Raw genomic sequence first — 72089 nt, forward strand, 5'->3', positions numbered from 1 at the left:
ATCCAGAAGTTTCCACATGCTTATCATGGGGCAACATAAGATTTGGATTCAATTCTTAAAGAGTGAAATGCACAACAGAATTGCAGGTTTGCTAGTTGTTTGCCACTTTTACTTGTACTATCATGATAATGACTTTGAAGCCTTTAATAAACAAAACAAATTCATGCTCTGTCCCAAAAAGTGGCAAAGATATTTTCCAAATGTTAAGTTCTTCAAAAGCGGATGGCAACACTAGCTGCTTCACATTACAGCACACCGTCCTTCAGCAAACTTGCTAGTACAAGTAACAAAACAAAAGCAAGATCATATGTAGGACAGGTCAATAAAAGGCCAACTAGAAAAATTCACAAATCAACTGTCACATTTGGGCACATATGTGATCTGAAATCCTTTATTTGCAGAGGTATACATTTATGAGTTATCCACAGAAGTTCAATTCAGATCCTTCAGAGAAGAATCTAAAGTTTCATATATAAATTGGATGATACTGTTTGTAACCAAGTTTCTTCCTACAAGTTGGGCAAGAATTAGCATTTCTTAGAGAATCACGGAGGCACTGACTACAGAAGACATGACCACACTTTGTTGATACAATGAGCCTTCCACTCTGTACAATCTCAGAGTAGCCATCCATGCAAATTGGACAACTCACAGTACCTGAACGTCGTGAACTTGAAATTCCATCTTCCAGTAATTCCAATTCTCTGGGCAACGTACCAGTCAACACAACATCGTTATCTCTTGCTTCATCATCATCACTACTTAATACACAGCTGTCAGGCTGTTGTTGGCTTCGTAATTCTCTATTTCTTCGCCGACAAACATTTTCTTCAACAATCACAACAGAATCATTGTGTGTCAAATCAACAACTATTGGTTCTGAAGACTCACAAGTAAGGTCTACTACTTCTTCATAAGCACTTTCTTCAAGGTCGATTGGCTCTACCTGTGAAGCTGCTTCAGCTGCTGAAGCAGCAGTTCTAGTTTGCTTGCGAGTTTGTCTAGAATTAATTGTTCCTCCACAATGCTTTTTGGGCATCTCTGTCTTGTCCATTCTTTCACTGGAAATCAAGGGTGTGGCTGTGGCAGTTGCTGCCAGATCGTTTCCAGTGCTAGAAATGGGTGCAATGGCAGCCATTTGCAAGGAGGCCACAGCAGAAGTGGATGGGGATGAAGAGGAGGAAGCAGTGGTTGAAGAAGCAGGCTCTGAAGGCTTGATCTCGAGGGCACCTGCTAGACTTGCTAAGCCAAGGCCACCATTCCTCTTGTTCTTCCTGCGCTTGGCCCCACAACGCTTGGTATCAGTTGGGCTCATGGTATGTAGAGGCAGAAGAGGCCAAACTCTCAAACTAGTATCCTAGGAATAAAAGAAATGTGTGTGAAATCCTGACACATGAACCCCAACTCCCCTGCACTTATACAAATTTCCAAGTGACAAGCCACAAAACACAGAATTTTACCAACACTATAATATGTGAATGTATCTTTAAGAAGTAAACTTTCCATTCCTCCTGACTCTCTGGATATGTCTCTCTCGTATTGTTCACCCCTGCCTTAGCTAAGCTGTGTTGTAGCTGGAACAGAGGTTGCTGTTCTGTTAAGACCTTTGTGCCATCTGCCCAATTCCTGACTCTGAGAACAGACTCAGAGCTGAACTACATGAGTAGGCATCCCCCTTCAAGGGACAAATAAAACAAGATTATATAGTGTCAGAAACAGGCACTTAGAGAGGTGTGGAATAGGGAATTAGAACATATACAGCCTAAACAATGGGAAATTGCTTTAGAATCTATACAGAATGATTCTTTAGATTTGATTTTGAGATTGATCCAGCACAAATTAATATTTTGGATATACTGGACTCCACAAGGTCTGTATAGCAAGGCACTGTCCAATACACAGAGATGTTGGAGATGTAACACTGAAAATGCCTAGTTGAGGCTTATGATGTGGGCTTGCCCAGAGACATATTCTTTTTGGTCTATAGTTGTGATCCATATCAATCTTGTATTCGTGAAATCCTTGATATTTTCAGATATATGTTAAAATTATATTCCTGTAGTATGGGGATTAACAGGACAACAAAAGTGGACTTTGCAAGTTCTTATGGTTGCTTATATTTCAAACCTGGAAGGATAAACACCCACCATCTATCAGTGAGGATATCACCATCCTGGCTACATTTGAATATATTTCTTATAGACATCAATTTTGTGTGGATACCTATTTGGACATCTGGAAGGCTTATATTAAATTATATGTTTAACGTAATGTATTGTTTAATAATGAATGTATTACTGGTTATTGTACTCTTCATGTGGGCTGATGGTGGTTTATTATTATTTTTTTAATAATCCTTTCATTTTTCTTCTCCTCTTGTTACATTTCCTGATAAAAAATAACAAAATATAAGCATCGTATTTCTGGCTGAGCTAGCGGCAACCAAAGGAGAAAGCCTGCATGCAGTACTGACTATATTATTTATTTATTTATTTATTTCGTTTCATTTTTAGACCGCCCATAGCTAATAGCTCTCTGGGCGGTGTACAAACAGGATTAAAATACAATAGTATAATAAAATCAATAACACATAACAGCAAGTTAACTAACAACGTTAAACATGAAAACATTAAACATTAAACTGCCTGGGAGTATAGCCAGGTCTTAACCTGGCGCCTAAAAGAAAGTACCGTAGGCGCCAGGCATATCTCCTCAGGTAAGCTGTTCCAGAGTTTGGGGGCCAACACAGAAAAGGCCCTAGATCTAACAACAATCCTCCGGCCTTCCTGATGAGTTGGTACCCAGAGGAGGGCTTTAGATACTGAACAAAGTGGACGGGTAGGTTCATATAGTAAGATATGGAGAAATTTAAGCCACTAACAGAATTATGGTTAACAGACAACCTGGAGAAAGCGAGGAGAAGCTTCAGATTTACCCAACAGCCATCAAAGCCTCAGCCTGAAGAATTTAAAATTGCTCACATTCCATTATTAGAGATAGGGCATTGGAAACACAAAAAGATCCTAAACATATCCTGCAAATAAACCCTTGAAGGAGCCAAAAGAGCATTCAGATATTGAACCAAGAAAATATTCCGATTCTGAGAAGTATCAGTTTTGGCAGTACAAGCTTGATGGGTGAAAAAGAGTATTAGTAGGAGCCCACACACAAGCAAGCAATGGCTATTGGTCTGTATCAAGTAGAAATATATGCCATGTTTGAACAGAAAATGCACATAGAGCTTACACCTAAGGAGGACCCGGCTAAAGCAAAAAAAAGGCAGTGCAGTACAGAAAATAACTGCAGATGTTGTTGATGTGCTCTCAAGCCGAGAGCATGCCCAGCATAAGGCGTTACATATTATAACTGTATTGGAACCAATGGTTTTGCCAAGATGTGTAGATCAAGCACATTTTGGAAGTGCCATTAAACAAAAGCATGCATTAATAGTTCCCTACACAATTGGACTTAATGAACTACATCTCAAATTCTACATCACATAATTTGGCAATCTGTATCACCCTGAACTTCATCAAGTGAGTTCTTGTGGTTGTAATACAAGCACCCTCCAGTAAACATGTCTTCCTCAAGCTATATTCAGATTAAAAATCCTGGGAGAATTTCTAGCATGCATCTATTTGGACCTATTTGTATCCCCAGTGATCAGTGCATACAGAAAAATGCCATGTGCACTCCTAGAAAAACTAAAAGCTACTCTACAAAAGCTTGAGGCTACACAAGTCATTGTGATCAAGCTCACCGAGTCAACAGCATGGAAACTGAAGAAAGAGAAAATACATCTCCCTTAGATTTTGCTTGACCAAGGAGATCTAAACAGAGCCATTAAAAGACAGCACTACTCCATCACCACACTGATGAAGTGCAAAGAAACCTGGTGAGAAATAAACTATTTGCAGTTCTAGAGGAGATACTGGCAGGTGACACTGGACAAAGAATGAACAAAACTCTGCTGAAATGGCTTCTCCTGTATGAGAAATTAACATATAGATGCCAGTTTATCATCAAGTCTGCAAGTTACACGTTTCAGCAAAAAAAAAAAAAAAAAAAAAAATCATAAGCAATGCTGTGGGAGTACATATCAAAGCAGATGACATGATCACTGCAGCAGCTACAAAAGAGGCCAGATGCTATTGAAAAGTAAATGCTGGCTAGAGCTCATCATGAAGGTGAGAAGTTCAATAAGTAACAGAAACAGTACCTAATTTGATACTGTCAATCAAATATATGGGCCATGTCATCTCCAAGAATTGTGTAAAACTAGATAAAATGGAAATGGAAGTTATCAGCAAGATGCCACCACCTGAGGAACTAGGTACCATTAAGTACCTAGCACAATGTATACCTCCTGAGTAAAGGCTGTTGTGTGCTGCCTTGGGTGGGCTGTGCTCAGAAGGCTGGCATACAAATGATTTCATTTATAAATCAATACACAAATGCCACCTCGCAATAGGGACCAGACCAGCAGGAGCCCATTGCCATAGTCCCAGGTTCAACATTGGAAGAAAAGCTAGGGATTGCTTGGCACCTGAAGCATGGGGAGGGGAAACGTTAAACACTCAATAGAACACACTTCTTTGTTTAGAATGGTCGAGTGGAGATTCGAACCCTGGACTCCCAGACCTTAATCCAACACTGTAACCACTAAACCACAATGGTTCCTACCTATAACGTTGTGACTTTCAAGCCACATCGCTCTCCGCTTGCACAGGTCCTTTACGCGCACCAAAGCACACCCTTCACCTTTTCCATGTCAACCGTGCCTTACCTTTTAAAGATACGTTCTCCTTTCCGTCCCCGCTTTAGTCGCTAACTTTTAAAGCAGCTCCACGGAAGGGAACGGGCCTATTGAGGAAAGAGCCCTCTGAAGGCTACAGCCAAGGCCTACCTGTCACGAACACCCACCCATGTAATGGCAGCCTCTCAGGAAGCAGTTCGCTCTCCCCTCCTCCGTGACACTCACCGTACTTTCTATAGGGCTCAACCACCCTAGAGCAGCCTCAAGCCCTTTTTTACCACGCAAAGCCCCCAACGGACCCCGCAAAAGGACACATTCTCTTATACCCACCACAGGAACACCGTACGACGAAGTTGAAATCTACAGACATTTCCTCGTACAGCGTTTCCTCGAACAGCTTACCGCAGAAAATCACACATACCTTTCTCTTTCAGGTTCCTATAGCTCTAAAGCCAACCTCTGAAAATGCTGACATCACTTCCTCTTTCTCCACCCTAATCAACCGAAATTGCACGCGCGCCCTCTCGCTATTTGCGGTGCCTATTACATACGGGACATTTAAGGCGGCTCTGGCTAGTACGCGCGCGCACGGGTGCGGATAGCCGTTTTTTTAAAAAAATATATCCACGTGATATGAGACGGAAAGGGAAAGGTCGGCTGCGATGTCGTCAGCGGAGGAGGGGGGAAGAGCGGAAGGTCAGAGTGCCGTGGAGCGGAAGTAGGATCCGGAGCGCGTCCGCCATTGTGGGAAAGCGGAGCCCGGAGCAGAGAAGGAAAGCCGTGCTGTGTCCAGCTGGTTCCTTTCAGAGGTATCGACCAGGCTAGGAGCGCCCGGGCTGCGGAGACAATCAGGCGACGGCGGCGGGGAGAGCGGCGAAAAAGGCGGTGGTGGGGACTTGAGGAAGAGGCGGAGGAGGCGACCCAAGCGGAGCGGGGTGAGGGGATTGCGGCTCCCCGTGAAGAATGTCAGCCACCAGCGTCGACCAGGTAAGATCTCCACCTGGTCTTGGCTTGCCTTGGTGGGAGGATGGTTCGGACTTCTCTTTCTCCTCGTCCCGCCGTCCTTTCGCTGGGCATAGCGGGGATCCGCGCCCGCTACATCCGAGGCCGTGGGACTCCTCCCCTGTCCCCAGGCCCGCCCCCTCTGCAGGCCTGGAGGCCGCTCGGCCTGGGGCCTCCCCACCGAGTCCGTGAGACGATCCTATTGCTTCTCTTCACAAGTAGGCCCTTTTTTCTCTGGGGGCTCCAGCACTTTTCGCCCTAGCATCGCGCTGTGTTCTCTTCCAGCTCTCTCGGCTTTCCCTCGCAAGTGGACTCGGAGGGTTTCTTACTGACAGTGTTCAATCCTTTTCTCCGTGCAGCCGCCTCTTGTTTCTTGTACGGGAAATTATATCTTTTTACGACATTTTATTTATTGATGGTCTGTCTTTATACGTGTTTCGTGATCTCTACCTTTTATTTCTACGCAGATACTCCTTGTCTGCTTATATCTTCTCTCACCCTTTTCTGGTCTTCCCTTTTAAATTTTTTCAGCATTGTTCTTGTCTCTCTGAGGGTGTTTTTCCAGTCGTGATCCTCTTAGCCTCACCCTACTGAGCTTATCCCTCCCTCTGCGTGCACATTATTTGTGCAGTAGAGACCTGATAATGGAGGTGTCTAGTGAACATAAAATTGAGGTGTGTGTGTGGGGGGGATCATTGGTTTACATCTTGCAAGTCGGAGTCCACGTTTCTGCACAAGTTCCTTATTCAAACCTGGAAACTCACTTTTGAAATTACTTGTTTTAACATTAGCCCAAAGATACTAATACTGGGTTTTCTTCATTCTTTCAGTATTGAGTAATGTGGGGAAGTCATTAAAGAGTCACAGTTGCAAACTCTAGTGTGATAATAGGGGGAAACAGAAATGGGTGAAGACCATTTGGGGGCAGAGAAATGTAGTTTAGTCCTTAGTATGGCTAATGGACTTCACTTGCTTCAGTTATTATCATCTTCAACAATGAAGTGTGGTGTCCTTTTTTAAGTTGCAGGACAAGGAAACATTTAATAGAGTATCACACTGGAGCAGTCCTTTTATGTATAATTGTTGCATCTTACAAGCACCTTGTTATAACTGATTTGATGTTATCAATAAAACATTGCTGAAAAAAGAGAGAACGTAGTAGCATGAAGCCTTCAGCTTCTAAAAAAACCCACCTGATTCTGCCTGTTAAGACTACCAAACTTAAAATATATGACTTTCTTCTTCTGTTCTGTGCTTCTTAATGATAGACTATAGCTAGGTATCTTAACATGTGCAGTAATATTGGAGTCTGGCAATAATCCCGATACACATAATTGTTAGAATGTATCAGGCTTGCACCACTCCAGTCATTTTTATTTCTCATCATCTTTATTGTGTCTCTTAAATCAACATATTTGAGCTTTGTGATAGGCTTTAATGTTTGATTCCTCTAATTTTTTTTTTGTTTTTGCTTTATCATTAACAGAGACCTAAAGGACAGGGAAATAAAGGTAAGTTGTTTCTTCTGTGTTAAGGTTCATTGTCATCAGTAATGGAATTCCATGTTTTCTCTGGAGTAAACAGTTTCATTGACAATTTGTACGGGTGCAGAAGTCAATTTCATGAGACCACACCAACGTAAGAACACAGTGTATAATTTATTGCACTTATAAAGTAGAATTTCCCAAGCATGTTAGCATGTTACATTACCCATAATACCTTGGTCCTGCTAACCAAGCATCATGAGTGATCAGGTGATCAAATGACACAGCTCTTTTGCTTTGTTCCTTTTCAGTGGAAATGTTGGTTGAGCATCTAGAGTACCTTTAATATTAAAAGTAGATTTGTCACAACTATCACCTTGGAATCTAAACAGATTTCCACAAATGTCCTTAAGTTAGTTTATCTAGGGATCGAAGCCATTGGGGGGTGTCAAATTGGTATTCCTCTGCAGATGGAAGATATTCGTTAGCAGAATGGGGTAGGAGAAAGTGTGGTGTATCCGCTCCCTCCTAGATCTGCTTGGGAGGGTTGGGAAACCCTAAGGAGCAGGCATGGGGGGGGTACGAGGTGCAGGTTGGAGGGAGAATTCCTTAAAATTGCCCCCCTCCCCATTCTGCTAACTCAGGTTTTGGAATCCTTAGGACTTCCAAATATGTCTGAACTAGAACGCCCATCATACCTGGCCATTGGCCATGCTTACAGGAGCTGAATGGAGTTGTCACTCTAACAACGTCTGGAGGGCCAAAGGTTTCCACTCCTGCACTAATTGTTAGCAGCCAAACGATACAATCTATCAGCAAAAGGATGCTATTTGGATGCCACTCTTTCTCATTTCCGTTTACTTCGATGCTTTTCTGTCAGATAATTCAGCAATGGATTTGTTTTCTGATAACTTTCAAAGTACTCAACTATTCATTCTCTGCATTTTTGTGACTGCCCCATGTTTTTCACCCAAGTCCAGTGCCTGTGTTCTGTATATGGATTATTTTTCAGTCTGGGCCCTATATGTGGAAAAAGGATGGTTTTTTAGGGTGGAAAACCCTTGCACCTAATACTTGGGAATGTATATGTAGTACACCTTGTTGGTGCAATGAATGTGCATGTAAACACACATTGGTCAACACTGTCAGTACTAGATAATCTGTTTAGAGATGAGAAGAATTTATTCCCCTTCCTCTAACAAATGCTAGCATACGTCACAATGAGATAGTTTGCATACTGGAAGGACAAGGTGAGGGAGATCTTCGGGATATTATATTGTTGCTGAACTAATTTAATCGCATAGAGTAATTCAGCCTGCAATCCCATTCCTGTTTTCCCCTACAATAAGCCCTGTTGAACTCATAGTCATGTATGGTATTATGATGTTAAAGTGCTTTAACCTCAGACAAGTATATAGTGTTGTATCAGAGTCATACTCTGAGTAGGCCTATTGCAATCAGTGAAATTGAATCAGACAACAAAACATAAAACCTTTAAAATGCCAATAAAAGCAAATAGCACATAAGAAAAACAATATATGTTATGAACATATAAAAGATCACCAAGACAGAAGGTTAAATACCTCCCAGAATAATATGGTGAAAAATCATCAAGGAAGTTTCTGTATGTGAAGAGTTAATAAGTATGCTTCTGCTGACAGTATTAAAGGAATGGTTGTTCAGTTGGCCTTGTAGCCAGTGTGCTAAACTGATCATGGGTAATGTCATCAAAATGTGAGTGCTTCTCAAGCAATGAGAAACAGTGACATATGAATGATAAAAAGCGAGTATAGAGTTAAATGAGGATATCATTTATCTCTACATACAAGATACGTATCTTGACATGTTTTAGTCTTTAGCCTGTGCTTTATGCCACATTCTTGTCAGTTTTATTGCAAAATATCAATGTGTCCATAGCTATGCTGCTAAAATATAATAAGCTATACATGGGTTAAGGACCTAGTTTTGTTTGAAGTGAGAGGTAAAGCTTGTTAAACATTATCTAGTCATAATCAGCTCTTAACAAATAATGAAATTATATTGTATTCTTAGGATCAGTATCGCCAAAATGTTTTATTACTGCTCAGTTATTAAACTCCTAAGATCATTGATCTTGCACATGTGCGCTTTACATCACATCCCAATTAGAACATTTTCATGTGCCTAATTTTCTATAGAGCAAGTGTTAATAAGACAAACGAAGAAGTTAATTTCTTGTCAGGGGATAACATCCAACATTGTACAAATGGATTTTGGCTGCCCAAGGGAATTCCCCTTCCTCTCCCCCCCCCCCAGCCAACAGCCTGCAACCAAAATCTGTCTTAAAGCATTGGGGAATCAGATTTTGGAGCAGAGTTTTGGAAGCGTGCAGGGGGTGGGAAAGGAAGAAGGGGAAACTCAGTTGTGTAATCGGGTGGGCATAACTAGATGTCCCCCACTGCAAAATGTATTTGTTTCCATTATTGCAAATTAATATTAATAAGAGAGCCTTGATTGAATTTTGTTTTGCCAGAAAAGAACTCTAACTAGCAGGTCGACATCTCTTTTTGTCTCCCTCCTTAAACTCGAAGGCTTGTATCTCAGGTATGCATGTTTACTTAGAATCAAGGCCTATGGAATTTAGTGATCTTACTTATTTATGACCCGTAACAAAGTTATTGGGACTGTTTCTAATAAAGAAATATAAATAAAGCTTAAATACAAAATAAGAAATAGCATCAAAAGGAGCATAACTAAAACAAGAACAAACCTCACCACAACCCCAAGTTTAAAGCACAGATATAAAAACTGAGAGGCCCCAATTATAGGAGTCATCCTGTTCACCTGGCAGTAAGGAGCCTTTTGAGAAAGCTATTCCATCATGAATGTCACTTACTGGAAAGACTGCTCCTGGTTGTTACCCACATTATTTCCTTTGCCGGCAGTTCTTGCAGTAGGGCCTCCAAAGAAGATCCCATGGGTTAGGGGCAGATATATATGAGAGAAGGTGATCCCTTGGGTAAACCAGTCCTTAGCTGCCTTGTTATTTGAAAGTTAAAGCTAGCACTTTAAATTGGGCCCTGCCACAAAACAAATCGTGCTATTCTAAGGCATCTCTAGTAGGTGTTTTTATTTCCTTTTTTAAACTTATCCATGGAAAGAGATTATATAATCTTAAGGAATGTGTTGAAAGCCTGTGTAGTACAGCAGCTAGAGATACCATCTTATCAGGAGGTTCGTTGTGTACAATATAGGAAACGGACCTTTAGTGTGGCAGCACCTACCCTGTGGAACTCCCTCCCTTTGAATATTGGGCAGGCACCGTCTCTGCTATCTTTTCAGTGCCTTTGAAATACTTTTCTTTTTCAACAAGCTTTTTAAGTTGAGAGCTATCCCAGTCTGTCTCTGTGTCAGATTTGCTTAATATGTTTTTAATAATGCTTTTAACCTTTTTTAAAAAAGTTTTTAAAATGTTTTTAACACTGTTTTGCCTTAATGTATTTTAAGATTTGTTTTTATGATGTTTTAAAGTGTTTTTAGTGCCTTGTTTGCCGCCCTGGGCTCCTGCTGGGAGGAAGGGCGGGATACAAATTAATTAAATAAATAAATAGAGCACTGGGCTTAGATGTGGGAAATGGGTTGGAATCCCTGCTGACCAATGAAGCTCACTGGCCCTGTGTTGCACCCTAATTTACCTCAAAAGGTTGTTGTGAGGGCAAAATATCACTAAGCTCCATAGAGGAAAATAGGGTGCAATTACCTTTTTTATAAATTTTGAAATTTTGTTATTCCTTTGTAAGTGTGGATGGAATTGCAGTTTTAATTGTACATACTTCTCTGAATATGATCTTGAATTACTGGCAGTGATGTCTTGAGTTTAATGGTATATTCTCTTGGTTCCAAAGAAATGTGTGAAACATAAAACAGTACTCGAAATACATTGTTAGGAATGGTGGATATGTCATGTGTTTTCCTGCAGATCAAATAATGAGATTATTAAAACTAAACTCTGCAATTCAGGAGTAGATCTCTTCACTTAGGGAAGAACATAAATTTTATTGCAGATTGTTTGTACATTTAGAAGTTCACTCTGCTGGCAGATAACTGTTGCTGAGTTAATAATTCTTTTTAAAGTGTGCTTTAATTACTTGAGGAGAATCACTGGTATGTGACTCTGTTTCTTTTCCAATACAGGGTTGGTCTCCTTTCAAACATGCTATCAGTTAAGCGACAAGAGAAAAGGCTGTGTTGTTTTAGTGAGGCATTATGGAAGGGAATTTTCCCCATCAGTTTTATTTTATTTATTTAAATATTTATATACCACCTGCTATGCAGGAAACTCAAGGCAATGTACAACAGTATCATGAAGTATAATACAAATACAATAGAAATAAAATCAGACAGACGGTAAAAATATCCTTTAAATCACATAACTTCTGCTATCAGTTTCCAGCAAAAGCCATGGAAAAAGGTTTCATCATGCACTAGAATTGTATCACTTTTGACACATTTCTTATTTCTGTGGGCAGCCCATTCCAGAGAGTGGCTGCTACCACAGAAAAAGCACTTGTCCTGGTTAATGTAATCTGTAGGTATAGGACAACCAAAAGAGCCTTTATAGGTTATCTCTGTAATGGGATAGGTCTGGTAGAAGACAGCATTTGCTAGGATAATCTGGTTCCAAGTTGCATGTTAAGACCAAACCCATAAACCTGTCCCAGTTGCAAATTTGCAGCCACTGTTTAACAGTGGAGTTACAAGTCCATGACCAGTAACTTAGCAAATGCATTCTGTGTTAGCTGCAGCTTCCAGACTAATATTGACGGTAGACCCAAAGAGTGTGTTACATTAGTTAAGTCTTTATACAAATGCTTGGGTCACTGTAGCAAGATTCTCCTTGGCCAGGAATAGCTGCAGCTGGCATACCAGCTGAAGCTGTTAAAAGGTGGTCCCCACCACTGTGGCCACATGGGCCTCTAGTGACAATTATAGATCCAGGAGCATCCCCAGACTTGGTACCTGCTCTTTCAGAGGGAGTGCAACCCCATCCAGAACAAGCAACATACCTAATTTCCAGACTTGGGAAACAGCCCACCTACAGGTCCTCTGTCTTGCCAGAGTTCAGCTTCAGTTTGTTGACCCTCATCCAAACTGCCACTGTGCCTAGGCACTGATACAGAAGCTGCACAGCCACAGCTGAACACAAGGTCTGTTTCCTCCTTCACCACTGTCCTCTTACTTCTGCAGCCAGATTCACTATCTGAATGTATTGTACGGATGAAATAAAATCTTGTATTTTCTTATTTTGCATTATCTGGTTATCTTGTTAGCTTTTAAAAATATGTAGATGTTTGCAGCAGGTGTTGGGAGGAAAACAGCGTGAATATGGATTTTTGGGTTGTGGTCTTTCCTGTCCACTGCCTTCCTGTGGTCTTTACAGCTGATACTAGGAAAAGCTTTCTATCTGCTCCATGTGAGAGTGCCCCCCCAACTCTCTCTCTCTTTGAGAATCTAGTAGCTTTAAGGGAATGTTTTGGTTAGGGACAAAACTTTTAGCCAGTGCTCTAAAGACTACAGAAGAGAGTGAGGAAAGGATGTAGACTTGAGATTAGGTAGAAAGCAGAATGATGGGGTTAGTAGCTGCAAACTGGGATTACTGACCTGCATGTGGGAATGTGAGGCTTATTGCCCAGTTCTGCGTATAGGCTGAAGTCTGTTGTTTTCGTAATATGGAATACTGTTTCAGAAGTGGTAGACTCCCTTACTGAAAAACACTCTTGTACCTTCAGAAATTAGGGTGAGTAAGGAAATTAAAATAGCAGGAAGCAGAATTTGGATATGGAATAACTATGATTTTTAGATGTGGAAATCAGACCCACTGGTAGCTGTACTTTGCGAGTGGCTAATTTGAGCCTTTTCCAGATGGTTCTCCAAATTTTTCTAAGTAACTGAGTGAAGTAATCTAAAAATGAAAACGGGAGACCTTGTACAAAGAAGACTGCTAACAGTGCAGCTATGCTAGAAGTATGGCTGAACATATCAGTCTTCTGGGTGTGATGCTGCATAATTGGGATGCAGTTCTTTAGCTGAAAGTTGAGTAAGTGACCTAGTGGTATGGATGCAGTTTGCAGGTGCAACTTGGAAGTTTCCTGAGTTCTTTCTATGTATGATACTCGCATACAAACAGCATAACAAATCAAATTTTATTAGGTACTTTGACTCCCTGAAAATCCATGTGAAATGCATGAGGCAGATGGTTGTTTTTCTCTAGCAAAATTAAAACCACCACAAAGCTCTGTGAACACACAGTGAATATAGATTACAGTTCACAAGCTTTGCATATGGTATGAAGGAACTGAAGATAACCCTTCCCCCCCAATGCTGGGAGAATCCATGTCCCCTTCCGCAATTCTTCCAATATTTCCCACCCCGTGTGTGTGCATGACATAATTTTCCCGAGAAAGAAACTTTAAGCTGCTGTATTTTTACTAACATATGTGGTTGTTTTGACCTCAGTGATTGGTTGGAGTTGCATAGTACAGCTGGGTTTTGTGTCTGCAGAGTGAAATTGGAAACCTGAAATCTCTTGTATCCATTTTAGTTACTTATAGGGCAAAGTGTATGTTTTAAATGCTCAGAACATCTCTGGGTCTTGTTTAACATTAAGAAGGACGAAGCCTGCATTTATTATGGCTCTGTTTAAGTGGTAGGCTGACTGCAGTATGGAGATTTGAGGCTGTCTGCTCACATATAAAAAAGTGTTATTGCTTTTTGCAGATAAAACTGCAAATACATTATTGCCACTTAGAATTGTTCTGTAGGGTGTGGTGAGAACCCTATTGTAAACAAAACCAGATTCCAATGTTACATTATTGGAAAAGTAGGTCATGTCAGGCAAAGTTCTAGCTTGTGTGTGCATGTCTGCCTGGAAAGCTGTGCCCATGCACTGATTCTGTTGCAGAGAACAGTAGGAACACACAAGTAGGAAATAGATGTATTTAAAAATCCCCACACCCTATTAATCTATGGAACTAATCTGCGTTACTTTGCTGTTTTGATTGATTGAATTTAGCTAGACTGGGCTCACAGAAATGATTATTTGTAAAATGTTGCTGCTTGCAAGTAGAGAACTGTGTTGTATAGTAGATGGTACAGAATATTCAGCATAGAGATCTGTTAATAAGGGTGTCCGCAGATTTCATTTTTTAAGCGAGCCATTGTGGCAAACTTAGTATCTTATAATATAGCTGTGTTATAAGTGAGTGACACTTCAACAGCCAAGCACTTTATATCCATTAGACTGTTCCAATATTTACTATGGAGAATTGTTTTGGCTGCTTTCTGTAATTTTCCATCTGTTGAGGTGCTAAACTTACTCCATCCCCTTAGGGTTGCAAAGAAAATAGTTGGCTATCCCAGTCTTTTACATTGGAAAATTGTGTCAGCTAAGTATACCTGCAGAGGATTTGTGTGAGAGAGTGTTTAGTTGAAGTTATTTGAACAGAGCAATTAATCTAACATTTTTGCTTTCATGTGAATCCATAGAGCTTCAACAGTTCTAATACATACAACTAGACAAAAAGTGTACTCTTCTCACTTTTCTTGTTTCTCTTGGGAGGCTTCTTATAGATAGTAGTAGTCTAATCTGACCACTTCCTCTCACTACGCTCAAGTGCCTACCCAGCAGGTACATTTTGTTTTATGCCATATTTTCAAATCTACCTTTTTAATGGTTTTGAAATCCATAGGGTAATACCTGACTAAGGCTTACTAAGAATAAGATCCATTGAATTCAAAGAAATTAGGTTAGATTAAGTCCATTGATTTCCATCAGTCTATTTTGAAGATAATTTTAATAATAATATTCCATTGATTTAGTTGTGCGACACATAAAATATCATTTTTTATAATAATGATAAAACAAACCTAATAAAACAGCAACAAAAACGTCAGCGAAGATATACCATGACTGTACAGCAAGTTAGATACCACCCATAGATTACCAACAGTTTGGTTGCTATTTGTTTTCTGTATTCTAGGATGTTCTGGTATTGCTGCCTGGCAAAGAAATGTTACGATTGTAAAACATTTTTATTTCCATCAGGCATTTTAAGAACTATAAAGTTAAACATAGTACTTCTAAAAGGTGTCTAATTTTAGTTGTGTTTCAGTTTCAGTGCAAAACGGTTCGATTCATCAAAAGGATGCAGTAAATGATGATGATTTTGAGCCATATCTAAGTAGCCAGACAAATCAGGTGCGTATTTGCAAGAATATTTCTTTTTTTTTAAGCTACAGGGTCCACTTTTTACTTGATTAGTCCTTTGTTTTAAGCAATTAACATAAAACTGTTTTAATAATTTTGAATCAGAACAGTGTAAGTTTTCAAAGTATTCGTATGTCATCTACTTGTTAAACAGTACTACATGGGTATATATGAGTTAGATTCAGTTAACATTAAAGAGATTCCTTTGCTTAGGTTCTTCACTTAGAGAGAACTTACATCATCGTTGTTGTTGTTGTTATTTGATTTATATCCCGCCCTTCCTCCCAGCAGGAGCCCAGGGTGGCAAACAAAACCACCAAAAACATTAAAACATCATAAAAACAAACTTCAAAACACATTAAAACAGATCATCTTCAAAAACGTTACTTTAAATAGCTATCAAAACCTCTTCTAAGATTAAAAATATTTTAAAAAAGAAAGTTTAAGAACATATTAAAAAGCAATTCCAGCACAGATGCAGACTGGGATAGTAATAATATTAAAAGGCTTGTTGAAAGAGGAAAGTCTTCAATAGGCGCTGGAAAGATAACAGAGATGGCGCCTGTCTTAATATTTAAGGAGAGGGAATTCCACAGGGTAGGTGCCGCCACACTAAACGTCTGTTTCCTATGTTGTGCAGAACAGACCTCCTGATAAGATGGTATCTGCACGAGGCCCTCACCTGCAGAGCACAGTGATCGACTGGGTATATAAGGGGTAAGACGGTGTCGGGTATCCTGGTCCCAAGCTGTATAGGGCTTTGTACACCAAAACCAGAACCTTGAACTTGGCCTATATCTTGCACTAAATATATCTGCTGTGTGTGCACAGAATTGGATGCAAAATCATGGCTCGGCTGATGGTACAATTTTGGCTCCACAAGTTTTAAATGTCTCAAGCAAGAGATGCAACATATTTTAGAGCTGTAAATTGCATATTTTGCATTTAAACCCAAATTAAAGAATAAGAGCCATACTGGATCAGACCAAAGACTCATCTTCTGCAGCATCCTGTTCTCATAGCAGCCAAACAGTGCCTGTGGGAAGCCTGCAGCAGGACATATACACAACACCACTCTCCCCACTTACAATTTCCAGCAACTGATATTACAAAGGTATACTCCCTCCAACAGTGAAGATAGAACATAGTCATCATGGCTAGTAGGCATTGATAGCCATGAATTTGTCTAATCTTCTTTTAAAACCATCCAAGTTGGTTTTAATCACTGCATCTTGTGAGAGGGAATTCCATAGTTCTATGTGTTGTGTGAAGAAGTACATCATTTTGTCTGTCCTGAATCTTTCAAAGTTCAGCTTAATTGCATGGTCCCGGATTTCAGTATTACGCAATAGAAAGAAACCGCTCTCTATCAACTTTCTTCACACCATGCATAATCATGTATACTCTTATCATGTCCCCCCTGCCCCTTTACTCTTCTTTTTTTCTAAACTAAAAAGTCCAAAATGTTGTAATCTTTCCACATAAGGGATTATTCTAGCCCCTTCATCATTTTGGTTGCCCTTTTCTGAACCTTTTCCAATACTACAGTATCCTTTTTGTGGTGAGGCAAATGTGGCTTTGGTTAGATTTTTTTTTCTGAAGGAGGAAATTAAAATGATAGAAAAAATCATTGAAGCCTTTGTTTAAGCTTGCTAATACTACTACTACTAATGTTCTGTTCCCAACTGGCAGTACAAGCTGCTACTGTTGGTATCACTGTTTCCTCCTTTAACTGCAAGAGAACTGCTTCACACAGATGCATAGGCAAGCTGATTCAGGGACTACCAAGGGGCTGCTAGACGACACATGCAATAATTCAATATTTCCATAGTGGTACGCTAGTGCTTGAGTTCTCTAGCAGAAACAATACTGACATTGGTGTTGATGGATAACTATTGACAGGGTCTACACTTCCTAGCCTGTGTACCTAAGTGAAAATTATGGTCACCACCTTTGCCTCTCCATGCTTCGGCTGATGTTCAGTGGAGGTGTCGGGCACCTCTGTGCAGCAGTGACCAAAGATATTCCTACACTCTTTCGGCACCGCTGTAGCAGTAAAAGAGAGACTGGGAAGCGAAGGGGCGGCAGCTACCTTGATCTTGGATGGGCAGGTGCCTTGACCATGCAGTTGTCAAATAACCCCATAGATCAGGGTTGGGGAACCTTTGCAGCCCAGTAAGCCAAGATCCTTATCGTGGCAAGTTCTGTGGACCATGTTTGACAGGTGGGCAGAGCCACCCACCTGTCAGTCACCTGATAGCAGGTGACATCACCTTTGAAGTGTGTTCCCAAGCAGTTTCAATAGTTTTAACTGTGAAACTGCCAAAACGATATCTGCCAACCACTGCTTCTTCAAGTTTAGGAGAAAGGTTGTCCTGTCATTAGTGTTGAATTCTCTGGCAAATATTAGCTGCAGGAGCAAATTTAAGTGACGTTAATTATCCATTTGATTGCCTGGTAGAAATTATTGAGATTATTGTCTGGTGCCTGAAGTCTTAAGAGTTATTGCTTGCCTCCTAATTGAACTTGGTGAAAACTCCAACTGAAGACAGTTAATGCTGAAATGAAGTGATTTTTCAAGAACTTGGGTTGGATCTAAAGGGCTGCTTCTGCTTGCATTAGGTCACTTCTGCACCTGCATGGAGAGGGCTGATTTATTTAAAACATTTTTTTTATCAACCATCGGCAGAGCTTCCAGGGTGGCAAGATAAAATACACAAATCTGATCCCCTCTCCAGTATAGCCTGCTGTTCTCATAAGCAGTTGCATGGATGAGGAGGAGGTGGAATTCCACTCATATTTCTCCCAATCCATTGGTTTGCTGGTTGGTTTTCTGTTCCATTTCTGAATTCTTGCATGAACGTCAACTCCATCAAGGACTCTTCCGTTTCGGGGAGATGTATGTTGAGGGGTGTTTGTGCAAGGTGTTTAGAAAAATGGAGAGATTCTTTAGTGCAAGAAGGTGATACATGTATCATTTTTTATGTACTAGGATGGGAGAGGCAGAGTATGCACACGCTTCTCTACAGTTGACAGCAGTTTTGTACACCCAAATTTGCTTGGTGAATAAGAAATGCAAAAAAAGATAAGATTGTATGTTTTATTAGTCCAGTTTCTCTTCATGAAGATAGCCTTGCTATCAGTCAGTCAGTTGCTAGTCAAGCAGTCCTTTGATCCACAGATAGTTGTGGATCTGTTAGGGTGGATCTATTGTAATAAGCGTGGTGCTGCTCATGCTGGAGGAAGGGGGCACGGAAGTGACATTTTCTAATTTCTCCTTGCCCCAGCATCCCTCTGAAAAACTGCTCTGGAGGTTTGGGAGATGCTTGGGAACAATGGGAAGTGGCGCTGGGAGCTGCAAAGGGTGACTCATCAAAAATCACATCTCCCCTTCCTTCAGCAGGTGCTTTTGCTGGGCTCCGGTCCCTTCTGCAAATGGAAGGGTTCAGACCTCTTGGTTTACTGGCAAGGGAGGGCACAGTTTTATGCACGCTTAAGAGGTTACATAAATACTCTGCCATACAAAGTCTTAAATATAACTAGAGCAGATAATTGCCTTTTCTATTTTATATGACTGGGAAAATACCATTGGACAATAAAACATTGTTTCAAGATTGAATAAACAGAGCAAGGATTTAGGAAGTTATCTCTGTCATGGCCTCAAAAATACATACCCTGCTTGCAAAAGGAGCAAAAGGAACTCACTTCTAACTTATAAGAAGTCCTTATTTGCTCTCATAGACGTAATTTCTTCTTTTCAACAGCAAGGATGGGTATCTTATAGCCTTCCAATGTTATAATAACATTGCAACTAAAATAATCTGTGGGCATTGACCAGTGAGAGTCCAACATTATCTGAAGGGCTACATGTTAGTCACCCCTGGGCTCCAAGCAAGCTAGGTGATACCAGTCTTAAGTTCCTTTCCACCTTGCATGGTGAACTGATTCACAGCTTGACAAGCAACACAACGTTAAAAGTAATGCACTGATCCTTATCTATAGACCAGAGACAAGCTTCTCAGGAGAATGTTAGTATGTGTACACGCTGGACTAATGGTCATTGTCAGCACCAACAGCTTTGATCAGCTGTTCAAGGTAGGAGAGAGGGAAGACAGGAAGCTGGTTATAGAGATAAAATGGCATCCAGAGATTATAAATGACTTAGCAGTCATCTGAGAGGAAAAAAGTAAAAACATCTCGTATTTGGAGATGGAAGAGAGATTCTTAATTGTTCGGAGAACCTTTAATTGTGCCACAGTAATTAAAATTATGCAGGCTTTAATTAAAATTCGTTGGTCTTTACCTAATCAGCCATAATTTTAAATATGTGAGATTTAGGATGACAACTAAGGTTGGTCTTTCAGATCTTCACTTGAAGACTAGTTTTTTTGCTTATAAATCTATGGCTATGGGGTGGTATATAAATACAATAAATAAATAAATAGCTGTGTTGGAGGTTTGCCTCAGATGTCCTGAAATGCAGATTTATAGGCAAATAATGTAGATGTAGCACTAAACTATTGTTCTTATGCTGATATTTTTTTCTTGCAGAGTAATAGCTATCCACCAATGTCAGACCCATACATGCCTAGTTATTATGCTCCATCCATTGGATTTCCATACTCTCTGGGTGAAGCGGCATGGTCGACAGCAGGAGATCCTCCAATGCCATACTTGACAACTTACGGACAGATGAGCAATGGTGAACACCACTACATCCCTGATGGTGTATTTAGTCAACCTGGGGCTTTAGGAAACACCCCTCCATTCCTTGGTCAGCATGGATTTAATTTTTTCCCTGGGAATGCAGATTTCTCTACCTGGGGGACAAGTGGATCTCAGGGACAATCAACTCAAAGCTCTGCTTATAGCAGCAGCTATGGATACCCACCTAGCTCTCTAGGTAGAGCTATAGCCGATGGACAGGCTGGATTTGGCAGTGATACATTGAGCAAGGTGCCTGGCATTAGCAGCATTGAGCAAGGCATGACTGGACTGAAAATTGGTGGTGATATGACAGTCGCAGTTACAAAAACAGTTGGTTCAGCTCTGAGTAGTACAGGTATGACAAGCATTGCAGCAAATAATGTGCCTGCAGTTAGCAGTTCAGCACCTAAACCAACCTCATGGGCTGCTATCGCTAGGAAGCCTGCAAAGCCTCAGCCAAAACTTAAGCCTAAAGGTAATGTGGGAATTGGGGGCCCTGCGGTACCACCACCCCCTATAAAACACAACATGAATATTGGAACTTGGGATGACAAAGGGTCTGTGGTAAAAGCTCCCCCAACCCAGCCAGTACTGCCTCCTCAGACTATAATTCAGCAGCCTCAGCCATTAATTCAGCCACCTCCAATGGTGCAGAGCCAACTCCCTCAGCAGCAGCCGCAGCAGCCACAAGGACCTCAGCAACAGGCTCAGCCTCATCAGCTGCAGCAGCAGCAGCTGCAAAATCGCTGGGTGGCTCCTCGCAATAGGGGTGTAGGCTTCAATCAAAGCAATGGAGCTGGCAATGAAAACTATGGTATAGGTGTTATACCAGTTAGCTCTTCCCCTTCTGGTGTAGAAGTACACCCGGTATTGGAGAAACTAAAGGCCATAAATAACTATAATCCCAAAGACTTTGATTGGAATCTGAAGAATGGTCGTGTGTTTATAATCAAAAGCTATTCAGAGGATGATATACATCGCTCCATTAAGTATTCTATCTGGTGTAGTACTGAGCATGGCAATAAGCGCTTGGATGCTGCATACCGTTCGCTGAATGGAAAAGGCCCACTGTATTTACTTTTCAGTGTGAATGGCAGTGGACACTTCTGCGGAGTGGCTGAGATGAAGTCTGTTGTGGACTACAATGCATATGCTGGAGTCTGGTCTCAGGATAAATGGAAGGGGAAGTTTGATGTTAAATGGATCTTTGTTAAAGACGTTCCGAACAACCAGCTGCGGCACATTCGCTTGGAAAACAATGACAACAAACCAGTTACCAATTCGAGGGACACTCAAGAAGTACCCCTAGAAAAAGCCAAGCAAGTGCTTAAAATAATTGCTACTTTCAAGCATACCACCTCAATCTTTGATGACTTTGCACATTATGAAAAGCGTCAAGAGGAGGAGGAAGCCATGCGTAGGGTAAGATCCCAATACTATAATAAACTTTCACATGTTTTGGAGCTTGGGCTTTTTAAATAGAGTTCAACTTGGTCTTTTAATATTTAATATGTCAAGTCATTAGAAACAGGTGTAGATGGTAAAAGCCAAGGCTGTAACTTACTTGCAATACACTTGCAACTGTGTGCACCCAAATGGAATTTTCTATTCTTAGTATACTTCTACTACTGCATTAAAACTTTTAGCTAAATGACTGGATTTTGTTGGCAGTAGAGTGAGAAGATATTTATTTTTTAATTCTTTCAGCAGCAAATTGTACTTGTCCTTATATAATGTTGTTGCCTGTTTTCTTTTTGATGTTGAAGTAACAAATATGTATATGGCTGTTTTGATGCTTAAATGTTTCAGCCATTGTAATGGTTAAAGTGTTTGTAGATGCAGAGAAAAGGATACATAAGAAAAAAGAAATTTTGAATACGGGGTTTCTGTTAGGAATTTAGACTGCTGTCCTATACCCACTTACCTGGTAGTAAACCCCATTGAACTCAATGGGACTTCCAGTAAAGATGTATAGGATAGCACTTAGACAAGCAAAGGAAAATGTGAAAATAGTTCAGCTTAAATATTAATGTGTGTCATAAAAGGTAGCCTGACACAACAGAGACAAAGGGCTGTATCCATTTGGTGTGTGTCTGCTGACAGAAGGCTGTATAATCTTTTGGGGCCTTCCATCAATAGAACAGGAATCAAGGAGATAATCTGTTTCCCCTGCCCCTCCCCACAGTCCTCCAGCCTGCTCTAGAGGGTTGAGGAACCACTTGGAACAGTGTGAGGAGCTCTGTGTGTGGCGGGGGGGGGGGGATTGCCTCAATTGCCTCAGTTCTTGTTCTGCTGATAGGAAGGGTCTGCTGGATCAAAGAGCCTTCCATGAGCAAAAGGGCATAATTTAGATGCAATGCAAACAAAATGTTTACTTAAATTAGCCTGGCCCAGTGCTGTTTCTCCTGACGTATCTAGATGTCTTAAAAAGAGATCTGAACCTTCTCCTCCTTATGCCTTATAATGGGTGTCTTGATTATTTTGGAAACCTCTTCGCAGCCAGTCACCCCAGCACAAGAAACTGCCTTGTGTAGAATACTAGTGTGATGATAATCTTCTAGAAAGGAATCTAAAGCATTCTACATCTTGTGGAGACCCCCTACTGCAGGGGAGGCTAACCTGTGGCCCTCCAGATGTTGTTGGACTACAGCTTCCATCAACCCCAGCCAGTGTGGCCAGTGGCAATGCAAGTTGTAGTCCAACAACATCTAGAGGTTCACAGGTAGTACAGGCACTCCTGTCCTAAGTAGGTAGGAATATGTCCTGGTGAGCTGTCATGTTTCTTCGGTGAAACTTTCTTTGGCAACATTTTCTGGTGTAGAACATCTTGCTGAGAAACTTTTTATCATGCAGGTAGTAGGTAATTCTGGTGAACTGAGTGACCCAAAAATGTAAAACCTGGAAATCTTTGCTGAATCGAGTCCCACCTCATCTGAATTCTTCTTTCATTTTCTTTAAGAGCAGTTCTTGCCTGCCAGAGACTCTTTGAATCTTCCAAAGGTCTAGAGCTCTCCCCTTCATCCAGTGCCACCTTTCAGGTTCTTATACCATGGCTGGATATATCTATCTTAATTTTCTCAACAACCTTTTCTCTTAGTTTTCTGAAACTGCCTTTTCCCCTGCATGTAACCATTTTCTGAGCACAAGATAGCTTTCAAAATAGTTGTCATTTTGTACAGTAAGAAGAATTATCATTATTATTTAACTTATAAATGTGCCTAAAATTTTCTAAGCAGTGTACAGATATTAAAAGATAAGTCAGTCCCTATCTGCATACTAACAATTTAATAGACACTATGAAAAGGGGAAAAGAAGAGGGGGGAAATTATTGTAGCAGCAGTACCTTCATTGGCTGATTAATGGGGACAGGTCAGTCTTCCTCTTACCATGATATTCTTCCTGGAAGCCAGGGTGTGCAGCCTCCCAGTTGTCCTTGGACTCCTGGCCAATGACAGAAGCCAGAGTTTGCCTTCTCTCTAGTTAGTCCCAGGAGAGTTTGCAGTTGAAGAAGAGTGACTAAAAGGCTTCAAATACACACTTGAAGCTGCATTGTACCATTGCTCCATCTAGCCCATCATTGCCTACCGGGCTTGGGTAGAGGTGCTGCCCACGATCCTTTTAGCTGGAGATGTCAGGGATTGATCCTGGGACCTTCTCCTAGCAAAATGTGTACTTGCCACCAAACCATGGATCCTATATTCCATAGGTATTCACTGCTGTAAACCCATGCCAACTCAAGATATCTTGCCAGAAGCCAAATGTTATTTATAAAGCCCTGAAATGTTTAGGCACTGTACAAATATTAAAATGAACAGGCCCATAGGTATGATATACAGAAAAAGGGATGAGAAAAGAAGATGAAAATCAATTCAAGCCTCACTTCTTCTATAATTGTACATAATAGTTATAATGGCCACTAAGGTGGGATAGTCACTGTGGAGGACAGTTCTGGGATGGAGAAGTCAAATTACAGCTGCTTCTAGCTGAAGTTACGGGGTGGGTACACCATGTCACCTTCTCCTCTGATGCAGCTACTTAGAATGACTGGTAATAGAAATGTCTACCTCTCTGCTCCTCCCCCTTTTCTTTGCTGGGATTGAATGGGTGGCAGTTCATCCAAACAGTTTGGTGGTTGGAATCTTGCAGTCTCTCTCTTCTGCCAGCTACAGACCCTGCTATCTGTTGATGGAGTCCATTTGCTGCACAGGCCATGTATGGTGTATGGACTCTAGCAACAACTAATTCCAGAAGTGTAACATGCCTGTAGCATAACCATGATTATCTTGAGTGCAACTTGGTCATAGAGTATTCATAGGTGACAAGCCACATGCGATGCCCAAACACAATGTATGTATAAATTGTATTTAATGAAGAGATTAGTGCTTAATGCTTCATCATTATTCTGACACTTCTATATCAATTTCCATTTCTTTAAAAAAAAATTTTGTATTTTTAACTTCATTTTAAAAATTTGCACACTTTTGACAGGCTTGGAAGAATACACACTGCTGTCAAATGAAGATGTGGAATATTCATTGATACCTTGCTGAAAATGCATATTGTTCGGGCATGTCCAGTTTACAGCGAACAGTTATCTTTAGTTTAATAAATATATCAACACTTATGAACTCCTGTACTGTTCAAATGAAAGAGGAGCTTCTGTAAAGTAGTAGTAGGTGGGCTGTCCCTTAAGAGGAGGAGTAATATCCTAACTCCTGAATGTTTGGATTGAATCCTGTAGCTGTAAGATTGTATGTCCCAGGCTTTCTCTGTTAACCACAGACAGAGAGCTGCTTATTCTGTAGGAAGCAGATGAGGAGGACTCAGGGCCATTTCCTGCAGGATGCAAGCAGCTGGGATAAGAGATGGAAGAGTGCTATGTAGTCAGCTGGTGATTCATGAGCATAGGAACTGTTAATTCTGAAGAAGACATACAGAATGCCCTTCCTTGTAATCAACAGCAGAAGCTGTTTAGTAAATAACCGTGAGTGAGAGTGCACTGACTGAAGTGGGGTTACATTGTAGGAACATGTAAAAGCCAGCCATTGCTAGATAGAGGTTCACAATGGATGGCATTGGTTAACAGAGCAGGTGAGATGCTTAGTCTGGTCCTCAGCTGGAGTTCTGACAGCACCCTGAACAAAAGAACAGCCTGAAGAATAGAGATCTATAGACTAGAAGTGAATAAACAGCATTGTTTAACCGAGGTATTTTGCAGTACTTGAAAGGAGGAAAAAGAGTCCAATTATGTTCCATATATGAACAGGAACTGATCATATAACATCAAACTATGGAACAACTTCAAATGTCAGTTTTTGTGAATCACCCTTCTTCCTAACTGGTAACATATTTAGATGTGGCTTATATCTTCCCTGACATTGTGGACTTTGATAATTAAAAATTAATAGATGAAAACAAAAAATCCACAGTCTAGTTACACCGAAATTAGATTTAGCCAGATTAGTTCTACTTACTCCAATTTGTCTAAATATACTTAAATCAAAATTAAGTTGAGTAGTGACTTGGTTGAGTGTATGCTATGCAGTGTTTATAAACAAAGTGTTGGATCCAGACATGCCAGCAGCAGAACACCATGAATTCAATGCTCACATTCGCAGAACAGAGGGAGGAGAAGTGCTTTTCAGCAATTGCTCTTTCTCCCTGCAGCCCCCTATGGCACATTAAAATGTCCTCTGGGGTTCCTGTAGAAAGAGCCTACATTGGATTGGAACGAAAGGAGCCATTCCATTTGCAGAGTAGACCCTGAATCCGACCCAGAAGCTTTTGGAACAGAATAAATAATGATGTGCTTCTGTAACATTGTAACTGTGTGAATAGTCTTCCCCTTAAACATAAAGCATATGCCAACTTAAATATTTATGTAAATTTGTTCATCTGCTTACAAATTTGCTATCATTGCTATTGTCTTTGAGTTTGATTTCAGGTGTGTGGAGTCCTTGTTGCTTTTCTTAGATAACCATAGTTACTATATATGTGCATATATGGGTCAGTTCCCATGTTCAATTTACAAACCTGCTTTTGGAATTATTCTTGTGGCTGTAGACATCTGAAAGCAGTTTGTTTGATTTCATCATCACCCAAGTTGCCCAGAGATTGTCGTTGTCCTAATGTAAATAACTTAAATTTCACAAATAAGTCTATCACTAATATGTTGGCCTTCTCTTCATTTTACGACGATAGGGCACAGTACAGAAATGCTAATGCTGATAATGGTATTTCTATCAAATCTGTACATATCTTTAAATTGGACTGGCTTACAGTGGTCCCCAGCGTTTTTGCACATTTGGAAATTGTTATTGTGGGTGCTGCCACAAAATGGCTGACATAGGGTTGTGCCTTTTCAGAAAATGGCTTCCATGGTGGGCAGGGCCAGTCATGAAGCGCTCCTTTTACACTGAAGGCAAGCTCACTCATTTTCAGCCAACTCATTACCTAATCTATCTTTCCCTCTCAGGATAGACAAAGCTCCAATGAGAGAAAATAAAGCATGCCCTAGAGAGAGAAATGCACATGCAGCCTCAGTAAAGAGAAACGATGTATGCAGAAGCCCAGAGAGAGAGAAAGAGAGAGAAACGTGTACACAGAGATGCAGGAGTGGGGAAGAAAGTGTATAGCCCTGGAACTTGGGTGGGTGGGGCACAACTTTGCACACAGAGACCTAGAGAAAGGGAAAAACACAAACATGCTGTGTTCTCTCTCCCTTCCCCTCCTGCCTTACCCTTTCTTGGGTTCTTTTTAAACTTTTTTGTAGGATGCTGATCAGCCTGGAAAAGTTGGTAGGGTTGAGAGAGAGGGAAATAGCAACACTCTTACTACTTCCTGCTTTAATTCTATGCATTTTTCAAGGCCGATTGCACTCTTCCTAGTTCAGAAGTGTGTGTGTGTGTGTGTGTGTGTGTGTGTGTGTGGTGGGGAGGCAGTGCAGGTCACAGAGGGTTTTGGGGTATAGGATGGCTCTGTGGGTGCAATTGGAACCAAAGCTGCTCTTGCAAACCTTTTGTCTGCTCCCAAGAAAGTCTTTAGTGGTATCTCTCATTAATTCTGTTATTTGTCCATGTTGCCCACAGCACATTTAGCTGTTGTGCTCTTAGACAGGTCATAAAGCTATTTACATTTTCTGACTTGGGTTTCATTTTGGTTCTGCCTGTTAACCAGTTTGCTTCCATTTCACAAGGAAAAAAGTAAATATTTACAATATGATGCTGGTTTGCATTCATAGGTGATCTGATTATTATTGAGCTTTGTGTTATCATCTAGAATTAAGATTATAAGACAGGAAACTCTGGCAATACATACAGAAAATTTGAATAAGGCTGAGCAATAGGGACAAACACAGGAAAAGAAACAGGTATTGACTAGACATTGAAAGAAGTAAACTGAACTCTGAGAACTTGGAATTCATAAAAAGAGCAAATGAGATATTAAAGCAGAGTTTAGAAACATGTCCTTTTAATATACAGATTCAAAAGCGCAAATGTTCTTTCTTTTCCAGGTTGATCCTCTGTTTTTATTTTGTTAACACATGTACAATAATCTTGCAGGCATTAAATCTGCTCACCATGTGGTCCATAGCTGGAAGCTACAATCAACCAGCTGTTGGATTTCCAAGCCCTTTTTAATTTAAATACTAGTTGTTTGTCTGCTACCCAGAAAATGGGAGAACGAAGATGCTTACTGGCTCAGTCCCAAGAAAAAGTATTGGTTTGCTTTTCTAAAAATAGCATTCTCAGAATAAGAACCATTCATCTTTATCTTTATTCATAACTATTTGTCAGCATTTGGCAAGGGATTAAAATTCTTGGTTGGAGCACCTGGGCTTGGGGTAGATGAGATTATAGCACAGAGAGCTGTTGAAGCATTTTCTTCTTTAGAGCAGGAGTGGGAAACCTATTTCAGCCCAAAGCCAGAGCAGACTTTGCCCAACTTTCAAGGGCCACATGAGAATGATGGGCATGGCAGGTGAAGACGTGTGCACACACACAAAAACAAGCATCCCCTAGAGAAAAGATGCATGTACCTCTATTTTCCCCCTTGTGACAAAGATACTTGTACCATACACATAGCACTCTCCCTTTCTCACAAACATGTACAAGCAGTCACACATTCATATGTCCATTCTGACTTTTTAAGACTAAAAGGTAGCATTTCTGTCCACCCCATTGCTGGGGTGGGGGAGAATGCTGCCTTCTGCTGTCAAAGAGCAGGCAGAAGGCTTATTCAGACATCAGGGATCCCTCTGCTGCCCTTTTCCTCTCAAAAGGGGCTTATCTCCAATCTTAAAACTGGTGCTTAGAGAAGAGAGTTCCCTTTAGCTCCCTGATGTGTTCTTATGGCAGGAGATTGGTAGGTGGCATTGTTTGTCCCAAAGGAACTTGTAGACACAATGGAGTGGAGGCTCCCCACCACTGCCTTAGAGAGATGTGGCACTGGTTTCATTAAAAGTGTGATAATATCTTTTGTTTTAAGAAAGTATGCACTTTCAGTATGTTTTGCCTACGCATGGTCCATAGAAACATTAGCTTGGATTCAAATAATTGAGTAGGAGAAGAAAATGTTTTGATACTGCTTGTGGAAGACTTCTTACCATGCAAGTTGCATATATAGTAGGAGGAACATGGTTCCAGGATAATGGATAATGGTTCCAGGATATAAACTCAAGATCATAAAAAACATACTGAGAGAGCTTGTGGAAAGGCTTCTTCTTTGCGTGAAGAGCTTATGTTGTTTGGGGTCACTTTTCCTCACACAATTCTCTCCTGCGGGGTTGGAAACGGCCCTTCTGTGACCAGAATAGGCTTTCTGCAAATGGATCCAACCCATTAAGCAAAAACCTCATTAGATGTTATACCAATTGTTGCTTGGGGAAGAGACTTTAAGTTTCATTTTGTGCAAGTTACTTTTTACTCTGCAACATGGACAGAGTTGTGAATTGCCCATTCACAGTGCCACAGCATGTATAGCTGAAAGATACATTGCAAAATCATCCTAACCAGAAAAATGCCTAGTGAACAGACCCAGCATAATGTATTGTTTTTCAATAGAAATGTTAAGTAAAACATTATTGGCGACATGTTGTATTCAATCAATATAAACTACTTCAGGTAGTAGGAGCCTAAAATTTGCCCAACAGTTCATGTTTTCAAATTCTGTAATCATGTTTCTTGAATTGGAGCATGTCATTTAACGCAGAGTATAAGGTTTGATACTAATTACGATATCAAAGTAGTTTACCTTCAGTATTTTCATCATAACATTACACATAATGTATAACACATTATATCCAGGGCTGTGGAGTTGGTACGCCAGACCTTTGACTCCGACTCCTCTATTTTTCTACTGTCCGACTCCGACTCCTTCGTAAATGGCAAATGTATATTAACTAGTAATAACAAATTTACTGTAATAAAATGGTAGCACAAGGCATTTCATCACCACCACGTGAATCCAGAGCTTGGGAAAGTTACTTTTTTAAACTACAACTCCCATCAGCCCCAGGGATTGGGCTCGTGGGAGTTGTAGTTCAGAAAAGTAACTTTTCCAAGCTCTGGATTCACGTGGTGATGATGAAATGCCTTGTGCTACCATTTTACTACAGTAGATTTGTTATTACTAGTTAATATACATTTGCCATTTATGAAGGAGTCGGTACATTTCTACCGACTCTGACTCCACCCAAAATTGCTTCCGACTCAACTCCGACTCCACAGCCCTGATTATATCAGTACTCTCTATTGAAGTTTTCTAAATATTTTTAAGTAAAATGTTCTAGAAGGCAATGTCAGTACTAGATATTTACCATTCATAAATTGTCTTTAGCGTAGCAAGTCTTTACATGTTGCTAAGTGACAATGGATCTGAAGTGCTGCCCTGGCTCCTGCTGGGAGGAAGGGCGGGATATAAATCTAATAAATAAATAAAGTGTCACTGGTATCAGAAGACATAACCTGAGCTTATCAATGGATGTTCTTCCATTAGCTTTGCAAAGCAGCAAACTTCATTCATTGTTTAGTTTTGCAGCTAGAATTTAATTTTCACTTAAAAGGGATAACATACAGTTCTGTCACATGTTAAGCTTTTTCGGTAGTGTGAGCCATTGACTGTTGGAATTAGTAGAAACTGTTCCACTCACTTTGTAGTTCATGGCGATATTAATTAAAAATGTTTACTTTGTAGTTAGTGTGAACACTATCATAGTATCGGCCCATACAATAAGTAAGGATAATGTAAAATCAAACCTGAACAATTTCTCTGCCATATGAAGCATTATGGCATTATATTTACCTTTCCTTTAAGTTTCTGTGATGAAGCAGAATTCTGAAAATTTGTTAATGTTTTGACATGCGTTTCTTCTAGACTTTGGGTTCTGTCCAAAGGTGGCACCATGCTAGTGCAAGTGTTTCTCCCGATTTTCATTGATCCATTGTGCCCAAAGATCCTGAGGGTTGGAAGACCCTTGGGAACAGTATGGGATATGACACACAGGGCTGTAGTTGGTTGCGGGGAATAGTGAAAGTGGAATGATTCACCTTGCAATAGTGCAAAGTGAAAATGGGATGCCTCACCTTGCAAAGCCACTACTGGATACTATCTTTAGATGGGATTGTAGAAATGAAGGAAGGCAATGGTAAACCACCTCTGAATACCTCTTACCATGAAAACCCTATGAATATATCCAAAAAGATTCATAGGGTCGCCATAAATTGTAATCGACTTGAAGGCATATAACAACAATTACCTTCATGTTTCTGTAAAGCCCATTACATGCTTTTATCAAATATTTATAGCTAAACAGCTGCTATATCCTGTTGCACAGAATAGAAGTATTTTTGACAGAACTGCACTAATTTTCCTTTCTTCTGTTCTGCAGGAGAGGAATAGAAACAAACAATAACTATATGGCGATGGTCCTGCTAGAATTACAACACTAATGATGTAGACTCTGGAAATGCCTAATATGTCTAAGAAGACGTTATTAAAGCTTTGTTCCTGCTTAAGGTGACATCTTTGAACACTTTAACACAAAATTGACTCTTCTTGTAATGGTTCTCATCAGTGCATCTGCCCTTATACTCTCACCAAACATACTTGAGAACTGTAACTTCGTCAAGCACTTTCTGTCCTGAAGCTTTTACCAGTATCTGCTGTCTTTTGTAATTATGCATCCTAGCTAAGGCACAGGAGATGGAACGAATGCAAGGATTCATTAACTCTTTGAATTTGTTAAATACTAACAATTAACCATCATAAGTGGTTCAATGATGTGAGATTCACATTGCTTCAACTTATTTTTCTTTGATGTAGTTTTTTAATTGTCAGTTTTAGCTATTCAACAGAATTTAAAACAAAATCATGCCATATTTAGTCCTGGAGTAAAACTCAAGTCTAAATGTTCATGTGAAAATTATTGTAGTAAACTTTTAATATGGCAAAGCAACTCTGAGCTGCAGTTTAGCCAAATGAATTATAACATGAAATTATATTAGAATGACATTTCCCTTGTTTCAAACTGTTTGGTGTAGAGAATATTAATATATGCAGCTTGGTGGGCCGCACCAGTTAATGCACATTTCCTTATTTTTTTCTGTAACACGTATACCGAAAAAAGTGCATTTGTCTGAGGGACTGTTTGTTTGCTACCACTCAATCTCAGTTTTGAGTACATGTACCTCAGTCTAAATCAGACTTTTTATGACCTTTATAACTATACTTAAAATCTTTAATTCCTATTTCTGGGTGTTTGCAAGCCTAAAAAGATTGCTATCATGGAAGTGAAAATTTACTCCTCTAGGTGATTCACTAGCTAAATAAACATAATTCTTGTTTTAGCAAGCATATACTCTGTTTCTTAAATTTTGTTTGCTCCCAGCTCTGAATATTATAGTCTGATATTCTTTCAATTCAAAATACTTTGGGAAATAAACGTTTATCCATGGTTTCAGTTTGTATGCTCATGGATGTGTTTACATGTTATCTGTTAGAGCTATATAATAAAAGCCTAGGTACCATATTCACTTGAATATTTTCTATGCTGCTTTTTAAACTTTTATTTTAAAATTTCCACTTGCACACTAACATGAATGCTGTCCTGAAAGTGAAACAGCTGAATTGACTACATGAAATACTGAATAGTCTTAAGAGCTTTCTCTTTAGAAGATCAGTATAGAGTGCAGATACGGAGAAGTTTAAAAATAGTGATTGTATGAATGCTTAATGTAATCTGTCAAACACAAATACTTACATCATGTTGGGAATGTTTCACTGACACTATTTCTGAAGTTTATTGGGGTGGTCAAAACTGTTAGACATCTATATATTTGTTACTCTGCACTTATAGATATGGATATATAAATTGGGTGAAGAAATGGCTGTTCTGGCATACTGTGGCAGGCGTTTTATCATTTATTTTGAAAACATCTTTGGGTGATAACCTACTAAGGCATACTCTGAGGAAACTCATTGAAATTTGTAGACATCAGACACTTAGATCATGTATTTCTGCAGGTCTACTCTCTGTATGACTCGCATTGTATATCGCCCCTTGTATATATACTTAGATGGAATTCCTTTGAACTCTGTGTACCTTGCTTCCAATAAAAAAGTTTTAGGATATTTAGATATTAAATACCTACAGTTCCAAAGCAAACTGCAGTTCAACAATGGAAAACAGTAGTAAGGATATAAGTAGGAAAGGGTAGCTTACTTCAAAAGGAAATCATAACTGTTCACATTCTTACATTTCAAAAGATGATGTTGTGTTAAAATGTTTTTGTCGTCACTATGCGACACGAGATTAAAAGCTGCTAAGATTTAATTCAAACATAAAGTAGCCCATGTTGGGTGGCTATGGGTAATGCAATCATGTGGGTCGTGTTAACTATGGTAAGTAGCTCTGGAGAGTGGTTCTCTTTGAGGCATTTAACCACATCCACTTAAATCCTGAAAAAGGGGATTGTCTTGGCAGTGTCAAAATTTGAGTCCAGTGGTGAGTTACTTGCACACCCAGCTTCACTAGATAGCTATTTTACAAAGCGCAATTTGTGTGAATTGCTGCATACATGAAACAGACCTATCTTAACACATACATTCAGTGCTAGTGATGGATAACAGAACTTTAGTGTAATACCAATATAATCTATTTATTGTCTCGTCTACATTGTACATTCAGTTATGACAATCATAGTTAATGGATATATTTTCCTAGAGCCTTCGATATTTTATTTACCTCATAAGGAAAAGATAGAGCTGGGCATCCATGGAAGCACATCCTTATGAACAGCATTAATCGCATGCATGTATGTTGGATGTGCACAGTGTCTTACTACCTGAAGTTGAGAAGTGGCGATTGTGTGTTTCTGGCATATATGTGTTGGAATGAATGTGTTTACATCACCTTTAGAGAAATCGGCAATTTGTCTATCCCACATGAATAAAGTTGCAGAATATATGAATAGGTAGGACCACAGTGGTGGCTTCTCAAAAAACATTTAAAAAGGCATTAATGTGTGTAAAATGCTTCTGCTTCACTGTAGTTAACTTTGAGAAATGAACATTCTGCTTCTAGGTAACCCCTATTTTTGCACTAGAAAAAGCTGAATTCTACAACCTGAAAATTAAGCAGATGTCCTTACTTGTTTTCTTTGCATAATTTTATTCTGTGAAGGGGAAAGGGTATTTGAAACTGCCTTCTGATCACTGAAATTTGTTCAACTGCTTTTCTGTGGTTGCACCCATATTTTCAAGTCTATTTTTGTAACCATATGGGCAAGAAATGTATTGGTTGAGATTCTCATGATGCTGAATTCTGTATGCAATATGAAACTGGACACTTCTTTCAGTTTTGCACATACAACCAGAACTTAATGTAACTTCATCACATGGCAATTTCTGTGACTGGGGGATTTACCGAAGTGAAATTTACTCTAGAATGTGAACCTTGGGATGCGCTAGGTTTCTGTTGTATGTTGAATTGCTTAATTTTGTTATACGATAGTTATGTAGCTTTGTTAAACTTCAGTTTGTACTGCAATTGTGTGCTCATGTTTAACTTCAACGAATTGTATACTATCTATTTAGTAAGCTTGAAGCACACTATTGACTTTTTGAATTGAATATAACTTGTAGGGTTCCTTGCTGAATAAATGTATTCTGCCATTGGATCTTGGGATGCAAATGTATACTGAAACCATCTCAGTTCATTCTGGGTTGTGCTATGTAAATATAACCATGCCAGAGTTGGTATTCCTAATCCACCTGCGACAATCAAAAGATTTTTGTAAAACTTGTGCAATTTTAAGTACAGGGGCATTATAATTTAATACAATCAGATGCTTATGTCCATTTCCTAATGTATATACAGTGCCTTGCAAAAGTAATCAGACCCCTGACCAATGCTCTCATATTACTGAATTACGAATGGTACATTGTGATTTTGTTCTTCATGATATTTTATTTTCAAACACTGAAACTTAAAATCAGTTATTGTAAGGTGACACTGGTTTTATGTTGGGAAATGTTTGTAAGAAACATAAAAAACTGAAACATGTTGCTTGCATAAGTATTCAACCCCTGTGCTGTGGAAGCTCCCAGTTTACACAGATGGAAGAAACTGACCTATCGAGGACAGAGTTACCTTACCATTGGCCTCCATCTGTGAACTATTAAAGTTGCTGATATATTGTCAGGATAAAACCCCTGCTGTTGAAGGATCATTGGGCAGACTGCAGATCTGAAGGAAAATGAAGACCAAAGAGCGTTGTACAGAAGTAAGAGAAAATGTAATATAAATGCATAGATTGGGAAAAGGGTACAAAATAATATCCCAGTGTATGGATATCCCAGTGAACACAGTTGGATCAGTAATCAGGAAGTGAAAGCTGCATCACACCATGTACACACTGCGAAGAAAAGGCCATCCCTCAAAACTTGGCGGTCAAACAAGGAGACTTGTGAGAGAAGCCACAGAGAGGCCAGCAATCACTTTGAAGGAGCTGCAGAGTTCAGTGGCTGGGAGTGGAGTAATGGTGCACCCGTCAACCATATCAGGAGCTCTGCATAACACTGGCCTGTATGGGAGGGTGGCAAGAAAGAAGCCATTTCTCAAAAAGTACCATCTGAAATCACGTCTGGAGTTTGCCAGAAAGCATGAGAGTGCTCCAGCTGCGATGTGGGAAAAGGTTTTGTGGTCAGATGAGACCAACATAGTGCTTTTGGGCCAAAACTGAAAGTGCTTTGTGTTGCGCAAACCTAACTGCCCATGCCTCAAGACACACCATCCCTACAGTGAAGTGTGGTGGTGGCAGCATCATGCTGTGGGGATGCTTCTTATCAGCAGGGACTGGGCATCTTGTTAAAATTGGAGGAAGAATGGATGGTGCAAAATACAGGGAAATACTGCAAAAGAACCTGCTTCAGTCCATTAAAAAACTGAAGCTTGGGAGGAAATTCACTTTTCAGCAGAATAATGATCCTGAGCACAAGGCCAAAGCAACATTGGAGTAGCACAAGAACAAAAAGGTGAATTTCCTACAGTGGCCCAGTTAAAGTCCTGATCTCAATCCCATTGTGGTGCTCTTTGAAAATTACAGTCACCAAGCAACATCCAACCAACCTGAATGACCTGGAGTGAATCTGCCAAGAAGAATGGACCAAAATCCCTCTGACACTGTGTGCAAAGCTGGTACGTATCTTCCCCAAAAGACTTAAAGCTGTTATTGCAGCGAAAGATGGCTCTGTTATGTGCCTTCAAGTCGATTACGACTTATGGCAACCCTATGAATCTGACCTCCAAGAGCATCTGTCATAACCACCCTGCTCAGATCTTGTAAGTTCAGGTCTGTGGCTTCCTTTATGCAATCAATCCATCTCTTGTTTGGTCTTCCTCTTTTTCTACTCCCTTCTGTTTTTCCCAGCATTATTGTCTTTTCTAGTGAATCAGGTCTTCTCATGATGTGTCCAAAGTATGGTAACTTCACTTTCATCATTTTAGCTTCTAGTGGCAGTTCTGATTTAGTTTGTTCTAACACCCAATTATTTGTCTTTTTCGTAGTCCATGGTATGCGCAAAGCTCTCCTCCAACATCACATTTCAAATGAGTTGATTTTTCTCTTACCAGCTGTTTTCACTGTCCAACTTTCACATCCATATATAGAGATCGGGAATACCATGGTCTGAATGATCCTGATACATCTTTGCATTTGAGGACCTTTTCTAGTTCTCTCATAGCTGCCCTCCCCAGTACTAGCGTTCTTCTGACTTCTTGACTATTGTCTCCATTTTGGTTAATGACTCTGCCGAGCTATTGATACTCCTTGACAAGTTCAATGTCCCCGTTGTCAACTTTAAAGTTACATAAATCTGTTATCGTTACTTTAATTTTTTTTACGTACAGCTATAGTCCTGCTTTTGTGCTTTCCTCTTTAACTTTCATCAGCATTCGTTTCAAATCATTACTGGTTTCTGTATGGTATCGTCTGCATATCTTAAATTATTGATATTTCTCCCTCCAATTTTCACACCTCCATCTTGGTCCAATCCCCTTTCCGTATGATACGTTCTGCATATAGATTAAATAAATGGGGTGATAAAATACACCCCTGTCTCACACCCTTTCCGACTGGGAACCAATCGGCTTCTCCATATTCTGTTCTTACAGTAGCCTCTTGTCCAGAGTCTAGGTTGCGCATCAGGACAATCTCATAGACAATTCCATAGTTTTTCATGATCTGCACAGTCAAAGGCTTTGCTGTAGTCTATAAAGCACAGGGTGATTTTCTTCTGAAATTCCTTAGTCTGTTCCATTATCCAACATATGTTTGCAATATGATCTCTGGTGCCTCTTCCCTTTTTAAATCCAGCTTGGACGTCTGGCATTTCTCGCTCCGTATATGGTAAGAGCCTTTGTTGTAGAGTCTTGAGCATTACTATACTTGTATGGGATATTAAGGCAATAGTTCGATAATTACTGCATTCCCGATCCCCTTTCTTTATAATTGGCATGTATATTGAATGCTTCCAGTCTGTGGGCCGTTGTTTAGTTTTCCATATTTCTTGACAAATTTTTGTCAAAATTTGGGCAGATTCAGTCTCAGTAACTTGTAGCAACTATTGGTATGCCATCTGTAAATATTAATGTGTGTGGGTTGAATACATGCAAGCAATGTGTTTCGGTGTTTTGTTTCTTACAAACATTTCCCAACATAAAACCAGTGTCACCTTACAATAATTAATTTTGAGTTTCAGTGTTGCAAAATAAAATAGACAGAACGAAATTACAATGTACCAGTTGTAGTTCAGTAATATGAGAGCGTTGGTCAGGGGTCTGATTACCTTTGCAAGATACTGTATTCTGCTGAAATGTGCTATAGATCTCTAGCAAAATGAAACAATCTAATACTGCCAATACTTGATCCTGCACTTGGCTCCTAGAATAATCAGCCAATTCATGCAGGAAATTCTACATGAAGTACACTTTCTTTTTTCTGTATCACTTTATATTATACAGCCACGAGAGTGGCTGTATACTATAGTCAGCAGGGATTTTTCACGTTCTACCATGTTAAATGAAAATACTCCACACACACACCTTTCTGGTGCTTTCTATAGTCCCACATCAAAACAAAAACTTACAAGTCTTATACTGTTGGATTCTGAATCGCTTGCTCTACATCTCTGAAAGTTTTCTTGGTGATACACAACCCCTCCACGGAGAATACACAGGTTAAAGTGAAAAATGGGAGAGAGAAAAACAAGCCATTTGGACTTTTTTCTTGCAAAGTTCTCATAATCTGTTGTCGTTCATTAAAACTCAGAGATGACTGTAAGGTATCTCTAATCAAATCCCTGAGATTGCCCAAAACACAGACCTTCATCTTCAGTAGGTTTAAAGTAAGAAAACAGCATGGTTTGTTTTTAATTAATAGATTAAAAAATGCATTACCGTGGGTGAAACCAGGAGTTCTTTCGTTTCACTCCCCCTCCCTCCCCTTCCAGTTACTTGGAGGAAGCAGGAGAAGTCTGCTCCTGTGCAACAGACGTGACTCACTGGCCATCTGGTCAGCGTTGTTCTTCCCTCGTGCTCTGTGTAAGGAAGCATGAGGGAGGAAATGGACAGCCACACAGGGGAGAGAGAGAGGAAAAAAAATGGACGGTGGAGGGAGAAAGCCAGAGGGCAAGGATGATGGAGAAGGCAGCAGCAGAATGGAGGTGAGTGACGGTGATGTGTGTGTGTGTGTGTGTGTGTGTGTGTTCCCACCCCCGCTGTCTCCCGCAGCCTGCTCTTTCAGCTGGCTCAATCGCCCTGCCACCCCCACTCCTATCCTTAAATGGGTTTATAAATGACAAGAGCTCAAATACTTTTTGTTTGCAGTGTGTGTGGCTGTTTGACCTGTGCTCATAACATTGTTTTAGTTATTTTAAGATTGTATGAGCCTCTTTGTAACACTTTAATCCTGAATTTAGCTCTTGGTTCTTAAATCTCTCGCACGCACGCATGTATATGCATAGTGCAGCAGTGTGGAGGGGTGGATATAGTGTTGGATAGGTTACAGCAGCCCTGCAAAGTAGCCTAGTGTGGCTGTACAGATATTGGGGGGGGCTGAGAGGGAGTTGTGTATGACAACCCTGAAGTGTAGTCCAGTGTTGTTCAGTCTCTTGGTTTTGTGTTTTTTATTTTTTGAAAAGAGCTTTTAAATTGACTGTAGCAGCAGCATTTATTTCTTTAATTTATTAAATTTATATCCCACCATTCCTCCCAAAAGGAGCACAAGGCGGCAATGGGTGCAGGGATCATTGCTTTCCCACTCATGGAAGAACAATAGATGGTTCTTGTGTTTGGGTTGATGCTGGTGGTATAAATCCTTAAATGGGTTTATAAATGACAAACGCTCAAATACTTTTTGTATGAAGTGTTTGTGGCTGTTTGACCTGTGCTGTAATTATTTTGAGATTTGATGCGACTCTTTGTTTTTAACACTTTAATCTTGAATGTAGCTCTTGGTTGTTTAATCTTAAATCTCTTTCACTCACTCGCTCATTCACTATCTGAAATTAGTCCTGTGTTGAAGCCCCCATCTGAAATTAGTGCTCAGAGGCACATGTTACCAAATTCTTCCAAGCTACACAGGAAGTGGATTGGACTGTGAAAGAACAACCGAAATGGTGTTTGCATTTTGACCAATTTGTAGGGCAGGACAGTATCTCAGAGAGGAGGTCAGGTCTCCTGCTCCCCTGGTGCATTCACTATAGCTGCCCAATTTCCCTGCTTTTTAAAGTTTGATAGAAATTGCTGTGGGCTATAGATACATTCTTAAACCGCAAGGGGTTTTTTTTGCCTATTAGTGAATATTTAAATATTTATCTAAATGTTCTCCGTGGCCATGCTTTTTTCTCAGCTAAACGTTAGTTGTTGTTGTTTTTAAGTTGAGGTTCTTGGGTTTCTCTGGCAACAGCAAATTGTACATAAAATTCCAGAAGACTCTCAACTTCCTTAATAATATCATATGTACTTTGTGTGATTTAACAAAGGAAGTAACCTGTTTTAATCACATCTAGTACAGGCAATAAGCAGCAAGAAACTTAAAAGAATCAAAGGAAAGCTATGTAATGGAATCAGATAAGCATATATGTTTTGTAAATTTTGAACTGGATTCAAAGGCTATATGAGTAGAGGGCCTTTTGCGCAATCGATATTTCCTGTCCTTCCTTGAAAGCCTCTCTGAAGGAGAGGAGTAACACACCTCAACTGTATTGTGTGTGGACTGCAGTGTTAGGGGAAGTGCTTAAAGAACCAAGGAACATTGTAGAAGTAAAAATTTTTCCCTCCTGCTGTCTGCTTCTGCAACACCTTCCAGCAACCATCTGGAGAACATTTGGAGGTGAGGGGAATACTAAAGAGAAAATGGAATGGGTTAGATCTCTTGCATGAATATTAATTTATTAAATTTATATCCCCTCCTTCCTCCCACAAGGAGCCCAGGGCAGCAAACAGAAACATTAAAAGCACTCTAAAACATATTAAAAACAACAGACTTTAAAGCATATTAAAACAAGACATCTTCAAAAACATTAAAGCAAAACATCTTAAAACATCTTTTAAAAACATCTTTAAAAGCAATTCTAACATAGATGAAGACTGTGCACATACAGAATAGCCTTCTACTTGAACAGCATTTGGATCCAATCCAACTTGAGTATCGTATGAGTATAAAAATCATGGTATGGCCCTGATATAAGCACAGCAGAGCTTGCACAAAAAGGCTGAAAATATGCAAAATGCATTCTGGCTTTGGATAAGCTGCCAGAATTTACAGGCTGCCCTGTAAATTCTTATTTGAGAGGTTTATGCTAAAAATACAAGATAAATATAAATGAATGCAACTATTTTAACCTATGATTACCATCTGCCTGTTGCAAGCATCAAACCCTTTACTGGTTTGTGCTTCCTTTAGCCTTTTCTGCATTGTGACATCTTTTTTTTAAGTGTCTAGTCCTATTTACATGCTTGAATAACGAAACAATCTCAATTGCTGCTATCATTTGCTTTTTTAAAAAGTTTTTTTTCCTGACGAATCTTTACAACCAAAAAGTCAACCATCACCTTATTCACAAACCCGTTTTTTGGAATGTGGATCTCCCAAAAGTAAAATTAGAGTCATAAATAAAGTACTGTGAGGGCAAAGTATTACACCAAGAGGAATAGTGTTATCTTTAAAGCAATGGTTCCCAACCTTTATGAGGATGGGACCCCCTTTGTAAGCTCAAAAAATTTTCTGCCCCCCCATGCTAATTGTAATTTTAGTCTCTGTTAATTAAAAAATGGCGTGTGGCAAAATCACATCTCCAAATATCCCTTTCCATTAGAAGCTCCCTGCAGACATGGAGGTGTTGCTTTCTTTCTTAATGCAAAGGTCCAATCAAATTGGGATCCCCCTCCCCTGCAGTCTGAAGATGTACAGTCCTGTCTCCCAACCCCAGTGGGTTACAGTGTTGGACTAAGATCCAGGTTCAAATCACCCAGCCAAGAAACCTACTGGGTGACCTTGAACCAGATAGTCTCTCAGCCTGACCTATCTCAGGGTTGGTGTAAGGATAAAATGGAATGGTGGGGGGAACTATGTGCACCACCTTGAACAACTTGGAGGAAAGGTGAGATATAAATGCAATAATAATTAAATACATTTCTGCTGCAATACCAGGATCCCAGCCTCAGCCAACCTGCTGAGCTTTTTTTCCTTTTAATAATAATCAGGAAGCAGCAATGTGTTGATGATGGGGATGCTAGATTGCACTGCAGACAAGGTGCACAGATTGAGGAGGGGGGTTAGTGGTGCTTTTAGGCCTTTGGATGATCCAGAACTGATGACTTGGTTAGCATGCAATTGGATAATGAAAGCGGAGCAGAAAACAGATCAGCACACGGACGCACCAACACACCTGCCCCTCCTGCAAGTGTGCATGCATTTGGGCATGTGGGAAGGAGGAAGCCCTCATCTGCTGCAGCATCTTGGAGACAGGTTGGGGTGGTGGTGGAATGTAGGCGGAAGAAAGGGGGATGCTGGCACACACACTTAGCCTCAGAAATTGGGGGTGAGCAAGTCCTGTGCTTCCTCACTGCTGCTTGGCTCTGGGCGGCCTCGGAAATAATAATTTTTAAAAGGAGGTGGCAGTGAAGCAGGACCCAAGAAAGGCAGGCAGGCTGGCTGCTAGAAAGGAAGGGGAAAAACAGCCTTTCCTTGCAGCCTTGCTTCTTTTTGCTTCACGAAAAGCCCTCTCTTCTCATTCTGAGTAATGGCATCATCAGTAGCGGCAGTGTGAGATGGGAGTTGGCAATAATAATCCCCTCTTCTTCCTGGTAGCTCCACCCTCAACCTCCTTTGGTGTCTGCCATGTGTTTCACAGTAGGGCCCTACTCATACGGTGGGTTATGCTCCGGACCCCCGCTGTAAAGCGGAACTCATTGAATAGAATGGCACGCAATGCCCAAAAACCGCTGTAAAAGTGCAACAAGTGCCGTATGACTGGGGCTTTAGTCTAATTGAGACTGCTGCATTAGTGAAGCGCCATAAAGTGGGGCCCTACTGTATAGGGAGACACCTGCCCTCGGCATACCTGAAAGACATTCTGCCGCTTCAGCAAAAGTCCTCCCTTCTGTTTTGGAGCAAGAGGGAGGTGTCATCTGCAGAAGCAGTGGGGAGCAGACAGCATCCAGGGAGGGATGACTTTTAAAAAAATAATAATAATAAACGAATAAGTCTTTAATGTTTGCGGGCCCCACAGATTACTTCGTGGCCCGCCTGTAGGTCATGGCCCCCAGGTTGGGAGCCACTGCTTTAAAGTAAAGCTGATGAAGAGAAGGTGACTTCTGTGTGTACACAGCAGCCCATGTGTTCACATGAACAGCTCTTTATCTCTCTTCCTTTAAGAGCCAGCTGCTTTTAAGAATTCAGTTTATTACACTGATGAGAAACCACTTGTTATTTGCACAAGATTGCTCTTGACAAAGGGTTGTGCCAAAAGCTGAAATGCGTTGGGCTGCAATAAAAATTTCTCATATTCTTTACTCTCTGCTGTTTGCTGGTTTGGCACCTTGAGGGTCTTCCTCTTCTTGGCTGGCCTCTCTATGGTAGCTTCTGGTTCTGTAAGGACTTTGCAGTTAGAAATGATAAAATTGACACACATGGAAATATTTAGGTGTTTGTATATTAGGAATGAGGAACCACACACCTAGGGGACAAATGCAGCCCTCCTGGCCTTTCTATCTAGCCCTCAGGCCACACCCTTTACCAGCCCTGATTTGCATCCTCTGTTAGCGCTTTTGCCTGGCTAGAATGTGCCTTTGAACTCTGATCATGCCTCTTGCTTGCTGAATGGAGAACAGGGAGAGAGAGATAAAATGTGTAAAGAAACAAGACTGCAAAGGTAAAATTCACATTTCTTGTCTGCCCACTGTTGTGTCTGGCCCACCCACCAAAGACATGCAGCCCCTGGAAGGTTGCCCAGAAGGCAATGTGGTCCTCTAGCTGGAAAAAGTTCTCCACCCCTGGTGATTATGGTGATCTCTGGACCTGGCATTGAACGTCTTGGTTTCTCTCTCGCCTTAAGTTGCTTTGTATGAATGAACTATGTGCTGCACTGGATAATATGCTTTAATGAAGTGATGACTACAAGAAACTGGCCAACCTATTGAGGAAAATGTATTCTCTTTATCAATATGAAACCATGCACTAGTTTTAATCCAAATCAAGTGTTAATAGGCTCCAACTGCAATTGAACACTGAAGAGGGAATTGGCTTGCTGTTCCAGTGGAAACCAAAATCCCACCTCTCCCTATGCATGGCATTTGCTAGAGTGTAATAAATACAGAGGAAATTCCAGTTGACACAGATAGAGTATTTATAGCTTAGGACAGGATGGAATTTAAAAGCATGAGAATTTTAAGAAACATTACTCATGGAGTAAATATAGTTCCAGTGGCAGACACTGCATAAAAGGACGGCAGGAGTAACTTTGTCATTTTGTCATCTCTTTGGAATAGAACAGAGATAGCTAATTACTTTAGCCTTCATGGCCATATTGGTATTTTTCAAACCACAGGTGAAAGCTAAGTAACATCTATTGGATTTAGTAATTACAGTTGTTGGCTCCCATTGGGATTTAAGTATGACTGCTACACTAACCTGTTTTGAAAACTCGTCCTCAGGAACTTATCAGAGTTTCCTTTGGGAGAGGGCTTGAATGATAGACAAGCAACTGAAAGCTGGATCTTCTGTGACAAACACCTAAGGTTGAAAGCACTGCATGCACTGATTACAGTATCTCCACATGTGTAAAATATATTTACAGTGAAAATCTTGAGACTCCTGAAGTACTACAGAAGAGCTTTTACCAAAATACGTGTTCATCTAATTTACAACAGGAGGCTTACATAGTCTCAGGTCAAGAGCACACACAACTTATCTAAACAAATCTCAGTGTTTGGATGTTGCACTTCACTAGTCTATTCCATAACCTATATTTTTGTATTTGAAAAACTGTTAGTTAGATCAATGATAATGTTTATGTTACTATCATGTATTAAAAATTCAAATGTATAATGATGTTAACAGATCGCTGTAGCAAGCTTAACTAAAAACAGATTGCTGATACCTATGCTGTGCTGCCTGGTATCAAATGCCAGATTACATTATACAGGAGAATAGGAGGAAGGACTAGAAAGGGACATGGTAGAAGATTGGTGGACAAAGATCTGGAATAATTTCCCTCACTTCATGACTAACGATTAGAGCATTGCATTGTGAGTTCCTCCAATGCAGATGGTATTTAACACCTATCAAATTCAAGTGTAGACAGGGAAGGGTGGTGGTGGTTCCCTTCAAAGGGAAATGTATGCACATAGGGTGGAAGTGTTCAGTGTTGTATGTATGAAGCAGTTAAGGAAACAGAAATTAGGGTTAACTAATAAGGGCTTGTAGATGATGTTTGGAGGCTGCTATGCCCCTCTGAACACTCATCTTGCACAGCCTTCCTCCACCTTTTACCCTCGTTCCCCTCATATCACAGCTCCTGCCCCATATCCTAGACCATTCCTGAAAGTTTCCAGATCCTCAGGAGAGGACTCGTGGAGGTGTTTAGGGGATTGCAATGGGAAGGAGTGGCTAAATTCTGTTTATGCAAGCAAGACAGCTGTTCACGTATATGGGGAAAAGTAAATAGAATGTTGTTGGGGTGGAGGCTTAACCTGTTTCTCATTTAGACTCAAGTCCATCTGCATAGCTTCATCCATGGTTGTATTTCCTGCAGTGTATTGCGATGTTTGGAACTTGCTCTTACATATAAAGATCATTCCCCCCCCAAAGTCTTAGTGAATCACCGAGAACACAATGATGATCATTACTCCACAATGAAGTTCATTAAACATATGCTTGCAGCATTAAAATTGTTAGTTTGCTAAGAATTGAAAAATGAGACTTGCTAGGATGCATCATCATAGTGAAAGCCCTATCAAATTTACAGTAGTTACCAAGCCTATCTTCTGAAGAATCTTTGCTGCGTAGGGTGGGAAACCTGGGGCTGCCCACATGTTGCTGGACTACAACTTTATTTATTTATTTATTTATTTATTTATTTATTTATTATTTGATTTATATCCCGTCCCTCCTCCCAGCAGGAGCCCAGGGTGGGAAACAGAAACTCTAAAAACACTTTAAAACATAATTAAAAGACCTTTAAATACATTAAAACAAAACAATGTTAAAAACATTTTTAAAAAGCTTTAAAAACATCTTTAAAAACATTATTAAAGAAAACATATTAAAAGCAATCCTAACACAGATGCAGACTGGGATAGGTCTCAACTTAAAAGGCTTGTTGAAAGAGGAAAGTCTTCAAAAGGCGCTGAAAAGATAACAGAGATGATGCCTGCCTAATATTTAAGGGGATGGAATTCCACAGGGTAGGTGCTGCCTCACTAAAGGTCCACTTCCTATATTGTGCAGAACAGACCTCCTGATAAGATGGTATCTGCAGGAGGCCCTCACCTGCAGAGTGCGGTGAGCGACTGGGTATATAAGGGGTAAGACGGTCTTTCAGGTATCCTGGTCCCAAGCTGTATAGGGCTTTGTACACCAAAACTAGAACCTTGAACTTGGCCCAGTAGCAAATGGGCAGCCAGTGCAGTTCTTTCAGCAGCAGGGTAACATGTTGGCAATACCCTGCCCCAGTGAGCAGTCTCACCACTGCATTTTGCACCAGCTGCAGCTTCCAGACCAACCTCAAAGGTAGCCCCACATAGAGTGCATTACAGTAATCCAACCTGGAGGTTACCAGTGTGTGGACAACAGTGGTCAAGCTTCCATCATCTCTGACCATTGGCTGGGCTGGGTAGGTCAAATAGGAATTGGAATCACAACAACTAGAGGGCTTCAGGTTTCCCACCCTTGGGCTATACTAGACAGATCCTGATCACTGATGTTATTATTCTAACAAGCAGCATGGATGACATCCAAATGTAACCACAACTTGTCCATTTTTGTCATCACAAAGACCTACGATAAATGTGAGGAGCTGCTTTCTCAGACATAGTTTTAATGCTGGAAATTGCTGTTTTTATCTGGAGACTATAATGTTATGCTGTAAGCTGCCTGAAAAACAACATTAAGGGGTGGCTTTATATTAATAGAGTACATTTTTAAAAAATGATATATCCAAATATGACCCGCAGTAAGACCAGTAGCACCAGCTGGCACTTGTGGGAGACTCAGAAACAGGACTTGCCATCACTGCCCTCCCTAGCATTTCCCTTTCGATGCTGTCAGCAAAGAAGAGAGGAGGAGAAAGATAGCTGTCAGTCATCCAACCTGGTGAGAAGACCACTCTTCCTTTGAATTGTATTTAATCCAAGCTAGAACTTTATTGACAGTGACCATTCTTTTTGCTCTGTATTTTATGTATGTAAGTCTAGATTCTTTTGTAATACTGAATGTCTTCTATGTTTGTTAAATACTTGGTTTTTGTCCTATTTGGATTTATTGATATACTTTGTAAACTGGTTTCTCCCCACCCACCCCTCCTCCAATGTTTTGTATTGTGAATTGGGTGTTTGCCAGATGATGCTGGAAGACATTCCTAACATAAGGAATGGCACCTCCCTCTGGGTAGATTAGGCTGGGTCCCTGCCAGTCGTCTGCCTCTTCTCCAGGGGAAGGAGCCATCCTGCCCTCCACAGCTGCTTTGAGTGCAGCTCACTGTGGAACAGGGGCATATAAATACACTAAAATCCAGTCCAGAACTCATGGGAATTCTTGTCAAAATGGAGAAGTGCACTCAGGCCAAAACTAAACCCAGAGAACAACTCCAAAGGGGTCTTTTCTCAGTGAACTAGTTGTCTCTATGTACATGTACAGCCCTTACAGCTCCTGCTTTTGCATTAGCAAACCTTGTCAACCTTTTTCATGATCATCTCCAAGAGTCTGAATTTGGAAACATCAACAAAACATGGCTCGGGATGCATGGGAAGTAACTCTTTGCATTCTGGCACACCTCTGGAGAATCTCATTTCTCTCTGGAATGTCCATCTGCTTGAGGTTCCATGGTTTACCTCTTAAGTATATGCTGTTGTTTTAAGAAAAGGTAAGCTGTAACCTCAGTGCTTGGGGAGGCTAGCAGAACTTCGAAAATTACAACATTGGTAGATTATTCTAGGATTACAGTAACATCGTTCCTAGCAATGTTGCAGAAAATTCCCATATTAGATATTCACATGGAGTTGTATTTAATCAAGCCCTACTCAGAGTAGACACATTGTAATTAAGAAAACTAAGTTACTCATCCCCCTTTAGGATGCACACCTTAACATGGTGAGGGGGTTTGAGAGTGTTGAAGAAGCTGAGAGCAATGCCGTCAGGAGTCTAGACCTAGGGGCTAGACACCTAGCAGGAGCACCCATGGTGGAATGGTCAAAGCTCAGACACCAGACTAAGATGCATCCAAACTCAGAGGAAGGCAATGGTAAACCACCTCTGAATACCTTTTACCACGAAAACCCTCTGAACAGAGTATCCAACATGCAACACGAGATAGTGCTGGAAGATGAGACCGCCAGGTCAGAAGGCACTCAACGAGCTACTAGGGAAGAACTAAGGACAAGTATGAATAGCGCTGTGACTAATGACGCAGCTGGGTCAAAGCCGAAAGGAAGCCCAGAGGCTGATGTGTACAGATGCGAAGGAAGAGTCCGGAGTTTCAACAAGCCTTTTAAGTTGAGACCTATCCCAGTCTGCATCTGTGTCAGAATTGTTTAATATGTTTTTTAATAATGTTTTTAACCCTTTTTTTGAGGTTGTTTTTTAAAATGTTTTTAATGCTGTTTTGTTTTAATGCATTTTAAGATCTGTTTTTATGATGTTTTAAAGTTTTTTTGGTGCTTTGTTTGCTGCCCTGGCCTCCTGCTGGGAGGAAGGGCGGGATACAAAATAAATAAATAGATAGATAGATAGATAGATGGATGGAGGAGGGAGGAGGGAGGAGGGAGGAGGGAGGGAGGAGGGAGGGAGGGAGGAGGGAGGGAGGGAGGGAGGGAGGGAGGGAGGATGGAGGGAGGATGGAGGATGGCTGGATGGAGGATGGAGGATGGAGGATGGCTGGATGGAGGATGGAGGATGGCTGGATGGAGGATGGAGGATGGAGGATGGCTGGATGGAGGATGGCTGGATGGCTGGATGGAGGATGGAGGATGGAGGATGGAGGATGGCTGGATGGCTGGATGGCTGGATGGCTGGATGGCTGGATGGCTGGATGGCTGGATGGAGGATGGAGGATGGAGGATGGAGGATGGAGGATGGAGGATGGAGGATGGAGGATGGAGGATGGAGGATGGAGGATGGAGGATGGAGGATGGAGGATGGAGGATGGAGGATGGAGGATGGAGGATGGAGGATGGAGGATGGAGGATGGAGGATGGAGGATGGAGGATGGAGGATGGAGGATGGAGGATGGAGGATGGATAGGAACATGGAATGTGAGAAGCATGAACCAGGGAAAGTTAGACATTGTCAAGCAAGAAATGGAGCGTATCAACATTACAATACTTGGCGTGAGTGAATTAAAATGGACAAGAATGGGACATTTTCAATCAGGCAACTACAAAATATTTTATGCAGGATATGAGAAATCAAGAAGAAACGGGGTTGCTTTAATAGTGAGAAGTGATGTAGGCAAAAGCAATTAGGAGCTACAACACAAGGTCTGAGCAAGTGATATCAATGAGATTAAACGGGAAACATATTAACATAACCATCATCCAAGTCTACGCTCCAACGTCAAATGCAGAAGAAGAAGAATTGGAGAGATTTTACACAGAATTACAGGAGAAAATTGATCACACACAAAACCAAGATATGATGATAATCATGGGGGACTGGAATGCAAAAGCAGAGAACAGAGAAGAACTAGGAATTGTGGGGAAATGTGGTTTAGGAGATAGAAATGATGCAGGAGAAAGACTTATTGAATTCTGTGAAGCCAATGATTTGTTTCTTGCCAACACATTTTTTGAGCAACCAAAAAGACGACTGTACACATGGACATCACCAGATGGTCAATATAAGAATCAATTATATAACTGGGAGCAGAAGATGAAGAAGTTCCATACTTTCTGCCAAAACAAGACCAGGAGCAGACTGCGGTACAGATCATGAAGCACCATACACGTGGAAAAGTTAAAGTTTGAAAGAGAAAAGTTTCATTCAGAGGAAACAAGAAAGGACAGAAATGAAACAAAAATAAAAGTTACACCGAAAGATTTTGCAGTGTTTGAGCCAGGTCAAGATCCACAAATTTACCTCAGCACCTTTGAAAACGCAGCTCAAATGTGGGGGCTACCGGAGGATAAATATATGCAATATTTATCAAACCTGATCAAAGGGGAATTGGCAGAGGTATACCAATATTTCCCCTCAGACAAGCCCGTCACATATGCTGAGTTTAAAGAGGCAGTATACAAAAGATTCAGACTGGGACCTGACTATTTTAGAAAGTTATTCCGAAACTGTCAGATCCAAGCAGGGAGGTCTTTTGTTGAACTAGGAGCAAAGTTGATGGATATATTTGGAAAGTGGATGAGTAGTGCCAAAGCTCAGTCAGTGGAAGAGGTGAAAAGCCTCATGATACTGGATCAATTATTCCATCAGTTACCACCAGAAATAAGGCTCCTTGTCAAAGACCGTTCCCCTACATCGGTGCAGGAGGCCGCAGAGATGGCGGATCACTTTGCCTCCAATAGAACTGGCTGGGTGGGGAAAACATCAAGAGAGTTTAAACCCAGACCATATAATGGTGGCAGAAAGGATGTAGTACCACAGCAAGTGAGTCCTCCAATAAAATCTGAAGGGCACAGGACACCCCAGAGTGGATCTGTGTACCCTAAAATGGAGGAGAAATTATGCTATAAATGTGGTAGACCGGGGCACCTACATTTTCAATGTGAGGTTGCTAACCCCATTGGTAATCCTGCTCAGGGCAGTGAAAACCGAACCAAAAGAACTGGAAACGAAAAAGGTTCAGTTCTGCCAGATAAACTGGACAGAAGTAAAAGACTTTGATTCGAGTCTAAGAGAAGAAGTGAGTGTGCAAGGGGCAAATTATTGGGCATTGCTTGACACTGGTGCCGCTCAGACGTTACTGAGGCCAGATTTAATAAAATCTGAGGAAATATTACCTCAGGAAACGGTGACAATCCAAGGAGTGAGGGGTGAACCAGAAAGCATACCCATGGCCCTAATAAGAATAAAGTGGAGAGGTAGGGAGGAAAAATATAAAGTAGGTATTAATGCCCAACAACAAGAACCAGTGATACTGGGAAGAGATGTAATGGGGGCACAAGGAAAATATATGTGGTGACCAGACGACAACTTGGCAAAGAAACAGAAGCCATGTTAAAAGAGGCTGAAGAAAACAGGGTGGAACCTGTTATCAAGCCTAAGGTCACCATCAGAGCTTGGAAGTAACTCGTTATTTTTAACGAGTTACTTTTAATTCGTTACAATTTTAAATAACGAGTGGGTAATTCCATTACATTTGGCAAGTAACGGAATGACTAGTAATTTCCCTACTTTTCAGCTGCAACCTTAACGTTTCCACGTTAGGTTGGACGTTACTTGGGGGCGGGAACAAGGAGAAGTCAGCTCCTGGCTGTGATTGGTTAACACAAGACATGTGCCTCACACTGATTGGACCTCTGCGCAGACTGTCTCTTCCCTCGTGATCTGTGTTAGGAGGCACGAGGGAAGAGGTGAATAGGCAGGGCCTGCTAGCGTCTGAGAGGAAAAAATGGACGCCGGAGGAAAAAGCCAGGGCAAGGACAACGGAGGAGAAGGCAGCAGCAGAATGGCGAAGAGCTGTGGAGGTGAATGACGATGATTTGTGTGTGTGTGTGTGTGTGTGTGTGTGTGCCCCCATGGCATTTTTGCCCCCCTGCCCCCCACAGCCCCTTCTGCCCCCCCACTGCCCCTTCTGCCCCCCCACTGCCTTTCCTTGCCTCGTTGCCACCCCCTCTATCAATCACAAGGCACTTCTGAAACTTCGGCCTACTCAGAGCTTGGAAAAGTTACTTTTTTGAACTTCAACTCCCATCAGCCCTAGGCAACATGGCCACTGGATTAGGCTGATGGGAGCTGTAGTTCCAAAAAGTAACTTTTCCAAGCTCTGGCCTACTTCTCTTCCTCCCCCCCCTTTTTGAACTCTCCCCCTTGTTCCCATGCCTACCTGTGTGCTGTATTTATCCAGACAGAGCACTCCTGCCTTTTAAAATGCTGGCTAGCTTTTTATTGTATATTTATTTGAACTCCATCTTTCTTTTTATTTGTATTTTTGTCCTGTTTAATCACAAGACTGAATTGTATGTGGGACAAAAACTGTCTCAGTAATAATAATAATAAAAATAAAAAATCATTAGGCGTATAATAAATAGCTTAAGGCTGATTTTTTTGTTCTTGGCAGAGATGAGAAGTAGGGTCCTTGCAGCTCCTCCTCTCAGTCCCCCAGCTCTCAAACTCATGTTCTGTGAGAAAGAGAGAGATTCCCAGTCCCAGAGAGAGATAGACTGTTGACAATCTCTGCTAATATCTATACAAATGTACATAACATGCATCACCTGAACTCACATGATCTAGAGTTACCTTAGATCTTGCAAGATTTGCAAATGAGAAGCAATAGGGTTTTATATTAGTTCTGATTGTCTATTGGGCTATCATAGGTTATATGTTTTTTTCATTTTCTATGGCAAAAACTCCAACTTCAGTGGAATTGATGTGATGTGTTCTAATCATTTGAATTTGGCTAATGAATGCTTTATTCTTTCATCAGAACTTTAGCAGTAGTACTAAAATATTAATAAAAAAGAAAAGGGAAAGAAAAAATACTTTACATACATCATTCAGCTGTATTGCTAATTATAGATATAGATATAAAAGATAAACGGCATTTTGTCAAAAGTATTTTTGTCTACATTTTATACCTCATCCTTGGTTTTCCAAGCTTGGCATGGAATGCTTCTCATACAGAATTAATTTGAAATGCTGCATATTTATTATCATAATCATCATATTCAAAATAAAAACATATGTACCGCCTTCAAGTTGATTCCAACTTATGGTGACCCTATGAATAGGGTTTTCATGAGGCTGAGAGGCAGTGACTGGCCCAAGGTCACCCAGTGAGCTTCATGGCTATGTGGGGATTTGAACCCTAGTCTCATTTGGTTCTCACAACAACCCTGTGATATAGTAGGTTAGACTGGCCCAGGCAGGGTTATTCAGTGAGCAAAAATGATGCAAATAGGATCTCTTTTAATTGTGCTATCGACCTGCTTACTTCCACTCTGACTGGGGCATCTTGCAGCATGGGGAAGAGATGGGGGCACATCACAGCTGAAGTTCACCCATATAGGAGCATTATCTCTTGTTTATTACAGAGACGCCTGTTGCACGTTTTGCTGCTGAGAGCAGCAGTCAGTTAGTGCGGCCACTTGAGTCACAGCTTATTGATCCTGAGGAGGCAAAACTAGAAAGTGAGGTTCAGAAAGGAGGCCCTGTGCATGAGGAGGCGGAGGGCATGAAGCAGTGCCAGTTGCCCACAGCCACATCGGCAGAACAGCAAGTACCATGGTTTGGCTTTGAGAAAGCTTGTACATTTGTGAGCCAGAGTGGGAAAAATGTTGTTGTACAATGCAATTACTGCCTTCCAAGGATCAAAAATCTGAGATCAGCTGTTTCCTCCTCATCCAATGTGAAGCAACATTTTGAGGTAAGCCTTTGCCATGCTGGTCCTCAAAGAGTGTCCATTGTCTATTTATGTTTAAATTGTGAAGTTCCTCTTCCATTTTTTCTTGGATTCATGCTTTGTTCTTCTTCCTCAGAGGGCACACCCTGAGAAGCTGAGAGCAATTGAAGAAGCAATAAAGGCAAGGAGACGTGGCCTTCTTGAACCAATGCATGACACCCCTCCTCCCAAAATGCTGAAGCAGCAGCAGACAACCCTTGAGAGGTGGGGATCTGGCAGGGAGCCTGTCACCCAGAGCAATCTCGACAGGAGAATCATTGATTTCATTGTAGAGGAGACATTACCACTTCAGACTGTGGACAAACCATCATTCATTAATCTGGTTCGCATTGGACTCCCCAAAGATCTCACCATCATATGTTCCAAGACTCTGAGAGACAGAATTGAGAAGAGAGCATGCCACATGAGAGAAACTCTTGCAAACCCAATGGGTGCTGTGGCATATATAGCAACCACTGCAGATTGTTGGACCAATGGCAAGAAGAGTTACTTTGGGGTAACAGCCCACTGGATCAACCCAACTACCCTGAAACGTGAGGTCGGGGCCTTGGCTTGTAAGCATCTAAAGGGGCGCCATACATACGATGTCCTTTCCAAAGCACTGCATGATGTACATGTGCAGTACAGGATCCACAACAAAGTTATGTGCACTACTACAGACAATGACTCCAACTTTGTGAAAGCGTTCAGAGTTTTCATGGCCAAAGAACCAGTGGAAGCTGCAGGCACCAGTGACGATGATGGTGATAACCAGGAGGAGGCTGAGGTGGAGTTTGTGCCTATCTGTGAGATCCTGGACACAGGACCTGAGGCAGAGGAAGAAGCTGCAGACTCAGGAGAGGATTTTGTTTTACCACCACACCAGAGATGTGCTAGCCACACCCTCAACCTTGTGGCAACACAAGACATAGAGGCCATGCTTTCTGACTCCTCCAAAAGTAGTCTTCTTGGTCCTTTCAAGAAACAGTTTCGTTCCTTGATGGGAAAGTGCAGCAAGTTGTGGGCCAAGCAGAACCAGTCAGCCCAGATTGCTGAGTATATCCGTGTGCAATGTGGTGTGTATCTGAAGGTACCGAATAAGACCAGGTGGAATTCCACCTTTGATGCATTGAAGCAATTACATGAGCTCCTGTCAACTGTGCCACTAAAAATGCATGCCATAATGGACCGCTGCTCCTTGTCCAGGATCACAGCTGCTGAGTTTGAAGTGGTACAGGAATACACAGAGATTATGGAGCCACTAGCCCAGTCCCTAGATATCCTGCAATGGGAGAACGGCATGTTCATGGGGTATTTGCTACCAACGCTCTGCAATCTGGACCGCAAGTTAAAAGGACTGGAAAACAAACCTGAGAGGTACACATACTGTTTTCAGCTGCTGAGAGGTGTGCGCGAAGCCCTAAGAAAGCGGTTTGCAGCTATCTGGGAGGACAAGAGGCTTCTTCTGGCAGCCTGCCTACACCCTCGCTTCAAACTAGATTGGCTGGAATCGTGTCAGGCCGCCACCCATACCAGCAAGTAAGAACATTAGGGAAGCCCTTTGGGTGGATTACTCCAAGGGAAATGTTGTCTCAAGGGAGGCATCAGAGGGCTTAAGGTGGTAGGCAGGGGCTGGTCCTTTTCTTCCTGGGGCTCCTCATCACAACCTTGGGTTGCTGCGGGTAATCCTAAAGGGTCTGCTGTGCTGCCCCATGAGTGTGGTGACTTGGTCACCTTCCTACCTTCCATGTCATCATCCACAGGCTCAGGCTGGACCCTGAACCAGGGGACATGACAAGCATCAGGAAATGAAGAGCAGATGATGGTTTCCTAACATATATGTGTTAACATATCCTCTCTGTTTCTTAGATACACAATGGAAGCCTTGTTGAAAGCTGAAATAAAGATGGGTGTACTTAATGAGGACAGTGATCAGTCTTCAGATAAAGACCAGGAAGGAGATGACTTAGAAGATGACTTCTTTAACTTTCTGCCCCAGGGCAAGAAGTCAGCAGTGGACACTGCTGAGAAGGAACTGGTGAGGTACCTGAGGTCTCCCAGCAGGGAAGTGTCATCACTCCATGGCTTTCCACGTGTGCTGCGGTGTTTTTTGCAGCACAACACAGGCATGCCTTCAAGCGCCGCAGTAGAACGCCTGTTCAGTACTGGTGGCAACGTAATGACTGTAAAAAGACATTCCTTGTGTGACATGCTCTTTGAGCATCTTGTTCTTTTGAGACATAACAGAAACATATTATAAAAGCATTTCAAGTGTAAAATTTGATTTCAAGAGTTGGGGTATCTTCATTGCTTGGGGGGATGTGAGATTCTGTTATGCCATTATGTTAATCTTATGGATAATTTATTTATTCTACTACCCCCTCTGTGTGTGTGTTTATTTTTAATATTGTTTTAGGCTTCTTAGATGTGCAGCAGCCAAGGCCAGCACCTTGTAGGAGTTTTTTTAAAAAAGTAACTGAAATGTAATTGTAGTGATTACTTTTGAGAAAAAGTAAAGTAATCAGTTACTTTCAGAGCAATTGTAATTGTAACGGTGATTACTACTTTTTGGGCCAAGTAATTGTAACTGTAATTTATTACTTTTTAAAAGTAATCTTCCAAGCTCTGGTCACCATAGCAACCCTTGGCAGGCCTGCTGAAAGAGACAAACTGTATCAAATGGTCTCTAGTGAAGAGGCAGAGCAGTTCAGGGAAGAGCTGGATAAAGATTCAAGTTTAAAGCAAATAAAGGACCAAGCCCTGACACAAAACGATTCCCTTTACTGACAAACTGAGGAATCAAATTGTGTGTGAGAATGGGATTTTATATAGACTGTGGATGCCTGCTGAGAGAGAGAATGAATGTGAACCAGTGAAACAATTGACAGTACCTAGCAAATACAGAACCAGATTGCTAGAGATAGCCCACAATGTCCCATGTGCAGGGCATCTTGGAATAAAGAAGACCAAGAAGAGATTGGCTGCACACTATTATTGGCCAAATATCTCTAAAGATGTAAAACAATATTGTTTATCTTGTAACATATGCCAAAAGGTGGGGAAAAGTGGAGTAAAGACGAAGGCACCCTTAGCCCCTTCCTATAATAGGACAACCCTTTTATAGAGTGGGAGTAGATTTGGTGGGCCCTTTTTCCAAACCCACAAGGCATGGCAAGAAATATCTATTGGTGGTGGTGGATTTTGCCACCAGGTACCCAGACGCGGAAGCATTAAGATCCGTAGAAGCCCCTGTAGTGGCAGAGGCTTTGTTGAAAATCTTTATGAGACTGGGTTTCCCTCATGAAGTGCTGACGGATCAAGGCAGTGTATTCATGGGAGAAGTGATGCAATGTATGTGGAAGTGTTGTGGTCTAAAACATCTAAAGACAACCACTTACCATCCAGCCACTAATGGATTGACTGAGAGATTCAATGGGGTTCTGAAGGGCATGATAAGAAGCTATGTTCAAGATCACCCACAAGACTGGGATGAACGTTTGGGGTGCTTCTTATTTGCGTACAGAGAAGTCCCTCAGGAGTCAACAGGCTTCTCACCCTTTGAACTGATGTTTACTAGAAAAGTGAGGGGACCTTTGGAACTGTTAAAAAATTCATGGGAAGGAACCCTAGGAGAGTACAAAACATCTGTAGTTGATTTTGTATTAGACTTCTGCAACAAATTAACATCAATGATGGAAGTTGTGCAAAAGAATTTGAGTCAAGCTCAGGAGAAGCAAAGTTACTGGTATGACAGAACAGCCAGGGAACGTGTGTATGATGTGGGAGATATGGTTATGGCATTCATACCCAGGAAACACGATAAATTACAGGCCAACTGGGAGGGACCATATACCATAAGGGAAAAGCTTGACACAGTGACGTATATGATAACCACAGACCAATTAAAAAAGCACAAAGTGGTTCATGTAAATATGTTAAAACCTTATCACACCAGGGATGCAAAGGTGTTGCAAGTTACCTTATTCCCTGAGGGAAGCGGGCCTGAACTTCCAGATTTGGTACAGGAAAGCAAAGCCAAAGGAGGGATAGATCAATTGGAATGGTCGGAGGAGGTGAAGGAAGAAGTAAAGGAAGAGATTCTGAGAGTTTTGAAAAATTATGGAGATCTCTTTAGCAATAGACCTGGCCGAACCAGTGTAGCCAGACATTCCATTGATACTGGAAATCATGCCCCAATCAGATCTGTTCCGTACCGTGTGAATGGGAAAGTTTTGAGTGAAATTAAAAAGGAGGTTGAAGACATGCTGGAACTAGGAGTGATCAGGGAATCCATCAGTCCCTGGGCCTCAAGTATTGTGCTGGTTCCGAAAAAAGATGGAACCATAAGATTTTGTATTGATTATCGTTTAATCAATAAAATTACTGTCCCAGATGCATATCCTATGCCTAGGGTGGATGCAATGTTAGAGTTATTGGGGGCAGCAACCATTATCTCTATGATAGATCTCTGTAAAGGATTTTGGCAGATGGAACTAGACGAGCAATCCAGAGCCAAAACTGCCTTCAGTACACCAGATGGGTTATATGAGTTTGTGACTTTACCCATGGGACTGAGGAACTCACCAAATTCGTTTCAGAGGCTAATTAATACTGTGTTGCGAGGCATGTCAGATTTTGCAGTGGCCTATATAGATGACGTGGCCATTTTCAGCAAGTCGGTGCCTGAGCATGTCCAACACCTGACGGCAGTATTAGAGGCATTAAGGAAAGCAGGACTAACTATAAAAGCTACAAAATGCTAGTTTGGGTTAAATGAAGTAATCTATTTAGGACATAAGGTGGGGAGTGGGAAAATAACCCCCTTGTGGAGCAAAGTTGAGGCAATACAATCGTGGCCTATCCCTTTAACCAAGAAACAAGTTAGGGCATTTTTAGGTGTGGCTGGGTTTTACCGAAAGTTTGTGAAAGATTTTGGGGAAATCACAACCCCCTTGCATGAGCTGACAAAGAAAAAGTGTGCAGAGCGTGTGGTATGGATGGATGAATGTCAAAAGGCTTTTGATATTCTGAAGCAAGCCTTGTGCCAAGGACCTATGTTAATAGCACCAGATTATGAGCAACCATTCATTGTGGCTACGGATGCGTCAGACCTCGCGCTGGGAGTCGTCTTGCTGCAGGAGAGAGGAGGCACCAGACATCCAGTGGCGTATCTTAGTCACAAGATGACATCGAGGGAGAAGAATTATTCGTCGGTCCAAAAGGAGTGCCTAGCGGTCGTGTGGGGACTGAGCAAGTTGCGCCCATATGTGTGGGGACGAAGATTTACGGTGACAACGGATCATTGGGCCTTGTTATGGTTACAGACTATGAAAAATCATAACACTATGCTGCAGAGGTCTACAATGTCCTGGGCTCTACAAGACTACCAAGTGGACTTCAAGTTCATTAAAGGCAAGGACAATGTATTGGCCGATGGACTTTCAAGGCTGGTGGCCGGGACTGCAGTGATGTGACCCAGAAGTAGGAACAAAAAGACATTTTCCCCATAGAGACTTGTTTTATTGTTAACGCGACGTATGAATCCTAGAGCAGGAATAATACTTTGCCGTTATTTTTTGGGGGGGGGAAATGTGATGTTCCTGTATTAATGTAAATATGGTAAGTGCTGTTTGTATAGAAGATATATGGTAAGTGGAGTGAAAGAGGAGGGGGGAGTAGATGAGCAGTAGAATGCTGGATGATTGGCTGAGCGTTTGAATGGCTGGGAGTATAAATGGAAGAATGACAGTTGAATCTGGGTGGATGTTAGTCGGTGGGTTGTTTTGGTGGTGTTTGGAGGTGGATGTTAGGAGAGTGTGGAGAAAGAGGGAATTGGAGTTCTAGTTAATAATAAGACAAGTATCACAGGAATAGATGAAACCATATGCTTATGTACTATTATAAAAGTAATCTTGCTATTTCTGATATTTAATAAATACTATTTTGGTTTACCGAAGGCCTGATCCTTGGCTGGGGTTTTCACAGACCAGAAGGGAGGGCAAGGTAATTACCAAGGCTGAAGGGAAACAGTAACGAATGGTGGCAGCGGTGAAGAGAAGAATAATATTTCAAGTATCCAGAGCAACCGAGAGTTATATGTGTAATCTATATAGATAGCAAGGGGTTGGGAACAGCATACGCATGAAGTCACAAAAGTAACCAGATAGAGACTCAGGCAAAGTCTCTGGGAATATTGGTTACAGGACGTGACTGGTGGTGCTGCCTAGCAGAGGGATCTAGTGAGATCTGTGCTAGAGCGGAGAGAGAAACCATAAAAAAGGACAGTCCGGACTGGTGGAGTCCCTGGTGGTGCCTAGTGAAAGGTTGTAGCCACAAGCAGGTAGGAACCTGACAGGGAGAGCCAGGGAAGGGCGTCACAGTCCTCAAATGCAATGATGTATCGCTGAACACCAAAGTCAGGATCATTCAGACCATGGTATTCCTGATCTCTGTGTATGGATGTGAAAGTTGGACAGTGAAAAAGGCAGATAAGAGAAAAATCAACTCATTTGAAATGTGGTGCTGGAGGAGAGCTTTGCGCATACCATGGACTGCGAAAAAGACAAATACTTGGGTGTTAGAACAAATTAAACCAGAGCTGTCACTAGATGCTAAAATGATGAAACTGAGGTTCTCATACTTTGGACACATCATGAGAAGACATGATTCACTAGAAAAGACAATAGCGCTGGGAAAAACAGCAGGGAGTAGAAAAAGAGGAAGACCAAAAAAGAGATGGATTGATTCCATAAAGGAAGGCACAGACCTGAACTTACAAGATCTGAACAGGGTGGTTCATGACAGATGCTCTTGGAGGTCACTGATTCATAGGGTTGCCATAAGTCGTAATCGACTTGAAGGCACATAACAACAACAACAACAAAGTTACCCATGTCTTAGAATAATAGAATCATCGATTAGTAGAGTTGGAAGGATCTATAAGGCCATCGAGTCCAACACCCTGCTCAATGCAGGAATCCAAGTTAAAGGTGGCTGTCGGGGAGTAACTTCAGTCAGGTTACTCTAATTAGGACTAGCATGGAATACAACCCATACTGTGAGTGCTAAAAAACTGTGGAATGTACATGAATATTGCTTGTTTTCTTTGGCATTCCAGTAATCTTTTGATGCATAATTTACCCATGTTCATGTTGATTTAGTTAATATTTTGAAACCAGCAGCAGTCAATCAGCCTTCTTTTGGGAGGGACAATACTGGAGTTTGAATGGTGATAGGTTTACTGTTGCTGTGGGTGGCACTTAATTCACAAGTATCAGAATTACAGATTCTAATTCAAATTGTGAACAGTTGAAAGCTTTCTTCCTTCAATGGAAATGTGAATGAAAAAAATCATATGAGCAGCTAAAGCAGTACAATTTTATTGCTAATTTATGTACTTCAAACATCTAAGGAGAAATGATTGACTGTCCTTTGGAATGAAAGCCTCGTTTTGGGCACAATTGTTAAAGGTGATTTAATGCCATATTTCTCTTTCTTATTATAATTCTTGTATTTCAGGAGAGCTGATTGAACTTCTAATCAGGAAATTCAAATTGATTCTTCTGCCCACTGAAACAAAGCAAATGTCAGTTGAGATATTCTTTGCAAGAATAACCTAAGGACAGTCACGTTCTGAACGGGTGAAAAACAGCGTTACAAAAGGCTTTTAGTTAACCAGCAGATGGCAGTAGAGTAGGAGTTTCCAACTATGTCAAAAGACAAGCCACATTTTTGTTCATTTAGTTAATCTCTCTCAAAGCAGAACCATTTTTTCAGGTATAAAAGCAGCTGTGGAAAAGTGAAGAAAAATAATACGTTTTAGAGGTACCCATCCAATTTTAAGTCAATATTGCCTCTTCTCATACTGTCATATTAACTTATTATGGCATAACAGAGAGTTGTTATAATCTGGGCTTCCCATAGACATCTGGTTGGCCTCTGTGAAAGCAAGATGCTGGACTAGTTGGGCCCTTGGCCTCATCCAGCAGGCTGTAATTGTCTTAAATTCTGAATTTTCACTTTCTGGAACAATGTACAAATTGAAAAGCAGCTATTCTTCAGAATTCACGCTTCACGTTTTGTGATGCAATTCTCTAACAAAAAATGTACAAAAGGTGTATATTAGGGGAAAGTGTGCATATAAATGCATATATTAGTGAAAATTATACAAAATTATACTAGGGGAAATTAATTACAAAATTAATTACAAAAATAGTATATTGAGCAAAATTTCATTTAAAATGTGCACTAAAATGCTGATGAGTTTTCATGAGGGTTTAAAAACAGTACTGTAACAACAAACTGATGTAGAAATGTAGTGAACTGAATTTAGGTATGGAAAAATGAGAAACTGACAGAAACAGAAATGGACAGAGTTCTGTGTGATAAAAGTTAAACTGGGTACAAACGAAACTGCCTGCTATAGTGCTACATGACTTTTAGGTCAAGGTGTGATGCAAATGTTTGTAGAGCAGCGCTACAGCTATTTTTCATAGTGGTTTGCATTCATTTATTTTCTTGGCAGACAGGATACTTTGGGGAAAGCACACGACTTACATGAGATCACTGGTGACGCCTGCAACTTTGTTCTTAAAGATCCGCAGTGCTTGATACTTTGCTTCCATTGTGGAAATGTAAATGACACACAGTTCTGAAAGTGCCTGTTCTTTTCCTGAACCATTAAGCATGTTAAGTACATGAACATTCAAATTTATGATTCTGCTTCTAAGCTGATACTGAGGTCATACACATTGTCCAAGATCCAGGCAGAGAGCAATGTCAAATGCACTTGCTCCATTAGCAAAAGGATTTGTGCTTGCACAACAGAACTTTGCCCCTTCCTCCCCTGGCTTGCACCCTGAGACTTCCCCCAATCTGCTCTGGAGAGTTGGGGAAAAACCCAGAACAGATTTATGGGGTGCTTGGGGGGAGGAAGGGCATGTTCTATTGTGCACACATAAAACCTTGCGCTACCAGAACTACGTAGTGACACACTGGATACAACCCAGAGAATCTAACAAGGGACATAGACTCGCAATAAACAACTCCCCCCACCTCCCCAAGAGTTGAAAAAGTGGTTTGATAAGATTATTGTTGGCTGAGGAGGAAACACTCCCTGTCCCCGGTTCTGCTATTTTTTGTTTCTTTTTGCAGGGTTTTGGAATGCTTTGGAGGCTAGAATGGCACTGGTTGAGACTGGCAGGCATGCATCCTAGTGGGAGAACTGGCACTCTGCCCGGCCAGGTGGGCAAGCTCTGTATGGATGGGAGACAGAGGAGAGGAGGAAATGGAATCTATTTGGATGTTTTAGGTTGGGATAGCCAACATGGTGCCCTCTAGATGATGTTGGAATACAACTCCCATCATCCCTGACCATTGGCCTTGCTGGCTGGGCTGATGGGAGTTGGAGTCCAATAAACATCTGGAGGGCACCATGTTGGTTACTCCAGTTTTAGGTTAACTCTTCCCTCCCCAGCTGTGACCCAACCCCAAAAATGCCCTCTACGCTGCAATTAGGCTTGGGGGGGAAATCCAATGGGCTTCAATAAAAGACATTTTTGAAGTCCAATTATGGTACAAAGGGGTCTGTTTTCTGTGGGGTGGGAGCATCATAACACACAGGAAAGGAAAGGTTAACCCTATGCCACCTCCCAAAAAAGCCTACATGCTGCAAATAGGCTGAAAAAAGCCTACTAGTTCCTATAGGTTTTTCAAGCCTCATTTCAGCACAGGTGGTAATTTTGGGTAGGGGATCACAAATGTTGTATGTTTAAATGTCCATTGCTATTGTTTGATTGCGGATTGTGTTTAGTGTGAGTGAGTTTGAGTCTTTATATGAATGTATTAGTCTGAATTTTGTGTAGTTAATCCGTGGACTGTGTTTAGTGTGAATGTGACTGAGTGAGTATATGAGTACGTGAGTGTGAATTTATGTGTATTTTATTATGTGCCTGGGAGAGAGGGCTTTGCCCCGACTGGGGGGACTTTCAGGGGCCCCAATTAATGTAGTGACGGGTAATGGGAGGTATGGTGTTGTGAGAAGGACATGCCAGATAAGGGGAACTCGTCCCAGACAAGTTGTGCCTGTACCTTGTTCCGGTCCTCCTCACACCCGCAGGACTGTTGGTTGTCCTATCAGCCAGCTCTCGGATCTCCAAGTGCTGCTCCTAAACGCCAGGTCGGTACATAACAAGATCTCCCTCGTCCACGATTTAATTCTCGATGAGGGTGCCGACCTGGCGTGTATAACCGAGACCTGGGTGGGTGATCAGGGAGGAGTCACTCTTTCCCAGCTTTGCCCACCTGGGTATATGGTTCAGCACTTTGGTATACCTGAGGGTTGGGGAGGTGGGGTGGCTGTGGCCTATAGGAGTTCTCTCTCGCTCATCAGGCACCCTGTCCAGGTGACGACTGGTTTGGAATGCCTTCACCTTGTGTTGGGTCAAGGAGACAGACTGGGAATTTTGTTGGTGTACCGTCCACCCTGCTGCCCAACGGCTTCCCTAACTGAGCTGACAGAGGTAGTCTCAGAGGTATTGTTGAAGTCTCCCAGACTATTGGTGCTGGGAGACTTCAACATTCATGCTGAGGCTGCTTTATCTGGGGCAGCTCAGGACTTCATGGCCTCTATGGCAACCATGGGGCTGTCTCAATTTGCTACTGGCCCAACGCATGTGTCGGGGCATACTCTTGATCTGATCTTTGCCACTGGACATGGAGATGGTGATCTGGAGGTGGGGAGTTTTTTATTGACCCCATTGTCATGGACAGATCACCGCTTGCTGAAGTTTAGGCTTACAGCCACCTTTTCCCTCCACAAGGGTGGAGGACCTATTAAGTTGGTCCGACCTCAGAGACTAATGGATCCTCAGGGTTTCCAAAGGGCTCTGGGGGATTTTTCGGCTGATAAGACAGGCGCTCCTGTCGAAGCCCTGGTCGAACTGTGGAACTCGGAAATGACCCGGACCGTGGACACGATTGCTCCTGCGCGCCCTATCCCATGCAGAGCTCATGCAGCCCCGTGGTATACCCCGGAGCTGAGCGATGAAGCAAGAGAGGAGAAGGCTTGAGTGCAGATGGAGGCGTACTCCTGACGGATGCAATTATGCCTTGGTAAGTGCCTCTACTAAGTTGTATACAGAAGCGGTGAGGGCAGTGAAAAAGCAATACTTCGCTGCCACTATTAAAACATCTCTCAACCGCCCAGCGGAGCTCTCTAAAATTGTCCGAGGGCTTTTACACTCTAGTCCTCAGGACATTATAGAACCTTCGGAAACCCGCTGTAATGAGTTCGCTAGGCACTTCCAAGATAAAATCTCATGCATCCGCCGGGACTTAGACTCCAGTATTATGGCAGCTGAACCTAATGAGGTATCCGGAGCACGGTCTTGTCCTCATTTACTGGATGAGTTTCAGTTGGTACAGCTCGAGGACGTTGACAAGGTGTTTGGACTGGTGTGTGCAACCACTTCTGTGCTGGATCATTGCCCCTCTTGGCTAGTGAAAGCTGGCAGGGTTGGAACAGCCAGCTGGGCCAGGGAAGTGATAAATGCCTCCTTGAGAGAGGGAGTGGTCCCTAGTCGTTTAAAAGAGTCAGTAGTGAGACCACTCCTGAAGAAACCTTCCCTGGACCCAGATAATTTGAACAACTATAGACCAGTAGCGAATGTCCCATTCCTGGGCAAGGTCTTAGAGCGGGTGGTTGCCAGCCAGCTCCAGGTGCTCTTGGATGAAACCGATTATCTAGATCCATTTCAATCCGGTTTTAGGCCCGGTTTTGGCACCGAAACAGCCTTGGTCGCCCTGTATGATGACCTATGTCGGGAGAGGGACAGAGGGAGTGTTACTCTGTTGATTCTCCTTGATCTCTCAGCTGCTTTTGATACCATCGACCATGGTATCCTTCTGGGGAGACTCATGGAGTTGGGAGTTGGTGGTACTGCTGGGCAGTGGCTCCACTCCTACTTGGTGGACTGTCTCCAGAAGGTAGGGCTTGGGGAACACTGTTCGATACCCAGGACTCTCCATTGTGGAGTCCCGCAGGGATCGGTTCTGTCCCCTATGCTTTTTAACATCTACATGAAGCCGCTGGGTGCGGTCATCAGGAGCTTTGGAGTGCATTGTCACCAGTATGCTGATGACACGCAACTCTATTTCTCCTTCTCATCTTCCTCCGGTGAGGCTGTTGATGTGCTGAACCGTTGCCTGGCCATGATAATGGACTGGATGAGAGCTAATAAACTGAGGCTCAATCCTGACAAGACCGAGACGCTGTTGGTGAGTGCCTTCTCTGCCCAGATGGTGGATGTTCAGCCTGTTCTAGATGGGGTTACACTCCCCCTGAAGGAACAGGTTCATAGCTTGGGGGTTCTTTTCGATCCATTCCTGTCTCTTGAGGCTCAGGTGGCCTCGGTGGCACGGAATGCGTTCTATCACCTTTGGTTGGTAGCCCAGCTACGTCCCTATGTCAATAGCGACGACCTCGCTTCAGTTGTGCATGCTCTGGTAACCTCTAGATTGGATTACTGCAATGCGCTCTACGTGGGGCTGCCTTTGAAGACAGTTCGGAAACTACAGCTAGTGCAAAACGCAGCAGCTAGACTGTTGACGAGGACCAGGCGATCCGCCATATAACACCTGTTCTGGCTCATTTGCACTGGCTACCTATTTGTTTCCGGGCCAAATTCAAAGTGCTAGTTTTGACTTATAAAGCCTTACACGGCGCGGGACCACAATACCTAGCGGAACGCCTCTCCCGATATGAACCTACCCGGTCACTACGTTCAACATCAAAGGCCCTCCTCCGAGTTCTGACCCACAGAGAAGCTCGGAGGGTCGTTACAAGATCTAGGGCCTTTTCAGTGGTTGCCCCCGAATTATGGAACAGCCTTCCCGATGAGGTGCACCTGGCACCTACACTTTTATCCTTTCGGCGCCAGGTTAAAACCTTTTTATTCTCCCAGGCATTTTAATCTATTATCTTAATCTATTTTTAGCTCTTAATGTATACCAGGTTGTTTAATTGTTAATATGTATGCTTTTACTGTTTCTTGTGATTCTATTGTATTTTATTCCCTGTTGTGCACCGCCCTGAGAGCCTTTTGGCTGTGGGCAGTATAGAAATCGAATAAAATAAATAAATAAAATAATAAAGCAAGGGAGGGGAGTGTTAAGCTTTCTATTTCTAGCTGTGACCCTCCCCCCAAATGTCCCCATGCTACAAACAGTCTGGAAAAAAGCCTTCTACTGTCTTCAAAAGAAAGGTCCGTCTGCCCGTGATGTTCTGCACTTGTATGTTAAAATGTTGCATCCATTTGTATCATGTTATTCATGGTGAGTTAGAATATGAGAATGAATAAGGTAAGTGGTGAGTGTTGGGGGAGTGAGATGGAATGTTGGTGAATGCTGTTTGTGATTGGTTGAGTGTCTGAGGGTTGGGTTGAATGCTTATGTTTGAGAAAATAACAGTTGACTGATAGGGCACAGACTTGAGATGGACAGTGTTGTAGGGGTGGGTAGAAGTGGGTAGTGAGGCATGGTTCTCCTTACAGTAGTTAAGGAACTTAGTGAGTATACTTTGTATGAACTGAAGAACTACAGTTTGTAGCCACCTGCTTGAGATCTGAGTTAAAAGTATTGTTTATTCATGTTATCTGTTAAATAAAACTGTTTGGTTTAAAACATGCCTGATTCTTGGCCAGCTATTGGAAAGAGTTCAAGGGCGGACAAGAGATAAACAAAGGCAGCTACAGTGTCAGTGCTAGCAGTGGAGTACCTGAAAGAGCAACTGTAGCAGGTTACAGGGGTCCAACTCAGGGCTGTGATCTTCTGGAGACAAGAGAGATACGGGGGGGGGGTTGAGGCTTGACTGTGTACCTGGACATTGGTTAGCAAACAGCATTGTTATAGAGTGTGTGACTGAGAAAACGCTGCTAAAGGCAGAGTGATAGCAAGAAGGAGAGTGACTCCCCCTTAAGCTGAATTCCAATAGGGAAGAGGCAGGACAAGGAGGGGGCCTGTGGGATGGTGGTTCCCACCCTTGCTTTAAGCATTGGCATGAAGACAGGAAACAAAGCAACTCTTTTCTCCAGACTCTGCTTCCAAAGTACCCTCCAAGAATTTCAGAAGTGAGCAGGGTATGAGGGGAAAACCAGAGCATACGATCTGGAGCAAGTAGCTAAGGGCCAAACTAGATCTAATGTGGAAGACCTGCCACTTTCTAAAGGTGTCAACAGCAGCCACAGGGCCCCCCTGCCAACACAGAACCCCCTGCCAGTGAAGCATCATTGCTCTTCCTCTTTATTATGCAGCCGCAAGAATGGCTGTATATTATAGCCAGCATGGATTTTTCACATTCTGCAATGTTAATTTGAAAATACCCCCATGTCATTCTGCTGCTTTCCATTAGCACATTTCAACACAAAGCCTCACAAAACTTATAGTCCTGAACTCAGAAACGCTTGCTTAACAACCCTCTTAAGTTTTCATAGCAATACACAAAACAATCAGAGAGAATAGAGAGTTCAAAATGTAAAAAGAGTGGGAAAACAGACCCCTGTTGGACTTTTTTCTGTCAAAGTTCTCACAATTTGATGAAATTAATTAAATATCAGCCATGTTCACAGTGTACTTGTAACCCTATTACTGACCTTGCCCCATACCCTGACCTTCATCTTCTGCAGTTTAAAAGTTAAAAAAAATGCCTAGGTGATTTTTAATTAATTTTCAATGATAAGCCAGGGCATGCTCAGTGAGAACCAACTGTCAGTGTTCTAAAAGCCAGACTCTCAGCTGCTGGGCTTCACTAATCAGGAGCCCACCCATGACAGTCCTTTAGTTCACTTGAGACAGTCATGGCTTCCCCCAAAGAATCCTGGGAATTGTAGTTTGTGAAGGGTGCTGAGACGAGACTCCTATTCCCCTGACAGAGCTCCAGTGGCCAGAGTGGTTTAACAGTCAGCGGCTCTGATTGAAGCTCTGTGAGGGGAACAGGGCATCTCTTAGCAACTCTCAGCACCCTTCACTAACTACACTTCCCAGGATTCTTTGGAAGAAGCCATGACTCTTTAAAGTGGAATCAAGGTCTGATGGGGATGTGACCAGTGGCAGTTTTGGTTTAAATTTGGGTGGGAGACTACATGTGCCTGCTGTAGAATAAAAAGGTGGAGATAACACTGAAAAACAATAATATTGTTCACAATGTTTTCCTTTTGGAAAGGAAAGGGGCTTCCCAAATTCTTTCAAGCTACACAGGAAGTAGATTGGACTGTGAAAGACCAACCCAAATTGTGTTTGCATTTTGCCAAATTTGTAGGGCAGTACAATATCTCAGAGAGGAGGCCAGGTCTCCTGCTCCCCTTGTGCATTCACTATAGCTGCCCAATTTCCCTGCTTTTTAAAGTTTGATAGAAATGTCTGTTAGCTATAGGTACGTTCTTAAACCTCAAGTTTTTTTTCCCTATTAGTGAATTCACTTTTAGACATCATGAGTGGGGGCTCTGCCATGAATGTGTCAGTATGCACAGCCTCTGTTCAGGATTCCACTCCATTCCATCCCCCCACCTTTTCCTATTTCCCCCCAATAATTCCATGCCCAATAAGCATGCTCAGTCTACATTTGCCTAACTTGTGTTTTTCCCCTTCCATTTTGGTTTTATTTTTGTTTGCTTGGGGGGGGGGAAGAGAGACATGTCTTCAGTATTGGCTTCATTTAAATCTTTGGTTTCTTCACCGATATCTATGGGCAGCTCTCACTTCCATCCCTAGGCCATTGAACTATAGCTTCTCAGTGTGAACCAAGAATGATCTCTCCAGACAATGAGATGGTTCTCTCTGTACCCTTTTGGAAATCTCTAAGTGTCTTCTCCTCCCTCTTTCTAACCACTTCATTCTGTTTCCCCCTTCCACCCTCTTGTCATGTTTTCCCCTCTCATTTATTCAACATTTCATGCCATTGAGTATTATGGATTTGTTTCTAAGGATGTTCCCCGCATAGGCTTTTTTCCCCCTACAGGTTTTTTGAACTTGTGTGTTTCTCAGGGTTTTCCAAGGTTAACCAATACCACCCTGCTGTGCATAGGTGATGCAGTTTGGGTTACATAAGCACAAGCATGGCAAGTCTCCCAAATCATTAGAAGGGGTGATGATGTCAGTTTTTCCACAATGCAAAGTTATAGGTGGTATCTATTGTTAGACTCTAAGTAGACCCATTGAAATCAGTGGACTTAAACTCTGCTATGAGTATGGCTAACACCGGATATAATGATTTTAATTTTTAAAATGTTCTTACATGTTTTTAACATTCTGCCTCTTGTAATGTCTAATTTTTATTCTGGATTATTTATTGATAGTGACTGACTTGTTTTAATTCTTTATTTTGTTGTGATGTATCTTTATCTTTTCTTTTGTAATCCACTTCTGTAGAAAACCAGGATAAAGCCTTAAATGACTTGGGTCCCAAATATTTGAAAGACCGCCTCCTCCCCTACAGACCCCCTGGGGGGTTGAGTTCAGCAGAGGGGTCCCTTTTTCTAGTTCTGCCACCCTCAGAAGCTTGGAGTATGTGTGTGGCCCAGGAGAAGGCATTCTCTGTGGTGGCCCCTAAGTTGTGGAACTCCCTCCCCACTGAGGTGCGTCTGGCAACTTCATTGTACAATTTTGGGCAAATGCATCTCTTTACCCTAGCCTGTGACACCTGAGACATATATTTTAGGACCCACACTATTTTGTGATTTTAGATTGTTTTAACTTGTTTTTAATACTGTATTTTAAAATCATTGTAACCCACCCTGGGACCTTTGGGTGAAGGGTGGGATCCTCCTCCTCCTCCTCCTCTTTTAAAGCCCTCCAAGTTGCTGATCATCCATGTCTGCTCTGGGAGCTTGTTCCATAGTTTACTATGTGTTGTGTGAAGAGGCAAAAGTGGTTGGAGCAACAATTGTGGCAGAAGTCAGTGAGAGGTTTCTATGCACATGTGCACACACACACCACTTGATCCTCCACCCTTCATTCAGGCAAGCAAGAGTTGTTATTACAAGCATCCATTAACTGAAACATTTTATGGGGAAAAGTTAAAGGGTTCTTGTTATTGTTCATCTTGTCAAAAATGTAACATACAAAGACTTTGGAATCCAAAGGGTGCAGTGCTGGCTGGTGACCATTGGGGCTGATGAAGCAGAAGACAGTGGATGGATCCCCACAGTAGGGGGAGCCAGAACCAATGATAGGCAGAGCCAACTCATTCTAGTTTTGTCCCCATTCTCCTCCCTGCTGAGTTCTACAAGCTCAACACTTGAGTCTAAGGAGGAGGAAGCTGACAGCCAGTGGCAACCCCTGGTCTAGTGACAAGTAGGAAGACACACAGATGGGGCAGACTGAGGTTGGTGGAGCTGTGCCCCATTAGCTCGAATGGACAAACCTCCACTGGAAGTATGCAATATGTCTTTGTAATTTGGGAAAAAAATCAGAAATAAAAATGAATAAACAAAAGAAAGGACACAACCCAGCCCAGCAAAAGCACTTGAGGAGGGCAAAGAGCAGGACTATTGACTCCTGGGGAGGGGGAATGGCCTGGGGAGAGTCCCAAGGGCCAGACAGAGACACCTGGAGGGCTGCATTTGGCCCAACCCTGTCTTAGGGGGAATAATTCAGTCCATTCGTGTACTGAATCATCCCAGTATGCTGATCTCTGTTCTGTACAACAAGCCCTGGACTAGGTTGTCTTTGAGACAACGTCCTGCACTTGCCATACTTTGGGTCCCATTTCAAAGTATTGCAAATGCTGAGAACAACTGGAATAATGGGACACTTTAACAGAGGAGACAGAAGAACCCAGGAAGCACACCTAGTCACCTTAACAAAGGCTTATTCTATTATAGCAATGTCACCTATACATGCTTAGGGGATACAAACTGCAGATTTATGCAAGTATTTAATAGTAGCTTGCCAAGAATGTCGGCACCCTTTTCAAAAGGAATCTTCTTTTGTGTCTTTTGATATTTCAAGAGCTGTAATTACAATGGCAAAGCTTTGAATTCTCCCCCTTTCCCTTATCCCTTTATACACATTAATTTATGGACCAATCCAACATTACAGACAAGCTAATGAAAGAACTACACATTCCCTTTACACTTTTGTTTCTTTTATAGTTTCATTTGTGTAGATAAATGCAAAAGAGTTAACACTATAAATAAGTATAATGATGTATCTCTCTCCTCAATTGATGGTTGTTGATGCTGAAGTCCTGCATAATAGGGGGAAAAATTGAACTGAATTTAAATCTTCGTCTCTGCTCTATTTTTTCTCTTACTTCAAATGACAAATCTACTCTATTTAAGTGTAACTCCTGGTTCTTTCCTTTATGATAGCAGCACATGATACTATTTCCTTCTTTTTGTTTGTGTATTTTTAGCAGCATAATAAAAATCAAACTTGTAAGAGTGAGTAACCACATTTCCCCACTGCATGTATCGAAACTAGGTTAGCGTATCCAAAATCCTATTACTGTGTTTCTTAAATGGGTCAGTGTTGGCAAAGAAAATCAGTTATTTTTCAGGGAGGAAAGAAATGCCTGCTCTGAGATCCTTGTACAGATAGTGCAGTAATTGCAGGTGCAAATATCAGATCCTTCGGTGACGTCAGTTGAACTCTACATTATGAGCAGCTGTTTTGAGGGCTGAGGATCCTGGGGGCAAACTATACATGATTGGACCGCCCAACTCATGAACCCTGAAAAACATCTGGAAATGGTTCCAGTTTTGACAGGAACAGTGGTAAGGTAGGAGGGGGTGTTAATGCTTTTTTTTCATTTTGCCATTATCCAAATTAAAATCATTCCCCCAGGAAACTGCTTATTAACCCTGGTAGGACAAAACTGTGCCTTGTATTCTCTCTCTCTCACACACACACAAACACACAGAGGCTGCTTAAACTTTACAAATGAGCACCAAAGCAAGTGTTATCCTGCCCAATCCATTGCATGTTCCCATCACTTTTCTTATTGCAAAAAGTCCAATATTTTGGGTAAGTGGGTTTGTTGCACAAGAGCTCCCATTCAACTATAATGGCA

General features: G+C 41.6%; 2 protein-coding genes across 6 annotated transcripts; one reads left to right on the top strand and one right to left on the bottom strand.

Annotated features, from left to right (window-relative positions):
- Positions 1-375: 375 nt before the first annotated feature.
- LOC133371939 (E3 ubiquitin-protein ligase RNF4-like) lies at positions 376-5803 on the bottom strand. Of its 3 annotated transcripts, none has more exons than XM_061599997.1 (2): positions 5178-5803; positions 376-1357 (listed from the first exon to the last, which is right to left on the bottom strand). In XM_061599997.1, exon 2 carries the CDS (start codon positions 1313-1315, stop codon positions 467-469), a length of 849 nt encoding a protein of 282 aa, XP_061455981.1. In that variant the 5' UTR covers positions 1316-1357; positions 5178-5803; the 3' UTR covers positions 376-466. The 3 variants fall into 3 exon arrangements, with proteins under 3 accessions (XP_061455981.1, XP_061455990.1, XP_061455999.1); XM_061600006.1 differs by lacking the exon at positions 5178-5803 and adding an exon at positions 5087-5171; XM_061600015.1 differs by lacking the exon at positions 5178-5803 and adding an exon at positions 4787-4918.
- YTHDF3 (YTH N6-methyladenosine RNA binding protein F3) lies at positions 5389-32150 on the top strand. 3 transcript variants are annotated; one of them, XM_061599987.1, is made up of 7 exons: positions 5389-5743; positions 7245-7269; positions 9755-9825; positions 15393-15478; positions 16128-16204; positions 20039-21616; positions 31083-32150. In XM_061599987.1, exons 6-7 carry the CDS (start codon positions 20057-20059, stop codon positions 31104-31106), a joined length of 1584 nt encoding a protein of 527 aa, XP_061455971.1. In that variant the 5' UTR covers positions 5389-5743; positions 7245-7269; positions 9755-9825; positions 15393-15478; positions 16128-16204; positions 20039-20056; the 3' UTR covers positions 31107-32150. The 3 variants fall into 3 exon arrangements, with proteins under 3 accessions (XP_061455971.1, XP_061455962.1, XP_061455953.1); XM_061599978.1 differs by lacking the exon at positions 16128-16204 and having other exon boundaries at positions 5390-5743; XM_061599969.1 differs by lacking the exons at positions 9755-9825; positions 16128-16204 and having other exon boundaries at positions 5390-5743.
- The last annotated feature ends 39939 nt before the right edge of the window (positions 32151-72089 follow it).

Source organism: Rhineura floridana, chromosome 1 (genome assembly GCF_030035675.1).
Source record: "Rhineura floridana isolate rRhiFlo1 chromosome 1, rRhiFlo1.hap2, whole genome shotgun sequence".
NCBI classification, from domain to species: Eukaryota; Metazoa; Chordata; class Lepidosauria; order Squamata; family Rhineuridae; genus Rhineura; species Rhineura floridana.

Coding starts and splice junctions, on each gene's coding strand:
- LOC133371939 (XM_061599997.1), bottom strand. CDS start 1,315: ATGAGCCCAACTGATACCAAGCGTTGTGGGGCCAAGCGCAGGAAGAAC.
- YTHDF3 (XM_061599969.1), top strand. CDS start 5,720: ATGTCAGCCACCAGCGTCGACCAG. Junction 7,270..15,392: donor TAAAGGACAGGGAAATAAAG/GTAAGTTGTTTC, acceptor GTTGTGTTTCAG/TTTCAGTGCAAAACGGTTCG. Junction 15,479..20,038: donor TAAGTAGCCAGACAAATCAG/GTGCGTATTTGC, acceptor TTTTTCTTGCAG/AGTAATAGCTATCCACCAAT.